General features: G+C 36.9%; 3 long non-coding RNA genes across 8 annotated transcripts; 2 read left to right on the top strand and 1 right to left on the bottom strand.

Annotated features, from left to right (window-relative positions):
- Nucleotides 1–5,192: 5,192 nt before the first annotated feature.
- Nucleotides 5,193–5,979, top strand: LOC147495321 (uncharacterized). Its single transcript, XR_015197463.1, has 3 exons — nt 5,193–5,239; nt 5,642–5,690; nt 5,776–5,979. It is a non-coding gene; the product is annotated as an uncharacterized LOC147495321 (long non-coding RNA).
- An 11,077-nt stretch (nt 5,980–17,056) lies between these two features.
- Nucleotides 17,057–40,667, bottom strand: LOC147495322 (uncharacterized). Of its 6 annotated transcripts, none has more exons than XR_015197411.1 (4): nt 39,436–39,722; nt 35,660–35,717; nt 18,580–18,685; nt 17,057–17,082 (listed from the first exon to the last, which is right to left on the bottom strand). It is a non-coding gene; the product is annotated as an uncharacterized LOC147495322 (long non-coding RNA). The 6 variants fall into 6 exon arrangements; XR_015197408.1 differs by lacking the exon at nt 17,057–17,082 and adding an exon at nt 40,517–40,667 and having other exon boundaries at nt 17,105–18,685; nt 39,436–39,660; XR_015197407.1 differs by lacking the exon at nt 17,057–17,082 and having other exon boundaries at nt 17,101–18,685; nt 39,436–39,674.
- On the top strand, nt 38,196–39,509 carry LOC147495323 (uncharacterized). The gene is made up of 2 exons (XR_015197414.1): nt 38,196–38,988; nt 39,074–39,509. It is a non-coding gene; the product is annotated as an uncharacterized LOC147495323 (long non-coding RNA).
- Nucleotides 40,668–52,657: the final 11,990 nt, after the last annotated feature.

The following is a 52,657-nucleotide window of genomic DNA, read 5'->3' on the forward strand; positions in this document are numbered from 1 at the left end:
CTACTAATCTATGATATCAATCTTCGCTTAGAAATATGTACTCATTCGCTTTCATTATAAGTTATCATTTTAACCAAAACTTAACTTAACTCTCTCTCTCTCTCTTTCTCTCGTCCCTACCTGCCTAAGCTTATGGTTTATTCATATTCCTTTTACTCGATATGTACAAGTTTGGTATGGCAATAGCACCGTTTGGGTCCTACTCCTAGACTTGATCACATCGCTTAGATCTCAAATGCCGAAGTGACATGTTTTCTTTATTCAAAATTTACTAAGAATGATTTTAGTGATGATCCGTGGTTTATATAATAAATCACCGAAAGCAACACATGGTTTCCTCCTTCAAAAGATGCTATTGCATCTGCTCATTTTATGTGGTGTCGACGATAAAACACCGATGGTTTTGTAAACTCACATAGTGTGGGCTATGGAGGGGGTACTAAGGAATTATTATGGGCATGTAATGCCTAGCTTACACAAAAGTTCGGAGGAATGATCTCACCATTTTCCAAGAACCGGCGATAGGCGGTATGAATAAGTCATGGCATCTAACCGTGGAAGTTGATTCTCGATTTCCTATGCAAATTCTCAACTTCTAGTTGAAGTTGAAGCCATTCGACAACTTAGAGGTGTTTATAGCGAGAACAAGTAATGTCATCTCCCTCAATTTGCTTGTTTAAAACTCCAATATGTTCTTCTATACCGTAGGGTTTTATAGCCAATCTCTAAAATGCCATTTCTATTGGTTGTGAATAAAATTATCAATCCCATGCCAATTTTCAACGACACCGCTAGGCTAGAAATATATAAGGTAGTGACTTACTACTACCGCATGATCTGCTAGAGGTTTTACCATCGATGATCCATTAAGAGTTTAACACTATTGACAAAATTGCTTTTGTAACATTGAAAACTTCGGTGAAGTAGCATATTATATTCGTGAACTCGCCGAGTTTTGAATTCTATCGAGTTCGTGAACTCTGTCGAGAGTTCGTGAATTAGCATATTCGGTGAACTCTATAAAGAGTTTTGAACTTTTTTCGAGTTCGGTGACAAACACATATTCGTGAACTCACCGAGTTTTGATGTTTAAGTTATTTACAATCGCTTATGTACATTGAGATTTTTGGACTGCTTAAGTTATTTATATTTTTAATTTTTTCGATTTATAGAAATAGAGACAGAGACATCAATGTTATGTTTATCCAAGTTCAAAATAAATAAATCATTAAATCAAGCAATGAAGTTATGAACTTATTGTCTCTCCTGTTGATATCACTAGATTTTTATTTGAGGCCATATCGACTGGAGTACTACTTGCTTGATTCAAAATAAATATATAGCTCTGTTTCAGGTAACTGTTCTATCTTTCTATATTTTTTTTATATATATATAATGTTATGTTTGATTCAATTCCTTTGAATTCTAGACACCCATTTTGTACTTTCCCTGTTGATATCACCCATTCTGTTGATATCACCCATTCTTAAAATGAAGTTAAGAATGCATGAAAACCAAAAAAAAGCCGAACCTAGCTAGTGGTCATCCATCTAACACAAGTTTCACAAGATTTCGAGTATAACAAAATTTATATTTTCGCAAGTATAGCGGATATATATAGATACGTTCCGTAAGATCCACATTCATCCCCATAATCCCTTTACAGGGTGCCCATAGTCTCCATTAAGTTATAGGGCTTTCATGTTGCACTTTTCTGGGGAACTTTGTTAGTAGTGTTCCACCACACTTCACAAGAAAGGATGTAATGTGGACGGAGGCCGGTTTGTCACAACCCAAGTAACATCTAATTTCTGATTATTAAGAAAAATATAATAAACAATGATATGCGGAGCTTCAATTGACTCTTACTTTTGCTCTCACTTATCTGAAGTTCTGAACTAGTTATGTTACTGGTGGTTGAACTCTATGAAAGTCGTTAATGATTGGAATATGGAAGATGTCAAGATGGTATATTTTATTATAGAATCCATGTCATCCAATCTGTTCTTTTATTACAAGAAAAATATATAATATAAGTACAGATAATTCTTATAGAATTCATGTTAATAGTACTGACACCTATCAGGTCAAAACAAGGTAAGTAATAAGTTTTTGCTACGACGATATCCACGAGACCACGATGTGTAGATCATCCTCGCCAAAAGTCATGAGCAACTCTATGCTGTTGAGCTTCATATAAGTGTTCCTTTGATTTATTAACTTACACATCCTTTGAACAACATCAATAGCAAAACAAAGACATACTCATGTATACCGATAAAATTTACCCAAAAATAATAAAAATAAAAATAATGTATACCGATAAATCAATTTAGTTTTGAGTTAGAGACTTAAGATCGAGTATCGACAGTTGTTCCCTTGATGTTGGTCTTTCTTCGCTCCTCCACTTTCGTGAGATTATGGCCCTTTCATTTTCCCCATCGAGCTATAGCTCTTATATTGTCTTTCTCTTATCCGCCACGACGATATTTTTTGTTTTACAAATGTGCTTCTTTTTTAGATGTTCATTATCTCCATGGCGGCTTTAAAGTTTTACATGAGTCGTTCTCATAAAAGTTTTCCTAGTTGATTTCGCATGCTTGAATTAGATTGGGTTTTTTGTTAGTGTGTGGAGGGGATTTAATAGAGGAGTATAGTTTGCCTAGTTAGCATGCACACCTTAGATATAGATTGGCATGCACAATCGCCTTTATTTCGTTATTTGTTTTTTCACGCTGGTATTGCAACAATTTGAATTAGTTGAATGTCTTATTTTAACTCCTATTTATTTTGTAGCAATGCCTCGAACAAAGAATGTGAATGTGAAGAATGCAAAGCAAAAAATGTTTTCACGGGTGCTAAGAAGTTGTTAGGTGGGGAGTAGTAATTGGTCGCGATAAGGAGCCCGAGAAAAGAGAGGAAGGAGAACAACCACTTTGGCATCAGTTCGTAGAGGGGATCGGAAAGCGGATGATCCCAAAGAATGTTGTAAATGGTGTAGAGTTAGGAAATCAAAAGAAAAGAAAGGGGACAGTTCTTAGTGATGTAGATGTAGATGTAGATGTAGATGTAGATGTAGATGTAGATTTAGATGTAGATGACGATGACGTAAATATGGATCGTGGGAAGAGTGTAGTTCTAAGTCATGCTGATAGTGAAGAAGAGGGTGTTGATGATGCAGAAGAGGAGACTGACGAGGAGGAAGAGGACGCGGAGGAGGAGGAGGATGACGAGGAAGTCCATGTACTGCATTCTCCAATGAATATTGTGAGAAAGTCTAACAATGACTTGGAGTTCAAGAGATGTGTTTATGGAGGTGGCCCTTGTGTGTCACATCTGTTGTATGACTATGCAGTGCACGTGGCTCGCGATGTTTGGGAGGGGCAGGTAATATTATCATATAGTGTCTATTAGTATTTAAATTTTGTATTACGAAACTTGTGCATACATTAATACTAAGTTTTTGTTGTTTTAGGCGGAGCGAGGGGGTTGAAGTGTCATGAGCACCTAAACAAGTTGGTACAATGGGATATCATCTGAGAGTGTTCTTGACCGTTCTACTTTTCACGCGGAGCTTCAAAGGACCGGGCTTATGTGCTCGGGTCTTTAGGTGTATACAGCATCGATCCCGCGTGTTGGTCTCTGCGTTTGTGGAGAGGTGGCATCCGAGACCAACACGCTTCATATGCCGTGGGCTTAGATGACAATCACGTTAGACGATGTTTCCCAACTCTTAGGAGTTCCGATCGAGGCAAAAGCAAAGGATCGGGACACCGATTTGACCTTTGGAACAGATAAAAAGACTCCTCCACAAAAATCTTGGCATACCCATGGATAAGATAGATGGAGATGAAATCCAATAAGTTCACTTCCAAAGTTAGGATGGATTTCTTGATGAAGCAGTTTTTCGGGAAGGTAAATGATGAAGATTTACGGATGAAAATGGGGTTGTTGTGGAAGAAGGCGCCAACCCAAAAGAGGTGCAGCTTGTTTGTGAGAGCTTATCCGTTATTTTTATTTGGATGTACCGCCTTCACCGACATCGCCCGAAACTGCAGCTCCCGTTTGTTATCCGAGATCGCTTCAAATTTGCCGAGATCGAGACTACGGCGTGGGGTGCAGCCTTATCGCTTACTTGTACAGTGGGTCTTGGGACCGCCACAAGTGCCAAGGTGAAGGGTGTTTCGTGCTATTTCACTCTCCTACGTATTAGTTTTTTTTTGTTTTTCTTTTCAATGTCAATTTTATCTATCTATTACAATATTAACTTCGGTGTCTATATTAATGTAGGCATGGATTTATGAGTACTTCCGGTGTTCGAGTTCGCCATACCCAAATGAGGACTATCATTTGAGCATGTCCCGCATAGGTAGGTACTAGCCATTTCGATCTTTTATGCTAGCACAACAAATGCATTGAAGCATACCCGAGCCACCATTGATAATATGACTTGTACCGATGTAAGCATTTTGTATGTAAATAGTTTTATTTATTAATTGATATTATTAGTATGTGGTTAATGATTAATTTCCTCGATCATATGCTATTTGACAAGTTGAATGGTATCCCTATGTTGAAGTCCGAATTTACACGGCCCGGTGGATGAAATAGCATTTTTCGAGGGATTTATATGCTTTCTTGATAATATCGAGGCGATCTAATGTTCTGCGGGTTGTCGCCGGTTGGGTCATATGCGGTTTGTACCCCTCGGATCCCCTTAAAACAAAAGACCTCGACCTTAACTACTTCCTGACGCAGTATGATGTGAAATTTAATATTGTGTCTTCCTACTCGAGTAATTGGCGTAATCACTTGATTCAACTTGAACAACGAGGACCCATTCCGCCTTATCCATGGGAGTGTGTTAGTAGATACATGAGTTGGTACGAAAACAATAGTCATATTCGAATGATAAACCCCGATCATCTTAGTCACTACTCCCTACGAGTCTTCCATATCATAATCCTCAAAGAGTTAATATCTTACAACGTTAATTTTTGTTTTGTTTTGTTTTGTTTTGGTATTTTATAAATGTAAATGTATATACTAATGTAGTTTTTCGTTTTAATTTTGACAAAGACCCGTCAATTCGATGAAATTTCTCGCTTGCTCAATCAAGGCCCGCAATTGGATGGGATCAAGGATTCCGTGACGATACCTGAACGAGTTCATGGAGGCATACAATTTGACCCGTGCAAGTTCATTGGCGGACGATATCGTGAAGGAGCATAGGATTTAGGTATGTTGAGTTTGGTTAGTTTAGGGTTTAGTGGTTAGTTTGGTTAGTTTACCTCCTTTTATCTTGTGTTGGGACGAGTGTTGGAAATGGAAATGGTTTGTTTGTGTTAGTTGAGATGATGCGGGTTTTGCTTTACTTTTCAGTTTGTGTTAGTTGAGATGATGCGGGGAGTGTTTATTGGCATTTGAGATGATGCGGGTTTTCCTTTACTTTTCAGTTTGTGTTAGTTGAGATGACGTGGGGATTGTTTATTGGCATTTGTCTTTCTTTGTTCTTTTGAGAGTTGATCATGACTTAAGTTCAAGAGTTTTCCAATCAATAAGGTTTCTAGATTTGGTGTTGGATTTGACATATGTGGTAGTATTTATACTGATTCATGTGTTTTTATTGGGGGGTAATTAGGCAAATGGTGGTGGCGGAAGATGGTGAACATGAGGAAGCAAGTGGAGAGGTTAGTTTTTCTGTCAGACCTTAATAAAGCAGTTTGATTTAACTTTGCTTGACTAATCTGTTTATTCAATTTGTTTGTTTTGCAGGAAGGAGATAAAGAACAAAGAGTTAGATATACAACTAAAGTCAGAAAGTTAGATTGGAAATCTCTTTGTAGTCAAAAAATGTTATGTTAGGACTCTTTTGTAAGTGCAAGTTGTTGATATGTAGCAACTTAGCTTTATGTTCAGTAATTCAGACAATGTATTTCACATGGTGTCACATTGTTGAAATATGAAATGATAGTGATCTTGCTTTAGACTTGTCATTCTTTTCATGTTCACCTAAGATCCTAGGGTTTTTGGTGCAAGATCTAGTAAAACGCATACCGAAAGAATGGCCTTTGGTTATGTTTCTCGCTATTAGCGTGCATTGATTTTAATAGGACGATATCTTGTCGCGGAGTAAACAGCTATACTACTTACCAGTGCTGCTGGCAGATGTGCTTTGCTTAGATCTCGGTTTATATCCATTCAATGGCTCTTCTTGTGCTCTCCCGACAACTTGTACATTTTAATTTGTCACAAAATAAGCATCTCTATTAATAATCTAATGCGAACACAAAAATCCCAATGTTATCAACAAAAATCCCAATGTTATTTGCCAAAACACAAAAATCTAATGCAAGACGCAATGTTTTTGCCAAAACACAAAAGATCTGTTTTTTTGCCTCTTGAACGGTGTGGCCATATCGTTTGGATTTGAACTTGCAAAAAAAATAGCGTGTCTGTTTGAACTTTGTCCCAAACGGCATGGCCACACCATTTGACTTAGTCCCAAAACGTATGGTCATGCCGTTTGGAACTAAGTCCAAACGGTGTGGCCATATCCTTTGGATTTGAACTTGGATAAAAAAAATGGCCATATCGTTTGGACTTTGAACTTGCAAAAAAAATGGTGTGTCTGTTTGGACTTAGTCCCAACGCGGCATGGCCATACCGTTTGGCCTTAGTACCAAACGGTGTGGCCATGCCGCTTGGGGACTAAAACGGCGTTGGGACTAAGTCCAAACAGGAGACGCCATTTTTTATCCAGTTCAAATCCAAACGATATGGCCGTACCGTTTGGACTTAGTCCCCAACGGCATGGCCACACCGTTTAGACTAAGTCCAAACGGTCGCCATATCGCTTGGATTTGAACTTGCATAAAAAATGAGTGTCTGTTTTTTGCCCTTTGGCCACACCGTCAAGAGGCAAAAAAATGTAAGTTTTGTGTTTTGGCAATTTATCAGTTGGTTTGTTTGTGTTGATGTTGATTGATGATCATATGAGTTGAGGTAAATTTGTTGTCGACAAACGTTGGCATTATCTTGGTGGTATAGTATTCCATCAATACATCATATCAACTTACTTTAACAAAATTGCAAGCGGGCCAGGTAAATAACAAGAACATTTATAATAAGCAATCAAAAATGCTTTATGCAATCCCAAATATTATTGTTCGTAGACACAACATTTAAGCACATCGAATGAATTAGCAACAAGTATAGCCCCGCCTGCACCTAGCTTTGGCTTGTTCAAGCCTTTCACTCCAAGTTTCAGCTCTCTTCAACTTCTCCACCTTCTTTCAACACTTCCTTCTTCTTCTCTCAGCTCTTTCCACGACAATTTCTCCCGTTTGAAGCTAATAACTCAATTTTGACGACTTTCTTGAATGGTGCATAGTCAAGTGGCGCGGCAACATATAATCGCGGGCATCTTAGGAACTCAGCGGTCGAAACATAACCGCAGAGAATGATGAAAGATCAAGATCGATCGATGCAAAGTCGAGGGTCTGGAAACGAAAAGATGAGTAGAGGCAGTATTTTTACCTAAAGCAAAGCTTTGCCTCCGTGATTCTCCATTTCTCCTCGAGCCATACTTCTCTTTTCTACAACATCAATGAGATTAGAACTTAGTCTAATTAAACTCCCCAAATGTAACCTAAACCAAAGAATATTGACTTTGAAAATAAAAGGAGAAAGAAGTTATCAAAAACACCGGTCTATCATTATGATGTTTCCTATCTAGAGCCTAGCGCATAACATTAGATACTATCCAATGGACATAATGATGCAATAGAACACAACCCTCGATTACAGTTCAACTTAACAACACTTGATAAAACTCTAACAAGGCTGCCATATCTAAACCACTCTTAACAAGTCCAGACATCAATGAAGTCCATGACGCCGCATAAAATATCATTAGAACTAGTGAACATTTAGAATCAAAGAGTTTTGAATAAAGCTATACTTTACAATCGACAGACACGATTATTTTTCTCCCGGACAATTTCTCGAGTCATGGTTAGCAATCATTCACATCAAGACACTTTCTTCTTGAATTGTTTAGGCTATCTCTTTGGGATTTCCATCTATCCGCTTTCTTCTTCCCCCTCCCTTTTGTTTGAGAAATGTTGGGATTCAAAATCAATAGCTGAAATAAAGACCGAATTAAAATAAATATTTATATCAAATTAAACACCGAATTAAACACTAAATTTATATCAAATTAAACATTCAAATAAAAAAAAACACGTGATGTATTAACCGGAAGGTATCGAAGGCTCTACTTGTTCGAGGCTCTACAACTCCCTGCGTCTCCTTTGTAGGAAGTCTCATTAAACTTTGAAATTTCAATAGCCATTTCACCAATCTTTTCAATAAAATATGAATAACCCTCAAAAAGTATGCGGCGCGTAGTAAGCCACTTGAGAAGCAACCTTGATAGAATGAGCCACTCTCAAAGGTTCATTTGAGACATTCCCCACCACAAATCCAAAAGTATCAAACTCCGTTACTATAAAGTGTTAGCCTTTTGCATCCACCGTCAATCTAAAATGGTTTGGAATCTCTTCAATCTCGTAATGCGATAAAACCTTTAAGATATGACCACAAAGCAAACCCATAAACCGAAAGTACTTGCATTCAAGCATCTCCCTATGGTTCCTCTATCGAAACTCACTCTCCAAACGGAATTCTTGATTGGGTCTCTCCATTTCACTATGTAGCTTCCGGTTCCATACCCCAATCTGTTCCCCATCAATTTTGTACTCCATCTTTGCCTTTTTCTAGTTGCTCTTTAAATTTATTGAATATTGAGATTAGATAGACCTTCGCATGCATAATAGAGGAAAAGCATCGCTAGGCAATCCATCCGTGAACTATGCTTCTGCGGTCGCGGTAATCGAATCTTTCTTTCCTAGCAAGCAAAGCCAAAGACTTCTCATTACCATGTACAAACTGCATAAGCGTAGTCGCCGAATTGACAAACCGGTCATAATGAGCATTCATCGATTCACTTCGACCCGCAGTGTGCATACCGAAAAAAAAGGTGCCACTGAGATAACAAGGAACCCATTTCTCCCCGTGATTGAATATATCTCTCCAACCAAGGATTTTCAGACAACTCATACTTCTCAATGATTGTACACCATCTTCTCTCAAAATCAACAATCCTATACAAAAGAAATAAGTTCTTCAACTCGCTTACTAATGTCTCAAATTTGGTAAATGACATCTTCAATTCTTCTTGAATTTCTGCATAATATGCCAAAAGCGATGTGAACGATGACGAAGTACTAGGAAACACTTTGGCAATGGCTGCGATCATCGCTTATCCCGGTCGTTTTGATTGCAAATACGACGACCACCCATGGCCGCCAAGCCGCCTTAAATAGCCATATGAATGTATCTTCCGTCTCATCAAGCAACAATGCAACCAAATTGAATCGACCGATAATGATGGTTGACTCCAAAGAAAAGGGCAAAAGGCATGGAATATGCATTGGGTAATGATATGTGGTATCAAAGACACAACATCCCCCCGAAATAGTCATATTGGCATCGGGACCTCCCATGAACCCAAAAAGTTCACCGCAATCCCATTTTCATCTAAATCAATAAATGGTAGAACTGGGATCCCTCGGACTCTTCTCATAAAATATTGCGTACGGGTTGCATCACCTTCTTTAGGCATCTTTACGTCAAACCATAATAATGGTTCCAACAATCTTTACAGTGTAAACCCAACTTCCTCTCCATGGAAAACAGATGCCACTTTCCCAACATAATAAACCGTTATCGCTAAATATCTCGGTCAAACTTCACCGCCCGGCATATGTTTGTTAGTTTTCATGCAAATTCTCTTCGATGGGGTCACCGACCGCGACTATGGTCATTATGAGCAACGCTGACCTCATATATCTCTCCATGCATTCTTTTTTAATACGAATTCTAGCTTGGCAACCACACCGATAGTTGATGTATTTCTTGATCGGACTTCATCTATCTTGTTAACCCCTTCACGGAGCAAAACCAAGAAACAACCACTAACCAAATCCACCGATTTTGTTGCTTGAAGTCGTCCAACACGAAGTCTCCAATCCCTCTTGTTGACCATACTCTTTGTAATAAGTCTTAAAAAAAAAATAAATAAAAATAAATAAAATAAAAAATAAATAAATAAATAAATAAATAAATAAATAAATAAAAATAAACATAGTAATCTAGAAAGTCTCTTGAATCATTTTAAAAGACCAGTTGCTAAAACAAATTTTCTAAGCTTCCGTTGTAAAAATTTGTTTGGGGCGGGTGTTCGTCATTCCGGCACTAAAATGTTTTATGTCCCCATTAGAGTTGCTTAGGCCGTTTAATTGTATTACGATTGATTGACATAATCTATTAATTTAGAGTTCATTCGTTAAGCATAACTTACGTCATGCCGCGCGCCGAGGCATTTTCCACTATCTCAGATGTCACCCAAGTTGAATAGAGTGTTTTATGGATCATTGGATAGGAAATCTCTCCCATCATTTCCATATCTCATTCGCAAAAATTGGACCCAGAACGGCGAAGAATTTTGAATTGAAGTTCGCGAAAAAATTAAAAATTTTCGATTTTGGGGCTTGGACCCCAACCAGCGGACCCGCGCCCGACCCGGCTGGCCATACTTTACTTTCTCACGAACAGTTCATCGTTTTCATCTTCCATTCCGCCATTAACAAAGCTCCAAACCTAAACAAAATAAAAATTAAAAAGAAAATACAATAAACCCACGCCCAAAATCAAATCCTAACCCCAAATCTTCTCTAAAACTAAAACCACACCACCTCCACCAATTTAACCCAACAAAACCACCGAAATTTACAAATTTTTGGCCGCCGCCACCACTCCACCACCACCACCGCTCTTTCAGCTTCGGTCAAGTTAAACCACCACCACCACATCATATTTAAACCCCTCACCCATTCCAAACACTAGATGGCTCAACAACGGCTTGAATTATCTTTTAGAGCAAGTTTTCATCGCCGACCACTTCGGCTACCGCTTTTACGGTGAAAATGGCTAGTAGAGATTTGGGTAGTTTGTGGTACTTTCGAACGAAGCCTTCTACCATGAAGACTTGGTCCGACGGTTCTACAAACACCGGGGAGTTGGAGAGGAGTAGGATTTTGTGATGGTAAGGAAGAAGGAGGAGGAGTTGACCATTGATCATTGGTCGAGATTCTGGGCATTCCGCCTAGAATCCATCCGATGCCACTCTACGGAGCCCCAGCTTTGATGGGGTAGAGCCCTCGATAGGCGGATCGTCATCGATGGGAGCTACAATACAAACTCCTTGTGGTATCGCCCGGGCGTCCTCCGGGACCAACCACCGGCTACAAAACAGGTGGATTAGTCGGAATGTCTCTAGGGAAGGACAAGGTCACCGACATCGGTCCGGACCTGCCTCCATCGCCTTATGGGTACTCCAGAGCGAAGTTTTTCAGATCTTGGACTTTTTGCTGAAAGCATGATTAGGGGGTCGGAAAGTCTTTGGCACCTCTTCCCGTGTTAATCACCAAGATCATCTTTGAAGATGAAAGCATTTCCGGCGTCGATAGGATTTACATTACCCCTTGCGACCGTAACCACGCGTATCTATAGGGAGTGTAATCCAACAAGTTTGGAGGAGAGGATAGAGAAGAAGAAAGAAGAGGATGGTGGAGCTGAGAATGAAGAGGAGGGGGGGGACATCGATGGATGCCTCAGGGATGAGGAAGACTTGACCGCTTTGATCGCAGATGCCTTCCGAGGTGTTGAATCGACGCTGACGCATGGCTATGCTTCATAGGGGCATCGCGTTCACTAAACACTATCTGTCTGACTGACCTCCGACTCGGCAGAGGCGACTATTCATCACAACTTCGAGATCCGCACCCGAGAGGATGAAGATGGGAAGCGGCGGTCGAGATGGAGGCCCAAAGCCCGGTTTAGAGTGGACATGCTTGCACGCTTTCCCACCTCCCCATACGACTCTCGCTTACGAGGACACACCCTCGAGGGCATGAAAATGTCGTGAAGGACGGCTATTTCATGGCTGGACCTTCCGGAAGCCCGGGGAGCCACCACTAGAGAGTGCCCTCGCCACCAGATGGCCGAGGTGTTTAGAGTCCGGTTTGATTATGGTTGTTGTTTTATTTATTTTTGTTGTTTTTATTGTAATGTAACTTTTATTTTTCGTAATTTGAATTTTGTAGTGAAAGGTACTTTCAATGAAATTTTAATATAAGGGGTTATTTTTCGTATGTGTGGTTGTTTCATATTGATCCCACCTTCCCAACTTGTTTGGGGTGGTTTTATCAATTCAAGCTTTATTTTATATATAACCAGTGTTAGAATTTATTCGCGAGTAAAAGGTGAAAATATGGCCGTTTAGGCATATCTATGAGTGAGAATCATTGTAGGATGAAATCTAGATTAAATAGGTACATTCAATCATAAAATCAACCTAAAAGATAATGGGTTTGAATTAGAATCAAGAAAATGAGTTGTTTCCGTTTTGGGTTTGGAAATTTTAGGATTTCGAGAAGCTAGTAATTAGTTTTGGCGACTTTCCCGATCCATTTTAGCAACTTTAAACCTATATAAACTTGATACAATCTATCCTCACAACTCACACTACACCTAAACTCCATCACGCACCTTTCACACCCGATTCCCCACGTTTAGTCTCCATTTTGCAAATCTCAACTTGCGGGCCAGCGCCAGCTTAGGAGCGGCGGCTTCGCGCCACTTCGACAGAAAATTTTACTTCGGAAGCCCCGGCATGCAAAAAGCGACTTCGGCTAAAACACCGAATTCAAAAATACAAAGAGCGACTTCGCACTTAGTTAAGGCAGCGCCTCCGCGGACCGTGGACGAAATTTTTCCAGTTTTCCTTAGCGTAGTACCGGTTGTTTTGCGGCCACCGAGGCGTAGTTTTGAGATGACATCTCCTATAATAATACCGAATGATCTTTCGAAGATTTGTTCCAAAGCACTACTTACGGTGCTTGGTTTGTGAGGTGATCACATCGTTGGTTTGGGAACCTCTTATGGTAAAGAATCAAGCAACTTTATTCTCCAAAGACTTGCATTTATTTTTATACTAACCGCATTTTCTTTTGAGAGACCGGACGGAGAACAAGTGTTCTCCATCAACATTGACGATGAACCAATGGAAATTACCGTGTTCTTTACTGCTAGCATTTGTTCTTGGACTTGCTATGCCGAGATACAAAGACCCATGGTGCTATATTAGATTACGATAATACGCATGTCTACACTTATGAGTCTTTGCACGGGCTTATGGGCGCATTTTCCTCAGATTGAGGACCAAGGGGACTATAACGTTGCCCTCGGTAGCTGGGCCCATGAACATAGGGAACTGTTATGTTTTGGATTATGCTAAACATTTTAGGGGAATGGCGTTTTTCTTATGTGAATGACGCCACTTTGCAGCCGTTTTCCTTTTTTAGCCACGGACCGGGTTCCCATGACCTTCCCGAACTTTGATGTCTAGTTTAGCACGAGCCCATACCACGAGGCATAAGTACCTTCTTATGCCCTGTTCTAATTTCAATGATTATGCTATGTTTCTTTCGCTTTTTGTACACGTTTCGGATCGGATTAAGTAGGCACCCGACGACCCACCAATAGTATTATTCGATCTTTCCGCCGCTGAATGACTTGGCAAGGGCCGGATATTACCTCACCGTGTTGCACCCTACACCCCATCAAACCAAGTGGCACTTAATAGGTTAGCAACCATAGATGATAAATGGCGCGTGAAGCGACAAATTATCATAGCATGGCAGATCGCGAAGAGCCTCCCACTTCTTTATAGAAGTAGGATGACGAATATAATGAATAACAAATGGAGTGGAGGTAAGTTTTTAGTTTCTCATTAAGTGTAAATGCATGTCCCAAGCAATTTAATTCTCATTAACCCCATAATGGGGCGGAACTTTATAGAGTTGCTGGAGTTTATTTCCTATATTAAGACATTCTAACCTTGTTTTGCGATGTTTCAATTTCACGCTTTCAAATGGTACTTTTTCCCACCCTCTTTATTTAAATGCTTTGAGACGAGCATCTTCTTGTTTCGGGGCATAGAAACACGGTAATTAAGACATCCGCTAGGATATAAATATGTATAATATGCATTTGTTTTCTAGTTAAAATTTCAAAAATATAAATAAATAAGTTATCTTTATACACTTAGGAATATTGGTATTGTTTCTTTCTCCATGCTCTTAACAATCAAGAAGTCTCACGTAATTGCCAGCGTCGTAATAATTATTAGAAACTTAGGTTAATATATAGGTAATAATCTTTACATCTATCTATAAATATATGACATGAGTATCTATGATTGTTAGCGGTAGTAAGTTTTCTCAAATCTAGCAGAGTACTTATTCTACAAATCCTGTGAGAATATAGCCTAAAGCCTTATATGAACGAAACATTTGAGAAATGACAAGGGAGAAGTAAAATCCGGATAGAAAATCACACGTCCACTTGCTTGATCACTAAACCATATCCTAAAAGCGAGAATTTAGGCCCTTTGGATCGATATAGCCGAAATTCAAACCTATGAATTATTTTCCATTAGTCGCCTCCTAAAAGAGCCTTTCTTTTTTTCCATAAACCACAATTCCTTTTACCTCGTTACAAAACAAAACAAAAAAAATAAAAAAAATAAACCAACCTACCCAATTTAGAATAAGTCCGAGAAGAATGATGAAGAAAGAAGAAGAGAAAAACCGTGGTAAAACAAAAATTAGTTAGTGCTTGTAAAATAAAGAAAATAAGTTTCCATCCAAAAGAAAAAGAAAAATAAAAATAAAAATAAAATAAAACTCCAAAAATAGAATAAAAGGGAATCAAAGCCAAAGAAAAAAAAAAAAAAATATAGCTAAGGATGGAAACAAAGTGTAGAAACAAAAGTAAATAACAAGGTTTTTCTAGTTACATAATATAGAAGACTCTATTATCTCGGACTTGTCTTTTGAATATCCATTTCCTTCCTTCTTAAACCATCTCCTAATCCTCAAATTAACACCCAATAAAGACCCTAAATTTCGATTAGGAATAGGTTAGTGTGATAAGTAAGTGGCGGATGTGTTTGATCGACCGAACTTCCTGTGTGTCATTGGGATTGTAAGGTAAAAGTGTGCCCACGCATTAATCGGAGTAAATAAACTTCGAGTGGAAAAATCGGAGTGTTGTTTCTTGACTATTATCGCGGAGAACCTACTTCTAAGGACGCTTATTCCGAAGTTCTTCGAAACAAACCTCGCTAAACATTTTATAAGACTACCTATCATTGTATATGTTTATTGTAGATGACGGATTATTATGCATATATTAACTTAGGTTTCGACTTGGTTATTCTTATTCAATTGCTAGAGAGATGTATAGATAGTTGAAAATGAAAAGGAAACAATAGTTTTATTTTCTTAGTCGTTGTAGTATAGATGAAGTTTGTAGCCCCTTCATCGAAAAACTCTCACGAAGGTTAGAACTCGGCCCACTTTAGGGAATTCCTAGTGGTTTAAGGCCTTGTTGCATATATGGTCAATGCAATCGCACTCAAACGGTGAGTAGTTAGAACTCCATTTTTGGTCACTTATTCTAATTTTCATCTTTGCTTGGTGACAAAGCAAAATGTCTTTGGGGGTGTTTGATAAGAGCCCAAACCGTAGTTTTAACCCCTTAATAATCATACTTGTTAGACCAATTATGTGAATAATAAGTAAGAGTTAATACCGACATTAACGTTTTTATGCATTTCGTGCTTCAAAGTCCATTATGCGTAGAAATGTGCCACTTTAGCGAGATAAAGGAAAAAAAGTCGTGAGAACTTCCGAATGCCATAGCTTTGGACTCGGACTTTAATCGGGCCTACCTTATGTCAAAACGACCGGCTTGGAAAAGAGCTTTGTAATGGTCTAAGCCTTGACCCAATCAGAGGAGCGAGAAGTGGACAAAAAGTCCGGTTGAAGCCAACTCTGGTGAAGAGGCCTTTTTGGATTTGAAGAATGGGTTTTGGGCCGATTCTCGGCCCAAAACATGGCTCCAAGCCCATGCACGATTTTTGGATCTGGATGTATAAAAACAAAAGCTTGACTCATTGTTAATGGCGCTTAGGTTAGGTAGATAGTTAGACCTAGATTAGTTAGCCTCCATTAATTAGTTTTAGAACTTAGTTTAATTAGTTTCAATTCATTGTATTATATTAAACCTTTGAATCTTGTTCTTCATTTGATTAGATCAATAAAGTAGTATTCTTTATCAATTTCGATTTTGTCATTTCCAATTCTAGATCTAATTTCAATTCCCCGTCCTTATTTCATTTTAGTCATTAAATTAGATTTCATTATTGTTTAATTAAGTAAATTTCAATGCTTTATATTATGTTTAGATTTAATTTAAATGGAAATGATTGCGGAATGATTCAAGGCTAAACCTCCATTAGGGGTTGAGAAACCTTGATGAAAGCTTGATTCCAATTATCTGAGATTGTCGTAATTTCCTTTCCACTCTAAAACGTTTAGTTCACCATGAAAGAATGGGTTTAATCGCTCACATTAATTAATTATTAATTGGTAGAAATGCCATGTGTAATTAGGGATTAGGAAGAACCGATTGTTCTCAGTGCGATTCAATTCGGATTACTGACGACTCATCGCTAGTGGATTAAGTTGAGTTAAGGTGGAATCAATCCCCTCTAACTCCTTAACATCGAATCAACGTAGCATTCCCTTTAGTTGTCCGATAGTCGACTAGTTGCATTTAGGTGGGTAGTTGATCGTAGTCTAATTCCCGCCGTAAAGCTCTCATTGACTTAAGGCCCGATTTCTTAGACTTAGAAAACAATCCATGCTAGGGAACTAGGAGTGGAACGAACTTCTTACTCCACTTAATGCAATTAATCGGAGTAGAAGCTTTGATAATAGACTCGTAAAAGTCCAGTTTTTAGTTTACTTTACTTGATTGAATTCATCGTTCATTTCGTAGGTAGACTATTCATTTTATAGTTATCAATGAGCATGTACTTCAGTACTTCTACAAATGAATTATCAATTAAGATTTGTTAAAAAACTAATTGGACTTCAAGTTGGAAAAAATATGAAAGACTAAACAAAAAGGGGGGAAGATACCAAAGCTTATGCGCTATAACACTTTTAGATGATAAGCATCTTCCCTCTTGAATCGAAGTATCATTCAGTAGAGTGTGTGATGCCTAATTCCCTTTAGAATAGTAATGGATATCTAAGAATGAAGAAATTGTGTCTCAGTGAAACCAAAGATAATGTTTCCAATTATCTAATTCTAAATAAAAAATATCATATAAAATGGTCTCAACAAACCAAAAAACATGGGACGATGGGAGCAATGGCTTGGGGGATTACTAGTAAGTTTCAAGCTAAGGTTGTGGCTATACTTGAAAATATTGAACTTGCTATAGAGAGAGGCGCAGTATCGGTGTGGGTAGAGTCCGACTCTTTGTCTCTTTGTCTATGCATTCGGTTCAATTATGATCCCTTAGGAACTAGAGAATGATACAAGGTGAAAGCTATGTCAGATGAAACTCAAGTTTTGTATGATATTCATACATGGAGAAGCCAACTTTGCTGCAAAGCAGGTAGCAAAATTGCAAAAAGATGTGTTCGTTTTGTATGAAGAGAAACCACTACAAATTTATGTGGGAGGACCCTAATGTTGTTTACTTAAGATTTTCCCGAATGCCTAAGAAATTAAATGTTTTGTAGTCTACTTATTGTTACACTGAACTTGGGAATCATTCTAGGAACCTTGTAATCTTCTCTTATCTTAATCCATTCTATAATATACAAAGCAACTTAACTAGCAAAAATAATACACAACAAGGAAGACAAGAAGTAAAATCTTTAGTCCCACTAAAGCACGTATCATATAATTTCTGGAAAAGAACATAGCGACATGGAACAATATATATTCAGAAAGTACTTTCACATTGTTCTTAACATGAAAATGGATAATAAACCAGAAGAATTAAGAAGACAACATGTAATTTTATGTTTACACAAAAGGCCCATAACTATAACATAATAGATGCTAATATAATATTGAATATAGATGCTTCACAACCACCAAAGAGGGTGTATGTGTTATTCAACTCTTCAATCATTTGAAGGACCCTTATGGTGCAAAGTGCAAACGTCATAAATAGAGTTTTGATACACATGCAATAACCTTTTTCTTTCAGAAGTTGAAAGGAACAAAAACAATCAATCCCCACCATGTGATTTTTGAAAATCTGATTTTCAATCTCTGAACCACCCACCTTGAATTTTAAGCCCTTGGGAGGCCTCAACCAAGCTTCTTGTCTCTTATAACACTCATTTGACTCCTAGGATTCTAATCATGAGTACTATCTATCACATTTCTCAAGTTTGTTGCATACCAAAAGAAATATGTTTTCCTTTTACCAAATATCCAACCCAATTCAAAAACAAATTTTAAAAACTTCATTGGAAGAAATAAACAAAATTTATTAAAAGGTGTGGAAGAATAACTTACCTTCTTTAAAGGGCAAAAACCATACAGTCTCTGTCGTATGATGGGTAAGTTTATGCAGCACATCGTCCAAAAGAATTTGTTTCCACAATCTATGGCTTCTAGCTCTCTAAAAAAACCATCTCCATCACTATGATGAAAACATACATAAATAACATATTTTATTCCTAAACATCTGCATATATCATCTATAATTATATATAAATGATGGCCTATACATCATGGACTCATGGTGCATGTTCTGAACAAAATATCAATCGTGCCATTACTTTATATAGCTAGAGAGCGAAAAATATCCATTCAACAAGATATGATGTTGCATTTCAATTCTCATTGCTATGATATGAGAGTAAGACTTGAACTTTGAAACTTAAAACCACACTGCTAACGCCCTCGTATGGCCATATCAATTACCACTCCAACTATGTATAAACTCAGTATCAGATTCACATTCTTGAGACCACAAAATTACCTCCAAACATTGGTAAAGTATGTCTTAGATGCCTGATATTAAAATTTTCATATCACCTTTTTTCTAGGAACAACTTCTATAATCAGATCGTACAAGACATATACATAGACACAGAAGTAATCATTCTTAAAAAATAAGATAAATATCATTAGTCAAGGTTGAAAGTTGAAACAAAGTCCTATTTCAAGTGCATTTAATTCAACAGCTCTTTGTGTTGCTTCAAACTTTGTTGTTTTTCGGGGCCGAGCACAAGCATCAAGCTCTCATTCTAAACTCTTCACCCACCCTTTGTTCAAGTACCTACAATGTTTCTATTAATTAATAAAATCAACTAATTACACAAAAATTAATCAATTAATACCTTGATATTTCGAGCTTGTTGAGAGTTGAATGATGTTTTAGAAGAAGTCTTGTCATCAACGAACACAACATTTTTCATGAGTACCTTATGTACTAGTGTGTCAAGATTAGATCCCATTTCCGTTAAATTCACTATTGCCATTCAAGGAGTTGAGGTGAAGAGAGAGAGAGAGAGAGAGAGAGAGAGAGAGAGAGAGTAAAGGTTAACCTTACCTTATGCCCTAAACATAATGACCCGGTCTCTAAATTTTGAGTGGGAAACTGGAATTTGGGTAGCATTCTTAAATTTTTCACTGAGATACCAGCGAGAAAAAATGAGGGAAAAAATTAGTTGGCAACAATGACCTTGGAAACTAGGGGGTCGCACAAAACCATTTACACGGACCGAACCGAACCGCATGAGTTGAGTCGGTTAGGTCAATGGTTTTTAGAATTATAAATCGAAAATAACCAAACTTAACCATATTACTACCAAAATTACTAAAAGCTAATATATATATATATATACACACACACACACTTACAAGCTAATATATATATATATATATATATATATATATATATATATATATATACACACACACACTTACAAGCTATTTGATCTTCCATAATGTTGGTTTGGCTACGGTCAAAGACAGTTAACCAAAAAATTATTAGTTCGGGTCAATTTGGTTTTGTAAAATACATTGGTTTAGTTGCAGATCGGTTAATGATAAGGTGTTGGTTTGGTTGCGGGTCGGTTAACCATTAGCCATAAGATGTATCTTGTAATACTTAAACCGATTAGGGCAATTCGGATAATAGTTTCAACCCAAAACCGAATCGAACCGACCTATGCCACACCACTCTTGGAAACAATGTATGAGGCAGTAGGGATGGTCATCGAGTCGAGTTGTTCGTGAGTAACTCGAGCTTGCCTTGTCGAAGGCTCGACTCAAACTCGCTCATTCAATAATATGAGTCGAGTTTGAGCACATTTTAAAACTCGAACTCGATCGAGACGCTCGCGAGGTAGTCATAGTTCGCATTTTACATAGTTATTATGTTAACACTTATTTGGGATAGTTATTTATGTTAGTGTGTTGGATTATAATTACTCAACACATATTGATTGTATTTATAATGTGCACACCTTGAAATAGTTGTTTGATAATGGTTATTATGGTACTATAGAATTGTAGTTGCATTTTAGTATTTTATTTAGATCAGTTTAGAAAGTTATTTTGGTCTTGAGGTAAAATTTAGAGTCTATTTGTGCTCAATTATCTCTAGTTTGTGGTTGAAGCCGAGCCTATACATAATACAAGTCAAAGCAAACTCTAGAGCCTATGATCGAATTCAAATTTGTAGTCTAGAAGAATAGGAATCTAGACTCATTGAGCTACTCGAATACTTGATAAGTCGAGCTTGAGCGCGAAATAAAGCTCGAACAAAATTTGAGCTTGACTTGAGAGATACATGAGCCAAGCTTGAGCACCCTAGTACTCGACACGAGTAGCTTGATGACCAACCCTATATGAGGGGCACAACACTCAGCAATCCTACTAGATCGAATAAAGGCTACTATTCCTACACACTCACACTTTGTTCGAAGTCTTGAGTTTTACGTAAAAATTATGGTTTGGCAAAAGATAGCTTTAAGATTGTCAAATGGTCTGCTAAGTTGAGAGACTTGATGGGCATATTATAATCAATGTGGATCTCAACATTTTTGCCAACTTGGTCTATATGAAAATGATATTACGTGGCTTTTAGATGATTAAACATGACAAAAACATTAGGTTTGCATTGAAATACATGACGCTATCTCAAAGTGTAATAAGTATAACCTCACATTGACTTTTGCGTGAAAGCTTTCTTTTCTTTGAATTTTGATTCCCCGGTTATAAAGTATATAAAACGTGGGGATTAGCTACGCAATATTTATCTGGAGATGGCCACAAACGTTAATTAAGTCAAATGCAATAAATCACATTGCATACACCGAACTGGTGTTGCTATCTTCACCATTACCATATTGAGATTATTAATCTCTTTTCAAACTATATAAGCATCAACAAAACCTTGATTGCATAAACAACCCATCAATTTTATTCTCCCTCTATATACACATGCATAACAACACACAAACAATCTATTATTCTATTTCCTTAGATCATATGGCAGTTTCCAATGTGCTTAAATTTGATCAAATTGTATTGCTAATATGATTCAATTGATAGGTTAAGATATGGGCAATAATAAAATCAATAAATGTATAAATCCTAATATAATCATATATTTGAACAAAAAACCACTAGTTGTAATTATAAACCTATATATTCCACATAACCACATAATAATAATTATTAGGCTAAGGAGATTCTCAATCCCCCTTGATTGGGGATGATTATGAATATTGAAGTTGCATGCAATGAGAAGCCAAGATCCGCCTTCATGAGCCTCCAAACTTTTATTGCTTAAAGGATTAGTAGGTGAATCTTTCTAACACCTTATATAAGAACAAATGATAATGCCAGTTCATTGATGACTCAGCCTATTCCCTCGTTAACTCAATTTCAGATTTTTACAAGAAGAGGATAATTAGTGGAAAGTAAGAGTTCATTGAGTGAGATAAACTCTAAATGAAAAGTATCTTGAAACAAATCATATTAAACGAATACTACATCTCAAAACAAATCATTCCTTTCAAAATTTCAACATAGCCTCCTTTGTACTTTTAGCATTTTCAAGAACGAGAAACCTGTCATAATGTATTTTCATCCAACTCCAACCATTTTCCAATCAATCCAACAAAGAAACCATAATAATTTACAATGAAGATAACAATGTTCACCAAGAAGACGTTATTACATATAGAAACTACACGAAAGGTTATACATAAGTTGCAATTTGTTCCAATCTTAATATACACGATGCGAAGAACATAGTATATGTCGAATCACATACCAAAATCCATTTGTGAAACACGATCCAAATAGATAAATTTTATTTCTTCTCCATTTAAATTATATACAAGTGCATCCCCCACGCCTTTAACTAATTAACATTAACATGTGAAGTAAAAGTTATGTATTAAGCGACTTCAGCGTTTTCTGTATCATCTCACTAAAGGTAGTACTCTTGAAATTCACAATTTAATAAAGAGAGATTAGTACGTTAAAGATGTAGAAAAGGTCCATGCTCCAGAAAATCCAAGTCATTAAAAGAATTTTAAAGACATTCATACTAATATTACACGAATATATGCAAATGCTAATTTAAATGTAAAAGTGTTGTGTAGCAAATATATGGAAGCACATTCTTAAAACTAACACTAATAAAATTCAAGTTCATGCAAACACTAGAAGAGAAATAAAAGATCAAACTAGTTATTTCACTAGCAACAAACTAAACCATACCAAGTACTAACATGTAATTCTGATCTCAGTAGGCAGTGCAATCTTGACGCGGCTTAAACAATGAAACACCACAAATGGTCGAGGATGGTAACAAAGAAAAACTTAAGAACTAAAATTCAAAACCCATGGCCAGCGCATATTTTAGGTTGTACAAGTATATAAGATGTGTACTCGTTGCTTTAATGCTCAACATTGTCCATGTTTATAAAAATGGTCCCCCAAAACTTCACCACAAATAGTTTCAAACCTCCCATCATATCAAATTCTCAACCAACACAAATAACACAACCAATGACATCATAACAAGTTTAATTTCAAGATACCTATAAAGGCATACCTTAATTGGTTCAGATTTGTAAATAAGGCTTAATATCAGATTTTGGAAAACTTTCTAGAATAGGACATGTTGTCTTCTTTCCCCCAACAAAAACTTGCATGCCTAACTTTTCAACAAAGAAGGTGAACTAAAACCATTTAAGGAATAGACAGAGTATTTTATCGTTGAGCCAAGATCCATTTAAGGCATAAAACAAATGACACTATAACGAGCAAATGCTATAGCTAACGAAAAATAGTAAACACACTTTCTACTGCCAAATACTAGCACGATTGCCAACTACCACAATCTTTCATCCCCTCAAGTTTAGCATCCCAAACACTTAACTTGAATCCAAATACAATCCATCAAGAGTTCTTTCTCAACCCAACTACAATCCATCAAGACTAAACAAACAAACATGGTAGGGAAATGTAAACAATCAAACACCAAACAAGATTATGTAAATAAAATCCTAAAAAGAACTTCAATCCTTAAATGCATTCGAAAATAAGTTGGAAACAATCATAATGTTCCCCAAGTAACTGGTCAACTAGTACATGTTCAATTATCTCATTACTGATACTAACATTAAAATTGACAACCAAAGAGCAATAGAAATAATTAACAACATAAGCATAAAAATCCAAAAGCAAATACCTTAATACTAATCAAAACTCTTTTTTGGCTAAACTTCACTCCTCGATCTTGATTAAATTCCTAAAGAATATCGTTGTATTCTCTAACCCACAACCAAAATTTATGACTATAAAGTATTTTAGATTTTACTTCACCCTATTCAATGAAGCAAGTTTGTCAAATAAAAGGAAGACTATTATATTGATGGCAAAATATCCAAGCTTACGATATTCGTCAGGTACGGAAAGGACTTGATTTGGTCACTATCAGTTTTGTTGGCAAAATCATAGAGGAGACCGTGGAAGGTGGTGGTAGTAGTTGTGAAAGGAGAAGATAATCGGGTGGTGGCAGCATAGATATGGCTGGGTTTGTGAGGATTGTCGCAAGAATGGGTTGATGGCAACCTAACTTTCTACTCCTTCAAATGCCATCCGTTCTTGTGTCCACCGACATCACAAAAAATACCATGAGACTAATGTAAGAGTGATTCTGAAGGGCCAATCAACCATGTGAAAGGTTGATGAAGGAAGTAGTCAACAATTCATTCTTTAGAGCATTCCCAATGCAAGTCACTATGAGAGGAAATTGAGAGTTTTCACCTTTGAATACCAAAAAACCCTTGCCCAATGCAAGGGTGACAAAGTCGGTGACTTGTAACTAAGTCACAATGAGGATAACACTTGCTACCAAGATTTTCACTGAGTTGTGAGCTTCGGATGGAATGTTTTATTTCGTCTCGTGTGTTTTTTTTTTTTAATTTTTTTGGTTTTTTTTTTGGATGGAACCCGCATGTTTTTTCGACTTTTTTGGTTTTTTTTAACTTCGGACAGGATGTTTCATTCCGTCCGGCGCATTTTTTCGATTTTTACATTCAGATGGAATCAAACATTCCGTCCGAAGTTTAAAATCACCTCTGCATTGAGCAATGTTTTCTTGTTTTTCACCACAAAGGTAGCAAAGAGGGGAAATAGTTCTACATGGAGGTGAAAAAAAGTTGCTTGCATTAGGAATGCTCTTAATGGTTTCTAATAATATTCATGTCAAAATGAACTGATTTTGTGTACGTTAAATTCCCAAATGCCATAAGAGAAAGTGCCTATAAGAGTTGATGCCAACTGACTTCAATAATAATATAGGTGGTGTCCTCACATAGCTTTCTTATATACTAGTACTGGTTAGTTTCTTTGGGACAATGAAAAATTCAAATATTTTGAAGAACCAAGTTAAAAATTTAATGTGCTAGTAGGTGTTTAGGAGTAAATTGTTCAAAGCTTAGGAGCCAACTTTCACTTCATTGATGTAGGCACTCAATCAAAAAACATATTCTCTATTGTGCAATCTTTTCAACATTCACTATAGTTTTGATGGTTTAAGTTTGTAAAGTTACTACATGAAGGGATGTGTTGCAATCTCTCATTCAATAGCACCCATCAACAGGACACCATGCCTCCTACTAATAATTTGAACGAACTAAGGTCAATTATTGGTGGCAAGGCAGAGCCCACAGCACAAGGGAAAATTAGTTTTACTAATTTGTAAAGAGGAACATAAGACAAACCACACTATTATATATGGGCAAAAAATATTTTGTCAGACTTAAGAACACATTATTCTTCAACTAAAGTTTCAATAAGGTGTGCATATCACTTCGAAGAATTCATAAGGACCGCTCCAGTGGAAGACAACTCTGTATTCGAATACCAAGAACTAAATTGTAATGATAGGCAAAGATCTTTATTTTCAGTAAGGTTGTCTCTATACAACTCTATAGACAATTACTTCTTAAAGTTCATCAGAATGAATTACCTAATGTTTGGAATAGGCAAAAAAAATTGATTTTTAGTGAGTTTCTCAGAGACTGACATAATTCTACCATTGTTGTGCTATTCAAAGAGTGATCGATTCTTCTTCTTCTTGTTTTGCAATATTGTGGAGTTGGAGCAGTTTCTTTGATTCGTTCAGGTTCAGTTTTAGAGGAGGTGGAAACCCATTTTTCGTTTACATTGTCGACAAAATTATGATGTTATCTTTTAAAATCTTTTTCTTCCGGTTCTACCCTCCCATTGTGAGGTTAGAAATCGTGCGCACCAAAACTTTCGGTACATCTCGCGCACCATAGATATAGCATTATATATGGGCAAAAAAATATTGTCTAACTTAAGAACACATTATTCTTCAACTAAAGTTTCAATAAGCTGTGCATATCAATGAAGTAGCAAAAAAAACAAAATGATGATTGAGAAATGCTACGAAACATCACTTTGAAGAATTCATAAAGACCGCTCTAGTGTCCTAATTTCTTTTATAGGAGAGCAAGTCAACTTCGCAAATTCTTAGTGATATCTTGTCAAGCAAAACAGTCCAATCCAAGTTATTGAATTCCTTCCCTCCACACATTCTCATTGCCTTATCTTTCCTCTGTTTTTGTCTCTCACTCTTCTGTCACTTCTATAATGTTTGCACTAATTAATTCTCCTTCAACCCCTTGTCTAATTACTTCACTCAAACATGGTGACCCAGTTAGGGGTTGCACTCACTTCTCCTCATTTACTCTTTTCTCCTCTCCCCATACCCTTCTTCTCCCTTTCATCATCATCTTATTCTTCACCAACTTGTTCAAAAATTCACTACTTCAATCCATCTATCCAACTTATTAATCACAAACTATCACCTCGGCATCGGCTTTCATTATTTCCCCTAAAGCCACTAAGCAACAACAAGGTTAGTTTCTTATGTTGTCTAGTATATATAATATATCATCTCGGTAATTCAATATATTTACTTAGACTGTGGATATTATTTTCAGGTCAGGTAAAAGAAGATGATTTGACAGTAACATCATGTCATATTGTAGCATTGAGAAACAGAAGAAATCATCGGGGGAGCTCGAGCAAGAGTTTCTTCTAGCACTACAAGTACTCACTCTAATAGTTCTTTTAATTCCTCTTACGATTATTATTGTATGTACTTGCATTGACTTCAGTTTTCATAGATTCTAGACATAGAAATTTGAAGAACGAGATTCCGACAAACATAAATACAATCTCATGCTACATTAACATCAATTAAAATCAATACACATGATCTTCTGTTTAAATATTGTCAAAGAATCATATTTCATAAATATGAATGTATATAATTAAGTACCATTTTTTAACCACTAGCCATTCTCGCACCAATTAACGCCTAAGATTCACAAACCAGAGAATCTTGTTTGTTCCACCCCGATTCCCCTGAATCTGCTTTCTCCATGACCCAATCGCATCGTGAGTGTGAATAACATCAAAACCCAAAGACACATACGAAAAATAAAAATGGATTCAACTCTAGTTCTTTTTAGTTTCCATGGTGTAAAGTTCAACTCAAATAATAAATGTAACCAACTTAAAAAGTAAAATATAGTCCAAGTTACCATTTTCTCATCAAAACAACCAATCAAATAACATAATCAATCAACAACCCAAGAATGTAATGTATGATCAAAGACAAAAACTAGCAAAACTCCTAGAAAAAAATCATTTGTTCAAGAGTACACGTTGATGGGTGTGTGAAAACAGAGTCGAAAAATCCCAGTTGAAGAGTTATTCTTTGAAGAAGAAGAAGAACCACCCTTTGGTCCAAAAAGCTCATTAGATATTGAAGAACCAATTGAAGGTGAAGAAAAAGAAGAAGAAGCAGTTGGTTTTACAATATTGTGGAGTTGGAGTAGTTTCTTTGATTCGTTTAGGTTCAGTTTTAGAGGAGGTGAAACCCATTTTTCGTTTACATTGTCGAAAAAATTATGATACTATCTTTTAAATCATTTTCTTCCGGTTCTACCCTCCTGTTCTTCCGGTTCTACCCCTTCCATTGTGTGGCTAGAAATTGTGCGCACCAAAACTTTCGGCACATCTCGCGCACCATAGATTTAGCCTTGTTTTTTCTTGTTTTTCTCCTTTCCTTTCCGTAAAAGTTTTTGGGGTTGGCTACAGACACAAAATCATTTCCATTTCCGTGGGTTGGTTTCCATAAGGAAAGCCCCATTTCCTTTCCATAGCCAACCAACCGCCCAAAAATCGAGAGAAAATTAAGGTGGACCACACCTCTTTTTCTTTCCTTTCCACATACTTTCCATCAAAACAAACACACCCTTAGTTGATTGTTGGAGGAAAAGTGGAAAACCAATGACCCACAATTTTGTGGATGCAAACCAATCCACGTTTTTTTGGAGGCAAATCAGCCACGTTTTTGCTAACATTTTGCTCTTTTTTTTTAAGAAACTATTTTGACTTGACCAAGGATTTAAACATTTAAGGGGTATACTTATTGACTTGAATATATTTAGCTGCTTGTAAGTATCAAAAATTGATGTAAAGTTTATGGCAATATTTTCGTTAAGGAAATTTGATGTAATTATATAAAAAAAAAAATTGTAGAAATTGTATGGAAATATATAATGTATATATTCTTTATGGCAATTTGACATAACTATAAAATTTTAAGCGAAAGTTGATATCATTCTAATCCACTGAGATATTTAGCAAAATTCAAGTGAAGGACAGTATAGTTTCAAATTTCTATTTTACCAATTGTCTCATTTCTCTCAACCACTAATCTGATTTTTTTTTTCATTAGGGAATTGTTATAAGAACTGCACGAAAATGAACTCCAAAAAAACTAAAAATGATTAGTTAGAAGTTTTGGTGTAGATGTTCTCCACATCATAGAGATCAACCTCACAATAATCCAATTCATTTGAAGATGTATAATCTCGTTAAAAAATATTTAGTAAACTATGGAATTATCCACACTCCGAGATTCTTAAATTTTGAAATAGGTGTTGACAAAGTTAGACATACTCAATTATAGAATGACTAGCTCCACCCAAATCAACCCTCAATTAATTTCGTAAGTAACCTTTGATAGCGGAGTTCATTTAAAGACATAATCAAGTTAAGTTATAGTATGTTCAAGCTTGACTAAGATATAAGTTGTAGCACAACCAAGAATGAGTAATATTATATTTTTGCTATCAATTTAGATTCGTGTTGGAGTTATATTGTAAGCCGTTAGATATTGTAAACAGACTATTTTCCTATATAATCTATGGTCCATGATCCATAATCACGAATACTATGTGTTAGAGTTACTATAAGTTGTTCCTATATAATATATGGTCCATGATCCGTGATCACGAATACTATATGTTAGAGTTTTTGTAAGTTTTTGGACAATTGGGACACTTCTAATTAAGCTATAAACAGATTATTTTCCTATATAAGATAAACCAATATCAAACATCAATGACTTAGAAAAACCAAACACAATCATTTGTTATTGGGTGTGCACAAAGATGAAATTAGTACTAGAAGGTGGGAGCATAGGATATCTCCACTTGTAAGTAAGTAAACTAATTTTTAGCTTTAGATGAATTATGATCCAATGGCTTCCCAAAGCCCATCTTGTTTTTCCCTAAATCCAGCCTCTTTTGTTTTGCCCCATAAAAGCGTAAAAGCCAAAATAAGAAACAACATATAGTATTTCTGTTGTATTCTAAAGAGAAGACTTGGAATTGGAACTGAAGGTCTCTATTATATTCAGAGACAACATTACATATATAGTAGATCATTACAAGTACTAAGCACTAACCACACAATGCGGTAACTACCCGAACATGGTTTTGTGCATAACATGACCATAACTGAATCTAAAGACTTTGTCAACACTTGACAACTAACTAGGGACTTACATAAATACTTAAAAGACATCCTAAACTCTAACATCATGGATTGCTTGAAAGCATCGAACATAGCTGGATCATTGCCCGTGTAGATTAAGTCGTCTACATATAAGCACACAATTAAAAAAATCCCACCAGATCTAGACTCTATAAAGAGCATCGGCTCATATGGACACTTCACAAAACCTGTTTTCATGAAACATGTCTCTATACGACTATATATCCCATGAGTTTTGTGCCGCCAATGCAAGTATCATGCGGATTGTGTCTTGTCGAGCAACTGGAGCAAACACCTCTTCATAGTCAAGGCCTTGTTGTTGCTTGTAGCCCTTAACAACCAACCTAGCCTTATGCTTGTCGACATTCCGTTCTGCGTTTAACTTGGTCTTATATACCCACTTAACACTAATTGATTTGTGCCCCTATGGGAGAGCAGTTAACTCCCATGTGTTGTTCTTCTCTATGGCTTTTATCTCTTCCTTCATGGTCGCTAGCCACTTCGGTCTTTACCTTTTTTCTTGAAATGCAACCGGATCACGATCCGCAAATAAAGCAAAGTGAGTAAAAGAATCACAATTTGCAAACTTACTCACTTCATAATCAGCCAAATATGTCAGAGGTCATCGAGTCCTTATAATTGGCGAAACTGATTGCTCATTGGATTGAGAACTAGATGAGCTTGGTGAAGACACATGTTGTGGGTTGGATGCACTTGGTGAAGAGGCATGCTGCTGGGATGTACTTGGTGAATTTGTACTTGATAGGTTCAGGTCACTCATTATAACTTGATGATAAGTGCTCAAAAAGAACAATTTAACTCTCGATTATGCCTCTTGTTTAGCCCTCTTAGTGGACTAATAGTGTTTGTAAGTTATGTTTTATGATTCTACAGGTGAAAGAGAAAGTTTTGTAGAATATTAAAGAAAAGGGGGTAAAACGGAGCAATTTGGAGCATTAAGGATCACATGGGAAGCCCGTGGACAATCATGGAAAAAGCCTAGGAATTTAAGCTATTAAAGATGCGACTTTGACCTATTTTAAAGCATATTTGGAAGCCCAAGGCCAAAGGATTCGTTGCTTGGACCAAAGCCCGCAAAAGAGGATAGAATGATAGAGTAGAATAGACAAAATAGACTTTCGCGTCTGGGACACATGGATCGCGCATCCAGACGCATTGCTCGCGTCTGAGACGCATGGATCGTGCGTCCAGACGCATGAAACGATAATGTAGCCAATTCCTTCTCAGTTTTGGAGACAAAGTTGGACTCTGAAAGAAGTTGATTTGTACTAGGAAACAAATGGCGGTTTGGAATGCTTCTAAAACTCATTGTAACCCCTATAAATAGAGGACCTAAGTGCCTCATGTAATTTGCCAATTCACTTATATCCTTGTCTCCAGAAATTGAGGTAGAGAGAGATTAATAATGAAAGATTCGGTTTTAACTAGCCAAGTCTTAATAAGTTAGTCTTTCTAGTCTTATATTCTTCGATTTTTCTTCTTCTCGTTCTTCGTGTTCTTCCTTCTTTATAGAAGGCTAATCTTCTCCTTCAAGGGAGGAGATGAAGCCGATGCTTAAGGTTTAATGATTCTTCTAGTTCATTCATAGTGTTCTTCAATCGTGTTAGTTCTTTATATTTTTAATTATTAGTTCCATTGCCCACACCAGGGGGATGGAAGTATAGAATAGGGTTTATGTTTTGCAATATTAATATCATGCTAATGTTCTTTACTTTTCTTCTAGTGGTATAGTTTTTAGAGTTAGAGAAGTATTCTTTGTGTTGCCTTTTTGAAGGGGGGGTAGCCGGGGAGTAAAATTGCTTGGGAAAGTATTCTTTGTGTTTGCCTTTAAGTGGTGATTCATTCAATGGTCACCCTATTAGGAAGACTTCGATGTTGCTCTCTGGTAATACATTGAATGGTCACCGAGCTTACATAAAAGGAAAGAAGATATTAATAAGATAAACATAGAACAACCTTAAGTAGAGTTAATTGTTAACACTGTTTCGTCCAAGAGGGCATCAACACTCACTCGATTGCCTAATTGTAGTCTATTTGTAAGAACAAACATGAAGCAGAAGGTCATAGATCAAAAGTATTTGTGGATTCTAATATCTTAAATTCTCTCTCTTATAAATTCTCAATAGTTTAGTTAGTTTAGTTTAGTTCAGCATTAGAATCTAAAATCTCTGCAATAATAGTTTTTAATCCCTCAAACCCCATTTTCAGTCCTGTCCCTCACATAACATACACTTAAAAGTGGAACGATACCCTACTCATCCTTTACTTATTGAGGGATAATTAGGTTTTGATACGTTTCTATTTGTTCAACAACCATCATCTATCCATATCATTCATACACCATCTACACACACAAAAGAGGCAATGTCACTTGACTAGGATCAGCAACATCAAACACCACTGGAGTGTACTTTCCAAAGATCGAACCTTCCATTGCCACACATTTATCGCGTGGTTGTGTAAGACGCCGCGCCTTAGCTTATGCCCCTTCAATTTCATCTTTCTATTTGAAGCCGCCAAAAATGGAGACTAAAAACAACAACCAAAGTTAAAGTTAAAGCTCTTCAATTTTCAATTTCAAACCGACCCTACCATTAACAAAACTTTAGTAGTTCTTAAGGTTTTTAATAACTAAACTCAAATAAATGTCAAGCTCAACAGCACCAACAGCCGAAGGATGAGTAGGAGATTATAAGCATATACTTTCTCCTCTTTGGAATCACGTTGAGAAGATAAGTAAGGCTTCAGGTGGAGGAGGAAATTTACAAGGTTAGATGCAAGTTCTGTTAAAAAATGTGGAGTGGTTCATATTCAAGAGTGAAAAAGCATTTTCTTGGAGAAGGAGGCTGTGGGGTTAAGGAATGCACTGTTAATTCACAAACACTGAAGATCTTCAAAGCAGAGCATGAAAATGCTCTTAAACGCAAGGTTATGTCGGATGTAGCTAAATCAGCTTCAGTTCCATTATCGCAAGTCCATGATGGAAAGGGCAAGAAAAAAACAAGAATGTGAGACACTGCAATAGGGAAGTCATTCAATCTCACTGAAAGGGGCATTTTGGACTGTATGATTGCTAGAATGTTCTATGCTTCAGGTTTACCATTCAATCTCGCCCGTTCTCCATATTTTAGAGATGTGATAATGTATGCATGCTCACACGACCTGAAAGGTTACACTCCCCCTTCATATGGTAGTCTTCGAACAACATATCTTACTAGAGAGAGAAAATATTGAAAGGAAGATGAGCAACATCAAAACTTCATGGAATAAGACTGGGGTTAGTCTTGTCTCTAATAGCAGGACTGATGTGCAAAGAAGGGCACTTATAAACTTTATGGCAGTTTCTCCAAGTGGTCCTATGTTTTTAAAAGCTGAAGATGCAAGTGGGGAGTATAAAGATACAACATATATGGGTGCTTTGTTTATGAAAGAAATTACCGAATCATGAGAAAGTGGTTCAAATCATTACCGATAATGCACTGCTTTTGTAGATTGTTGGATTAGTTGTTGAAGCACAACATCCAAGTATATTTTGGACGCCATGTGTGGTTCACACTTTGAACTTGGCACTCAAGAATATATGTGTGCCAACTAACACTACAAAAAATCACTGTGTTTGAATTATGTAAGTGGATTCCATAGATTGATGAACAGGCGAGGACTAGGATTCGACACTTCATCAATAACCATACACTAGCTCTCTCCATTTACAAAAAATTTGCAAAGCTAAAGTTGTTGAGCGTGGCTGAAACATGATTTGCATCGACAATCCAGATGTTAGCAAGATTCGAGAAGGTCAAAATAGGTTAGAGCAACTGGTTATGTCAGAGTTTTGAAAAGGATACAGGGGTGGTCCAAATGCCAAGAAGTCAAGCAAGATAAAGGAAAATATATTGAGTTATCAGTGGTGTTGATTACATTCTCGAGTTCACTAATCCCATAGTTTCAGTGTTAAGAGAATGTGACATGGACCGCCCTACTTTGCATCTTGTGTACGAGATGTGGGATTCAATGATTGAGAAGGTGAAAAAAACAATTTTCCGACATGAACAAAAAGATGTGATAAGAGATAAAAGTAATTTTCATGATGTCGTGGAGGAGGTGTTGATTAGTAGGTGGACAAAAAGTAACACCATTGCATTGTATGGCTCATAGTTTCAATCCAAAGTATTATAGTGATGAATGGTTGACAGCAGGTGTTGGTAGAGAACCTCCTCATGTGGATAGAGAGGTTTCAATTAATCATGAAGAATGTTTTCAAAGACTTTTTCCAAATGACGCCCAAAGAATTGTTGTTTGTAGCGAGTTTGGAAAGTATTTTGCTGGGCTAGGAGACTATGGAAAGTGGGAGGTTATGACCCAACGAAGTTCAGAGAATCCTTTAGTGTGGTGGTCAGCAAATGGGTAGAGTACTCCACTGTTGCAAGCTTTGGTAGCCATCTTCATCTTCGTGTTCCGAACGCAATTGGAGTACATTTTCTCATATTCATCCATTGAAACGCCTGAAAAAGTGGACAGCTTAGTTTTTGTGCATTCCAATTTGCGACTATTATCAACAAGCGGTGATGAGTACAAGACAGGACCATCCAAGTCGTGGGATTCATTGGGTCAAAACTTGATGCTTGATGGATCTTCTGTTTTACAAGATGCAAAGTTGTACTTAGATGATGAAGACTTGGACCCCTCATCCTTTGAAGAAGGAGAGGCTGAACAACACATTTGAAGGTTTAAACCATGAACTTATCAAGTAAGTTACTTAATGTTTTATGATTTTATTATATAATGTCAATCTTTTATGGATTCTTTTGGTGATAATTTTGCTAATGTTTATTTTGTTTTTGATGATGCAGAGCTGTCCGTATCTTACATGTTGGTGTTGAAGGCTTGATAAGTTGATATGTATCTTTTTTAAGGAGGTGATTTTATCCTTTTTTTGGTTTTCTTGCTGAAGCACCATACTGCAAACACTTAGTCAAGTGGTTAGTCATTCTGGAATCTAGATAGTTTATTCAGTTTATTGTTTTTTGAAAGGGGGAGAGTGGAAGACAATTATGAATTATGTTAGTCTTCTGCTCCCCTTTACTTTTGAGTTGTGTTGCATACTTGCATGTAACAACTAACATACAACTAACAATGTTAGTCACTTAGTTGTTACATGCAAGTCTAACAACTACAAGCATGTAACATTGTAAATTTGTAAGTATTGTAACCCTTTTCTTCGTTCTTCTGATGTTGCAATGTCATGAATGTATCATTTTGTTATATAAAATCACTTGGTTTATTTTCTTATGATGAGGTGAACAATTGTCGAGAACTTTATGTATGAGAACGTTAAACAACCAAATGCAATACTACATCCATGTTTCAGCCTTTCAAGTATGTGCTATAATTCTTAACACTATGCTTTTTAAATTTCATTGTTTTTGAGGATTGAAATAAATATATTTAATAAAAAATTCAAAATAAAATATAAGCTATGTCCCCATGTCTGATATTTTAGAGCTTGTCATGTCCGAATTGTCGAACCCGTGTCCAAATCGGACGCTCGTACCCGTACCCATGCAACACAGTATACGAAGAGGGAGAAATTAAGAAATCACGGAGAAGAGAGAAATAGTTGGACGATTTTGTTATTTCTTGTCAAATTTGGAAACAAAAACATTGAAAATGTGGAGGAGACAAGAATAACTGTTTCGAACAAGGAGAATATATTTTGATGAGCACGAGAGCCATCATGAGACTTGAGAGTACCTATTTTACTTCAGTAGTGGCCAAGTATTCAGTAGTAATTGCTAAGACTTGAGAGTACCTATTTTACTTCAGTGGTGGCCAAATATTCATTGTATAAACCTTTCTTATAGTTTTTAGTTTTTACAAAGTAAACATGGGGAACGTGTCCCAGGTCAAGCTAAGCATACCAATCAGCTGAAGTGCAAGAAGTTTAAGATAAAGTCCATAAAATTCAAAATTGATATTACACGTTTAGACTACATTACTGGGAAAAGTTCACAAGAGATCCAATTCTACTTTGTGATATAAGAAATCCTAGCAATTATAATATTTAATTCAAAAACTTCAGTACCCTAACTTCACAACAAATACGCATATATAACTTTGCACAAACATATTCAAAAAATTCAAAGCTAGAGATCCTTACCGCTGAGCGTTTATCTAGTTTTGTCACCTTGAGTCACGGCAAGCCGGGCCATCCTGTCCTATATATCAATCAACAATAAGAAACCTCCAAACTAATAATAGTATAACAGGTAGAAAGTCTGTACAATTAGATAATTCTATGATTATTGTGATTCTAGAGGGAAAAAAAAGAAAAAGATTATCAGTCGTACAGAATAACAGAGAGCCAAACAGGCAAGATAAAATTATCAATTTAATTTGTATTATTAGTAAGTGAATTGTGTGTGTGGCATTGAATAATCTACAACTCAAGTCAGAAAGCATTGGTCCCCTTTAAAGAGGACCAAATCTTATATCAATGTCTTATTTACCAACCAAAGCGTAATAGATAAAGGTGACAAAAAATACTAACTAATTTCCTCTGCTTGGATGTGCTCCTTATGACACAACAATAAAGATCAAAGCCTTCACCCTTATGTTATCAGTTAGCTGAACTAAATTTCAATGGAATTTTTCACGCATGGATGTTCATTAACTAAATGAAATTCACCCAAGACTCAACTTCATTGATTAATATATGGGTATCCGAATTCCTGCCCAACCTGAAACAAGAACACTCAGGGCAATTATCTAAACAATAGTACTCGTGGCACTCACAAATATTTGTTTGTAGGATGACCTTTAAGAGGGGAATCACTTGTGCACTATAACACACATTAGCACACCTAGGTGGGACCTTAACATGTCCAAACAAAGTACAACCACCGCCAGGACAATACATGCCATCCTAGACTACTACAACCAAAGCGTAATAGATAAAGGTGACAAAAAATACTAACTAATTTCCTCTGCTTGGATGTGCGCATTATGACACAACAATAAAGATCAAAGCCTTCACCCTTATGTTATCAGTTAGCTGAACTAAATTTCAATGGAATTTTTCACGCATGGATGTTCATTAACTAAATGAAATTCACCCAAGACTCAACTTCATTGATTAATATATGGGTATCCGAATTCCTGCCCAACCTGAAACAAGAACACTCAGGGCAATTATCTAAACAATAGTACTCGTGGCACTCACAAATATTTGTTTGTAGGATGACCTTTAAGAGGGGAATCACTTGTGCACTATAACACACATTAGCACACCTAGGTGGGACCTTAACATGTCCAAACAAAGTACAACCACCGCCAGGACAATACATGCCATCCTAGACTACTACAAGCCACTACAGGGTGTTGCAGGCCACTAACGGTACTCGCATCAACTCACTTGTTCTAAATACAGTTAGTCCCCAAGAAAAGAGATCCCAATATGTTCTATCTACTCTCACAAGGAAGTCTCATATTTATAGAACATAATAAATAAATATATATGTCAAACAAAAGGAAATCAGACCCATAGTTATTAAAAGGCACAAAATTTAGCAACCCATTTCAATCCTCAACTCATGATATGCCAAGCATCAATCTGGTCTCCATGTACTGATTGGTCTTCCTCTTTTCTTCCATCCACCACAAAACAAAAGGTAGAGAAGGTGAGTTAAAAGATGAATTAAGGTCTTGCCAGATTTCATCTCCTTCCCTTAATAGCAAGAGGTGTTGATTGTTGGCAGTAGTTAACCCTTAAAAACTTCGGTGGTAAATCTAAACTTGGTCAGGGATCTCCCTCTTCCTTGGTTAATCTCCGCATTTGATTCTTCCAGCACCATTCCCTTTAGATCCCAACACCATGAGGTTTCAAAGTTATGCTATGTGTTTCCATTATAATTGACATGAGGCCTCCTAATCCATGGTCATGCTTAACCCATTGGAAGCAAGGAGGAGGTGTGTTGTCCACAACTCATCTTATCTCCAATAAATCCTTAGGTGGCGGCAGAAACTTGAGCATATCTAACTAAACTTGAAGAGCTCAGCTAAAGTAATATGTGCTAGTGATTCTTGAATACTATCTATGCTCATACATTGTATAAGGTGGGCAGCTCGTGAAATTAGTATCTAGAAAGTGTTATTAATCTCCAAATGGTAAGCTTATAAATAATTAAATGAATTGGTAGTGCTACTCGAATATATATGACAATATGTGCTTAATGAAACAAATGACACACCCTCAATCCTTAAAAATTCTGGCATACGCGACTAAGCTAGGATCACAATCTAATTGAAAGTGTTCTCGTGATTGGCAAAACACTAAACATAAGCAAATCCTATATAACATTAAAAGGCCTCAACCTTTGTATTAATCAACTCATTCAATAATAAACCAAATAAATAATATGAGGCATTACTTCGACATAAATATTCAGAAATAAAGCCTATAAGACATTAAAGCAAACACTAAGATCCATGTCATCAAAGTGCAACCCAAGCAATTCATCTTTTTCCAATTCGCGCCTTTTGGCTAGTGGTGCAGGACTAATATATACAGTCACAAATTATAGGTGAACCATAATAGAAGGACCTACGCCTGACTTTCCTAACAACCCCAGATTGATTAAACAAGAATATAAAGAAAAAACAAATAAGTAACACATCAATCAGTCAGCGATTTCACCATTAAAAATTGAGAGAGAGGGAGTGAGAACTCATTGTCGACACTTGAGAGATAGCAATTGTGATTATATCGCAACAAGAAGCGGCAAAATTGTGGATTTGCCAGCGGGAAAATGGGTTATCAATCAAGCCCTTATTTATTTATGTTGTTTTCGACTTTTTGCTGGTTCTCGAAAATGGAGGCTCATAGCCCACTAACTTAAAAAAGCAAGTTTGGGCTTATAAGGTTGTATGACAAGGCAAGCTTGGATAGCAAGTTAAGACAAAAGGATATGAAGGCATATCTCTCTATTCTCTACTATCTTAAAAATCTCAGCCCGACCTACAGTTCTACAATAGTGTTTATACTGACATACCTCCCCCTCCCAGTAGTTATAATTAAAACATTAAAACATTAGAACATTAAAACATTATTAAAATATTAAAGCATCATTAGAACATTAAAACATTAAAACATCATTAAAACGTTAAAACATTAGTACATTAAAATATTAGAACATTAGAACAATAGTTATAATTAGGATTATTAAAATATTAAAACATTAGAACATTAGAACATTAGAACAATTTCTCAGTTGAAAATTTGCCAGAAAAATACCTAGCAAGAAAATATAAATTTACCGCTGCTTGTTTCATCAACTGGCAAATGTTGGCAAATTTCATTAGCTAGATTTGGCGGTGCTTGATAACACAAATTCGGCAAATAATTCATTCGGCAAATCTACTTGGCGAATTCGGCAAATAATTCAACCCTAGTTTTGAATCATTCACTTCTCTCTCTCTCTCTCTGTCAAGGTTGGATGCCTCAACTCTTTCTCCCTCTCTCTCTTTAAACAAAAATCAAAATTTTATTGACCTTGATTGCTATGTCAATTTGCAGATTTCTAACGAAGTTTTCATTCATCTCTTTCTTCAATCAAGGTGAGAAATTTAATGGTTTTCACTCATTTTTTTCTTCATTATATTTTCTTTATTTAAGCCTTTACAAGTTCTGTTTCTTCTGTACTTTATTCTTTGCTGTTTTCCACTCTATAAAGTTGCCCAGAACCCCATTTTGATTGACATAGAGGTATACGAACTGTGTTGCATGGGTACGCCTCTCCTTCCACCGTGTCCCGTGTCGTGTCGACACCAATACGACACAGATACGTGGTTAGAGTACTTTGAGAAAAAAAACAATTTTTTTCATAGTCAAATTAGGAGGGAAGTTAGAAATTGTAAGTAGAGTTTTCAGTTACATACCTTTATTTTAATAATCTATCTTTGGTTTCTTTCTCTTCAGGTTTTCCATTGACGACTTCGCAGCACCTGGTTTTGAGATCTACCCCGATGAAGAAGAAGTGGTTTTGACTTTAAAAAAATAACTTTTTGTTGTGCCTAAGGACATCAATATTTGTTGTCTTAACTCATCCAATTTAAGGCTGGGGCAGACTTATTGGCCCAACTTTGGGCTAACTTTTGTTATAGCTGGGACATCAATTTGGTGTTGTACTTTAAAAATATAATTTTCTGTTTGTGCCTAAAGATATCAATTTTTGATGTCTTAAATTAGGGGTGTAAAAACGGCCCTCAAGCCCTCGGCCCGCCCAACCCGACCCGGCCCATAGACAAAAAAAGCCCTCAAATTTAAGCCCGCATGCAATTTGAGGCAAGGGCCCGACCGACTCTCATGTTTTGAGGGGAGGGTAAGGCCTGATATGGAAACATGAGGGCGCCCTCAACCGACCCTCTAAAGCCCTCACAAAGCCCGTGATAAGGCCCTCATTGATATTTAGATTTTCTAAACAAAATTACGATAATACCCTTGTGGTTTTAAGTTTTACTTATTATTACATAGGGTAAAATATAAATTTCAAGTATAGTAGTTGATATAATGAAGTCTTGTAATGAAGGTTCTCTCTCAGAATTTAATATATTGTTAGAATATGTGAATATATTCTATAGGATACCAGATATTATATGGATATATCTCTATCCCATGTAATATATTCACTATTATTGCATATGTTAATGAAGTTTGATAGGTTTTCAAGAATTTTTGAATGAATATGTTAATCGCTTAATGAAATCGATAAAACCAAATACGTTAATGAAGTCTAAACAAGTTGTATTCAAGTTTTGAATAATAATCGACAAAAATAGACAACCCTCGCCCTAAATATGGATTTTTAAAAGGGGGCCGAGGTGAGGCGAAGCGGTCAGATAATTCAAGTGTTGGCCCTCACAGTTCCGACCCTCATAAAGATAAAGAAAAGGCAAATTTCTACCAAATCATAAGCTTTATGATTTGAGGGCGAGGCGGCCTGGCCCGCCCATTTTACACCCCTATCTTAAATCATCCAATTTAAGGCGGGGGTCAGACTAAAGTTGCCCAACTTTACGCTAGTTTTGCTGTTGTAGGGGCCATCAATGTGGTGCCGTATTTTGGATATTTTTAAAGCCACATGTTGTGGAAGGAAATCAGCCACCTTTAGTTAATTGTTGGAGGAAAAGTGGAAAACCAATGACCCACATTTAAAACATTAAAATATTAGAACATTAAAGCATTAAAACATTAGAACAGTAGTTGTAATTAGAGTTACCTCATTAAAACATTAAAACATTAGAATATTAAAATATTAGAACATTAGAACATTAAAACATTAAAATCCCATTAGAACATTAAAAATCCCATTAGTGATATAGTGCCACACATAAAACATGTCCAACGGGACCTAGGCCAGGCCCGAATCCGATCATATCCAACGGGACCTAGGCCAAGCTTGGACCTTCTAAATGTGAATATCATTTGGGTAAGGACAAAAAAAAAAGTCAAACAACTTACCCTGTGTTGAATGTTAAAAACTTAGTTTCTAGAGGTGCTGAATTCTTAAAAAAAAAACCCTAAGACAGTAGAAAAGAAAACATAATAAGAAAAAACACCTAAAATAATGCCCAGGATACCTGTTAGTACATAGGTGGAACTGGGTTGCAAGACAACTAGACTGATCTTCTCATTACTGATGTTGAGATTTCTCCCATTTCATTTATTGGGTCTGCTTGCAGATATTCAAAAACGACCAATTTAAGAGTGTACAACATCGGGTGTTGGCCAATGATTGCAAAGAACCATGGGCATCGGCTATACTTATCTTTAATCCAGGCAAAGTAGGGGAATCAGATATCTACAGACCATTGCCTGAGCTGTTGCAGTCACCAAAAAATCCAGCTCTCTACCATAACTTCACCATTCCAGAAATCCTTAAACAAGGACTAAAAAATGATTCTAGCAACAACGCTATTGTAGATTTGTTCAAATAAAATGGTAATGATAATGCAAAATAAACTAGCCAGCAACTTTAGTACATTGTTACATGTTGATACCTATAGCATTTTGCGAGTTGAATTTGAGTTCAAGACCCTTCATTTTTCTTGGTAAACCAGGACCCTTCATTTGTTCGATTATTATTCTTGCAACTGGAAAGGAGTCGCATTTTACAAGAAGCTTTATTTTAATTTCCTGCAACTATATCAACTTCTACTGCATATAACTAAGTACACACACATAACCGCACACATACACAGATACAGCCAGAGTGTATCAAATACCATGTGATACTATATATTTTGAGGTTGTTGCTAACAACCCAAGCGCCTAGGTATTAAAAAATTGAAACATAAAGTACGCCATTGACAACTAAGTAGTGCATCTCATCGCCTTAACATCACACAAAAACCATTTCTATGAAAAGGGTTTATTTCTTGATTAATTTCTTAGGGTTCCATTACAGAAACATATATAGGCACAACACAAGTGCACAAAATCATCTATATTCTAATAATGGAGTCTTCCCTTTTATAGAAACACCAATATCGGTCGAACTTGTCATGAATCGACCGAGATGCCAAGACGCTACTTCATCATGTGCAACTCAAACACGACGCTACCGTCTCTTTCTTCTCCCACACTCCCCCTCAAGTTGGTGCGAAGATATCCAGCGAGCCCAACTTGGAGAGTATATCATGAAACTTGGAAGCTGGAAGTCCCTTGGTAAAAATGTCTGCAAGCTGTTGGTCACTTCAAACAAAGGAGGTAGTGAGAATGTTAGACTGCACTTTTTCATGCACAAAATGACAGTCAACTTCAATATGTTTAGTTCTCTCATGGAACACCGGATTTGCAGCAATGTGCATAGCAGCTTGATTATCACAATAAAGTGTAGTTGGCATATGCAAACCAAAACACAAATCCTTCAGAAGAGCGCGAAGCCATATGATTTCACTGGTGGTGCAAGCCATAGCCCTGTACTCAGCTTCTACACTAAAATGAGCCACTACATTCTGTTTCTTACTCTTCCAAGTGACCAAATTACCTCCCACAAAGGTACAATAACTGTAGATCACGATCAACCGACATCCCCGCCCATTCAAAGATCTCAGATAAGAAGTAATAGATGTATGCCCATTTTTCCGCATCCAAATACCTCTGCCTGGCGACCCTTCAGATATTGCAATATTCTAGAAACTGCATTCATATGTGGAGTCCTTGGAGCATGCATAAAACAACTAACCAGGCTTACTACATAAGAAATATCCGGTGGATAATAGTTAAATATATTAGTTTACCAACTAATCGGCCGATACATACATCGACCAATGTCGAAGAAGATCTCCGATGTGGTTCAACTTGGCTCCACTGTCAGTTGAAGAATCAGATGGTTTTACCCCCAGCTTTCCTGCTTCACTCAAAAGATCCAACACATACTTTCTTTGATTAAGAAATATGCCTCTTTTTGAATAAGCAATTTCGATCCCAAGAAAGTACTTCATAATACCCAGATCCTTGATGGCAAATTTCTTATGCAGTAGATCCTTGAGCTTAAAGATTTCGATATGGTCATTACCTGTGATAACTATGTCATCAACATAAATAAGAACAACAACCAAGCCTGACTTGCTAGACTTAACAAATAAGGAAGGATCAACATCACTTCGCTTAAGACCGGTCATAGCTAGAACAGAATTGAGCTTAGTATACCACTCTTGTGGAGATTGTTTAAGTCCATAGATAGCCTTTTTTAATTTGCATACTAATCTAACCTTAGTCTCCTTTGGATGTCCAGGTGGGATGCTCATATACACATCTTCTTTAAGATCACCGTGTAAGAATGCATTTTTAACATCCATCTGAAATAATTTCTAGTCTTGATTTACAGCTAGAGATACAAGAACTCTAAACGTGTTCATCTTTGCAACTGGTGCAAAAGTCTCCTTGTAGTCCTGACCATATGTTTGGGTGAATCCTCTTGCAACGAGTCGAGCTTTAGACCTCTCTAAGGAACCATCACTGTTGAACTTGTTTCTGAACACCCAACGATAATCAACTGTTTTCTTTCCGTAAGGTAGCATAACAATCTCCCAAGTTTTATTCTCGTCTAGAGCACGAAGTTATTCTTGCATCGCCTTTCTCCATACTAGATGAGAGTTAGCTTCTCTAAAGTTCTTAGGTTCTTGCACATCATCGACTGTACTCAAGAAAGCATGATGAGATGAAGTGGTATTGGTATATGTTATATACTCCTGTAGCGGATATGAAACGTCATGCAACGAATAAAAATTCCTGTGAATCACAAGAGGATGCAGTTCTCTATCAGAGTTATAGTAATCCGTGAGAGTTACTGGAAGTCGTCTCTCGTTCGCTCCGAAATGGAGGAGCACTACAGGAGCGCCTACAGCCTTCGGTTAGCTCGATTCGGGAGCGCCAGCGCCTTAGCTCATTTTGGGAGTGCGCCCGCGCCTCAGTTACTAGAAGGTCATGAGCACTAGAGCACGCCCGCGCCTTGGTTAGCTCATTTTGGGAGTGCGCCCGCACCCTTTCTTCAATAGAACCCATAACTTCAGTGGGTTCAATAACTTCTGCGGTAGAGACTATGTCTTCACCAACTGTTGGGATAGGAACTATATCTTCACCAACTGCTGTGAGAGGTGCCAAATCTGCTAAACACTCCCCCTGGGACCAATTCCCAAGCATAGTTGGATTTTGAAAAAAAACTTTAGATTCCACAAATCGAACATCACGAGAGACAACCAGTTTTCTTGTTGCCGGATTGTAACATATGTAGCCTTTCTGAGTGGTAGAATAACCAACAAAAACACATCGAGTAGCCCGAGCATCGAATTTATCTCAATGAAGAGCTTGCTGATGAACATAACAAACACACCCAAAAACTCGCAGATGAGAGAGATCCAGTGGCCTAGATTTGAGCACTTCCAATGAGGATTTAAAACCAAGAACTCGACTGGGAAGACGATTAATCAAATAAGCAGCAGTTAAGACGCCATGAGACCAGTATTGCTTAGGAACATTCATGCCGAGCATAAGAGCACGAGTGGTCTCCAAAAGGTGTCTATTTTTTCTTTCAGCCACATCATTCTGCTAAGGTGTGCCAACACAACTAGTTTGATGAATTATCCCCTGGCTATGAAGGTACTCAGGTAACAAACCTTTGCAAAACTCAGTGCCATTGTTAGATCTAAACGTCTTGATTTTTCCAGCAAACTTATTAGTAACCATATTATGAAAGTCCTTGAAAACATTCACAACCTCAGTCTTTGATTTCAACAAATATAACTATGTGGCACGAGATTTATCATCAATAAACAACACAGAATACTTATAGCCATCATAAGAATTAACGGGAGCAGGTCCCCATAAATTAGAGTGAATTAACTCAAACAAATTATTAGACATACAATGCGAGTTTGGAAAATGTAAACGAGTTTGTTTAGAAAATTGACAAACATCACAAACGTCATCAGAGTTTATAGAAACATGTGGAAACAAATTTGACAGGACATGACTAGATGTATGCCCACGTCTTTTATGCAAAATGCAACTCTCAAGTAAACCACTAACTTGACACGCCTTCTTATGCGACTTCAACAAATAGAGCCCACTGGAATAAATTCCTTCACCAATCGTCCTCTTCGACTTTCGATCCTGAAAGACGACAGAGTTAGGAGAAAAAATGACATCACAATTTAAAGAATTTGTAAGTTTGCCAACAGATACAAGTTGGACAAGGAAGGAAGGATCAACTAGAGCATCACTCTTGAGACTTTGATTAAAAAAATCACTTGACCACTATCTAGAATGGGAACAAAGTGGAGCCATTGATATGAAAATATTATGTTTTTCGGTTTTGGACACAAAATTATGGACAGAGGCAGGGCAATTAGCCATATGATCAGTAGCCCCCGAATCAATTATCCATAAGTTAGTATTTTCTGGCATAGTAAAATAGGCATGTAAATTACCTGATACATGAGTTGAGACATACTGACCTTTACTAGATGACATTGACTTAGTGAGTTGTTGAAGAATTTGACTCAACTGATGACTAATATCTGAGTTGGACATTGATGTCTCGGCTACTGCGGCATGCTCTTTCTTAGACAATTCCTTTTCCTTTTTAAGATGCCGATATAATTCCCAACAACGGTCCTTGGTGTACGTACTAGTTCTTTCCACAATGATCATAATGAGACGGTTCCCTTTTTCCCTTACCTTTTTCAAATCCCTGTGACTTCTTTCGAAAATTATTTTCTGCAAGTAATACAGTAGATTCAGAGATTAAGGACTTTACCTCGGAGTTTATGGTTTTCTTCCTTGTTTACTCTCTTTGAATAGTTGCACAAACAACAGTAAGTGATGGAAGAGTGTTTTCCATTAGAATATTGCTTTCCAGATTTTCATATTCTGGTCTAAGACTACGAAATACTGTGAAGATTTTATCCTCTTCAGCCCGTTTCAAAAGAGTCTTAGCATATGTGGTGTGTGGACGATATATGTTTAACTCATCCCACAATTTCTTCAAATTCCCAAGGTGTTCTGTAAAAGTCTTCTCACCTTGTTGCAAAGCACCGATTGCGAGTTGAAGTTTAAAAACACGGGCAGAATTGTTCTAGTTTCCGCATAAATCTTCAATTGAATCCCACATGTCCTTTGCAGAATCAGAGAAAGTAAAAATTCCAGCAATAGTAGACTCCATAGAATTAAGTAACCAAGATTGAACAAGCTGATCATTGGAAACCCAATTCTCATATTCGGCATCATCAATGGCAGGACACAACTTTGCACCATTAATGAACCCTAATTTCTTTTTACCACCCAGAGATAGCGAAACAGCCCTGGACCAAGGTATATAGTTTGTTCCATTCAAGAGAATTGATGACAGCATTCCAACCGGGATTGGAATCAGTCTCTATTGTTACAGCAGACTTTGGGTTTGGTTTTAGATCTGACATAGTGTTTTGTGTTTATTTAGATTGATTTAGAGAAGAGATTAAGCGCTCCGCTCTGATACCATGTAGGATTACACAACCAATCAAAGAGACAAAACACAAGATTTATATTGGTTCGGTGTCAATGAGGTAGCCTACGTCCATGGGAGAAGAAAGGGATTTATTTCTTGATTAATTTCTAAAGGTTCCATTACAGAGATATATATAGGCACAACACAAGTGCACAAAATCGTCTATATTCTAAGAATGGAGTCTTCCCTTTTATAGAAACAGCAATATCGGTTGAACTTGTCATGAATCGACCGAGCGCCAAGACGCCGCATCATGTGTAACTGGTTACAAGACGCTACCGCCTTTTTTTCTTCTCCCACAATTAAACATAATAATAGGCAAAATAAGCAACACTCTTTGTAGTATACCTAAACGACTTCCGCATCACCATTGAAGGTTCTCAACCATATTCGGGGCCATATCATCACCGCATAGGTTCAACCGCATTCGCTGGCGCATCACATGAAGGATCATCGTAACATGCACATTCGGGGTCGCATCACCGAAAGTGTTCTCCATATTCTAGATAGGTTGAACTATTGGAAGCAAACTGTCGCGGCGGTGCTTTGGTTCGAGTTGATAATATAATAGAAAGCAAGAACATAAAAATAAGCCAACAAGCCATGCCACCCATTTAATATTGCTTGGAAGTGTCATCTCTATGGCAATGAAGACAGAAAACACGGTAAAATCCAACTCCCATTCGGCCCAAGAACTTTTGCTATATTGGGGAATTTCAAACGGACAACAAGTCCAATTAGTGAAAACGAAAGGCAAGCAAAATGGCCAAAGACAAGAAGTAGAAATAGGGAGGAATGCCATTTGACTTAATTTGGAAGTATAGAGCTAGTAGCCCAACTGCAGCTTGCAATGAGTAGCTAACAACAATCTTGGCCCAATTTTCTTCTGGGTGAGAGTAGGCGAGTGGGTTTGGGTTTGGGTTTTGCATTTCTTCTTCGGAAAAAGATTGGTTTGGTGCTGCTTCTTTTGAGCTTAGACATTTCTTTACGAAATCGAAGAACTCGATCAGTGTAAAATTAAACAACCAAACAAAAAGACAAAACACAAGAATTTATAGTGGTTTGGTGCCAATGCGGCAGCCTACGTCCACAGGAGAAGAAAGGTTTATTGCTTGATTAATTTAGGTTTGTGTTACAGAGGGTTATATATAGCACAACATGAGTGCACACACGTACCTCTAGTTTCTAAAAGGAGTGGAAACTTTCCTTTATAGAAAACATACGAATCTATCGAACCTCTGTCAAAACTGACTAGGACGCGCCCGCGCCTTCATCATGTGCTACATAAATGCGCCCGCGCCTTCTCTAACTTCTCCCACACTCCCCCTCAAGTTGGAGCTAAGATATTCAGCGAGCCCAACTTGGAGAGAATATCATGGAACTTGGAAGCTGGAAGCCCCTTGGTAAAAATGTCTGTAAGTTGTTGGTCACTTCGAACAAAGGAGGTAGTGACAATGTTAGACTATATTTTTTCATGCACAAAATGACAGACAACTTCAATATGCTTAGTTCTCTCATGAAACACTGGATTTGCAGCAATGTGCATAGCAGCTTGATTATCACAATAAAGTGTATTTGGCATATGCAAACCAAAACACAAATCCTTCATAAGAGCGTGAAGCCATATGATTTCACTGGTGGTGGAAGCCATAGCCCTGTACTCAGCTTCTGCACTAGAACGAGCCATTACATTCTGTTTCTTGCTCTTCCAAGTGACTAAATTACCTCCCACAAAGGTACAATAACCGAAGTAGATCACGATCAATTGGACATCCCGCCTAATCAAAAGATTTGTATAAGCAAAGAATAGATGTATGCCCATTTTTCCGCGATCCAAATACCTCACCGCTGGCCCTTTCGAGATATTGCAGATTCTAGAAATTGCATTCATATGTGGAGTCCTTAGAGCATGCATAAAACGACTAACCAAGCTTAATCGCATAAGAAATATCCGGTCGGGTAATAGTTAAATATATCGGTTTTTACCAACTAATCACGATAATCGACCAATGTCAGTAAGAAGATCACCGGTGTTGTCCAACTTGGCTCCACTGTCAGTTGGAGAATCAGATGGTTTTACCCCCAGCTTACCTACTTCACTCAAAAGATCCAACATATACTTTCTTTGATTAAGAAAATTAAAATTATTGATTTGGGTACTGTACTATAGTGGATTTTACAAAATGGGTACTGTATTAATTTTTTTGCAAAATAGGGTACCGTATTTTTCAAATCTTGCAAAAATGGGTATCGTCTATATATATTGTAATGTATATATACGTATTTGATGATTTGGCATACATAATGCGTACACATGGGCAACTCAGTCTCCACATAAGCATGCATGCACAAAGCACATGAGTCTCATACCATTATTTCAAATCGCGAAATCAAGAAATTTCCAAAATCAAACACCCACACACTCTCTCACGCGCGTTATCTTTGGGCTTTCTCAAAGCCCATGTTCATCTCCCTCCAAAATCCCAAAATCCCGACCCCAAAATCTCTAAAACTTCACAAACCCTTGTCTGAAGAAATTTCAAATTCAGCTGTTCTTGTGGAAACTCTTGTTGAAAGAAAACCTAGTTTAACTATCTAAACAAGTAAGTTATATTATTATTACTTTTCTTTGTGTTTCATTTCGATATTTGTATAGGTTGATATAATAATGTTTGTTCTTTATTTAATTTGAATTCATGTTTATTTCCTTTTCAGTGGAAACTAATCATGAGAGTATGATGATAGAATTCCACCATTTCGGGGGATTTAAAACCTCGCCAATGCTAAATTACAGTGGTATAATAGAGTATGTCACAGAGTTGGACTTTGATAGGATTTCTTATTTTGAACTTTTGGGGATAGTGAAGGATGATTTGAATATACATAATTTATCTAACATGTATTGGGTACCTCAAGGTAGAGTTTTGCAGAATAATATCCACCAAATCCTTAGTGACAAAGAGACAATTGAAATGGTTGAGTATGCCAAGAGAACAGGTGTAGTTATGGTGTATATTGAACACAATGAAGATATGCCCCTATGCCCTATTATAGAAGCAGATGTGAGTAGTGATGAATCTGAGACTGTAGTAGAAATGGAGGATGAATCTGATCAATCTGATGCTGCTAGTTTAGATCATATAAGTGATGTGGATGAAGAATTGCTTGAAGTAATAACACAACAGTTGGTTAGTATGAAGAAGAAGAAGAAGTCAAAAGTTATTGAGGATGTGAATGACAATTTGGATGGCAATGTGAATGTTGATGATGTTCCAACTGATGGAGGTGGTCCAAGTATTGAGGGGTTAGCAACAATGGTGGATGGAAATGAAACTGATTATGCTAGTAGTGATGATCATGATAGTCCTGAGGTTAGTAGTGAAGAGGATGAGATGAGGCCTAGGTTAGCAGCTAGAAATAGGAATAAGTTCCCAATATTTAATACCAAGACTGAGATAAAAAAAGATTCAGTTTGAGGTTGGGATGAGGTTTGGTCATAGAAATGAACTGAAAAGTGCTTTGAAAGATTATGTTGTTGCTACTGGGTGCCTAGTTAAGTGCTCTATCAACAAAGCAAGTAGGATGCAAGCAAGATGCTACCTAGAAGGTGGTGAATGTCCTTGGAGACTGTGGGCTAGTCCTATGCAGAATGAAGAAAGTTTCCAAATCAAGACACTTGTTAATGTGCATAAATGTTCAAGGAACTTCAACAGTAGGCTTGCTAACTCTCAGTGGTTGGCTAAAGTTTATTATGATAGAATCATTAGTAATCCAGGTTGGAAGTTAAATGATTTCAAGTTTGAAGTATTGCAGACTTACAAGTTTAATGTATCATAAACAATGTGTTTCAGGGCTAAGAGAAAGTGTATGGGGGACATTGAAAAGAATTTGGTTGAGATATATTTCAAAATTAGGAACTATGGTTTTGAAATATTAAAGAGGAATCCAGGGAGTACAGTGAGAATAGATATAGATGAAGTTGTAGGATTAGCTCAACCTGTTTTTAAGAGAATGTACATTTGTTTTTATGCATGTAAGAAGGGATGGGTGGAAGGTTGCAGACCTGTCATAGGTCTAGATGGTTGCTTTTTAAAGGGGTATTGCAAACGGCAACTTCTTACTGCAGTTGGGAGGGATGGCAATGATCAAATGTTTCCCATTGCTTGGGCTGTTGTTAAAGCTGAGAATGCAAGCAGTTGGAGATGATTTGTTGATTGATGACCTTAGAATTGTCCATGGTGTTGGTTTGACTCTAATCACTGACCAACAAAAAGGTTTGCTGCAAGTCATTAATGAGATGTTACCATTTGCAGACCATAGATGTTGTGCAAGGCATATCTATGCAAACCTGAGGAAGAGACAACTAGGTAAATGTATTTTTGTTTTTACAATTGTTGTTTTCATATGCAATTTAAATGTTTTTGTTTTTACAATTGTTGTTTTAATATATGCAATTGCTATTTTTACAAGAATTTAAAATTAAATGTTTCCAATTACAAGGTGCAATTTACAAGAGTTTGTTTTGGCAAGCTGCCAAGGCAAGCATTCCTGAGGAGTTTGATCTTACCATGGAAGAGATAGCAAAGCTGTCTGATGAAGCAAACAAATATTTGACTGAGCAGCAAGATGCAAGATGGTGGTCTAGAGCTTTCTTTTCTTTTGTGCCATGTTGTGATGCAGTTGAGAATAACATGTGTAAGACATATAATGGTGTAATCAGAGAAGCAAGAGGGAATACTATAATTGCAATGCTAGAGGATATAAGATTGCAATGTATGGAAAGGATGCATAAAAAGAGAATTATATACAACAAATGGCAAGATGTGTTGTGTCCAAGGGATAGGGCAAAACTTGAAAAGAACAAGGATGATGCCAGGAATTGGGTAACCATTTACAATGGGGCCACAACTTTTAAGATTAGAAGACCTCAAAGCTATTCCCAATCACAATGTGTTGATATAGAAGCTATAACTTGCACTTGTAGGATGTGGGGGTTAAATGGCATTCCCTATCAGCATACCATTTCAGCCATATATTACATGAAGTTAAATCCAAAAGATTATATGGCTCATTAGTACAGAGTGGAGTATTATATCAAGGCATACCAGCACTATATGCAACCCTTGACTGGTGAAATGCAATGGCCAAAGAGCATTTGTTCTATTTGCTTGCCACCTGCTGATAGAAGGATGTCAGGAATGCCTAAAAAGAATAGGAAAAAAGGAAGTAGGTGAGCTAGGTGCAAATTGAACCAAGGTTAGCAGACAGGGGAGGCAGATTGTATGCCAAAGGTGTTTTCAAGTTGGCCATAATATGATAAATTGTTGCAACTTAATGCCACCAACTGTGCAATCAGAACCATCTCAGACAACTATGCCACCACCTAGTGTGCAACCATCTCAAGTTAGTAGTTTAGTTTATTTAGTTTATTAGTTTGATTTTTTTTATTATAATTTTTGCATTGTAGGAAACTGTTAGTGCAAGAGTTAGTATAAGTGGGAAGCAAAAGAGTAAGAACATACCAGAGTCCACTCCTCAGCCAACCATGCCACCACCTAGTGTGCAACCATCTCAGGTTAATTAGTAGTTTAGTTTATTAGTTTATAATGGTATGAGGTTAGTTTATTAGTTTGATTTTTTTTTTTTAATTTTTGCATTATAGGAAATTGTTAGTGTAAGAGTTAGTACAAGAGGGAACATAAAGAGTAAGAACATACCAGAGTCCACTCCTCAGCCAACCATGCCACCACCTAGTGGGCAACCATCTCAGGTTAGTTGTTACTAAATGAAATTTCTTTCTAAATTTCTTTAGTTTATTAGGTTATTGGTTTATAATGGTATTTCATAATGGTATGAGGTTAGTTTATTAGTTTGATTTTTTTTTTTTTAATGTTTGCATTATAGAAAACTATTAGTGCAAGAGTTAGTACAAGGGGGAAGCAAAAGAGTAAGAACATACCAGAGTCCACTCCTCAGCCAACCATGCCACCACCTAGTGTGCAACCATCTCAGGTTAGTTGTTACTAAATAAAATTTCTTTCTAAATTTCTTCAGTTTATTAGGTTATTGATTTATGATGGTATCAAGTTAGTTAATTAGTTTGAATTTTG

Source organism: Coptis chinensis, chromosome 6 (assembly GCF_015680905.1).
Source record: "Coptis chinensis isolate HL-2020 chromosome 6, ASM1568090v1, whole genome shotgun sequence".
Taxonomy (NCBI): domain Eukaryota; kingdom Viridiplantae; phylum Streptophyta; class Magnoliopsida; order Ranunculales; family Ranunculaceae; genus Coptis; species Coptis chinensis.